This window comes from Lates calcarifer, linkage group LG2 (genome assembly GCF_001640805.2).
Source record: "Lates calcarifer isolate ASB-BC8 linkage group LG2, TLL_Latcal_v3, whole genome shotgun sequence".
Lineage (NCBI taxonomy): Eukaryota > Metazoa > Chordata > Actinopteri > Centropomidae > Lates > Lates calcarifer.
In genome coordinates, this window is record NC_066834.1 from 21,669,498 (window position 1) to 21,741,586 (window position 72,089).

The window sequence follows — 72,089 nt, forward strand, 5'->3', positions numbered from 1 at the left end:
AAAGGAACAGTCATTTCAGTCTCAACTGTACTTTGTGTTAAGTGCTATTTAGCATAAGGTAGCATGCTAACGCACTAAACGAAGATAGCAAATGTGGTAAGCTTTATACCTGATAAACATCAGCACGTTAGCATGGTGACATCAGCATTTAGCTCAAAACACTGTTGTGTGAGTACAGCCTCACAAAGCTGCTACAGTGGCTGCTGAGTCCTGTTTAATCTAATGTTCTGTTTTATTGAATCAAACAGTTTTGATCACTTTTAGTCCGAAACCTGACTACAGTAGATTTGGATCTGGATGATTTACAACCAAACAGATAAGACTGCTCTGCAGGCTGACCCTCTCTCTCCCTTCTACTGTTCTCCCATGTTAATGACAGTGCAGTTTGCTTGGAAGTAGATACTAATATTCTTAACTCTGTGTTACTTTTTACTTTTCAAATGGAGCTTTTATAGCAGTGGGACAAGTCTGCTTTTTAATACCCCTCCATACACTCTAAGAAAGAAAAACAACACATAGCTGACAAAGCTGCTCTCGTCTATCTTGCCTGCTTGGATGCTCAGAGAGTGTCGATATTTTAGACATTTCAGCTGCGTATACAAAAATCTGACCTGTAGTGTAAGTCTGAGGTGAAGTGTCCTCAGTATGTGTGTGTGTGTGTGTGTGACAAAACACTGGGACACATAATAAACATTAGGCTGCATGGCCTTTTAGGACTAAAAGGACTGTAGGTGAGAATGTGCTGAGGGTAAGTGCAGACCCCTGGCACCCAGCAAGACCCCAGCTCTGCTCCTTCCCTCCCCTTTAGCTGGCCCCTTCTCTCTCTGCAGGCAACTGAACAAAGAGGAGGACCCAAACAATGGATCACTCTGAGAGCTGAATGGCTTTGCGGGTCAAGCACTAACCCCCCTCCCTCTTTGACAGAAACACAACCCACACTTGTTCTGCTGAAGAGAGGCTGACCCTCCCGGCTAAGAAATAATGAACGCTGCCTGGGCATTAAACTGATAAAACTACTGGGACTGGAATCAGTTTGGCAGACAAATCACCTCTAATGGCGTGAGGCTGGAGCCTGTCTTCTGTCCTGTGTCTCCCTTCTTCATTACAAGTCTACTGTACACTGTCCAGGCATCCACACGGCCATGTTAAATCTCCTCAGCAGAGTCCATAGCTCAGGACGTGACCTTACAGAGCAGCTGTTCAGGCATCGCTCATTTTTTACATTTATTTCATTATGGTTTTGGTTCAAGGTTGCTCAAAATGGTGTCGCAAACAAAGAGGCTACCGTGTGAAGCCAACTGAAAATGTGTTGGAGAGTTATTTGTTAGGCAAATCGACTGACTCAACTGCCACTGACTCTACTGTTTATAAATAAAACTACACCTATGACATCTCTCACAGCATCAGGGCCCAACCCAGAGATTTGCATGTTTCATAGTCAAATTGGTAACAAATACATTTGCAAATCTTCTCCAGCATTTATTATTCTCTTTCTTCCTGTAATTTCCGAGCATCTGGAATTTCAGGTAATGTCACTTAGGTTATAAATCACATCATAGAAACATGAATGCAGAAATGCAGACGTGAATTTATTTTCATCTGCTTCCCTGTTATTGTCTGAAGCTTCTTGTGCACATTCTCTTGCTTTATGGCTGAGAGAAAACACCCAACCATCTGGTACTGAGAGGTTAAGGAATTATTTTAATGTTATGAATTATGTGAAAACGCAATTAGATCCAGGTCTGTTCATAGTCAGCATAAGGAACGATAAGATAAAACTTAATTACCCCCATGGGGACAATGGGTAAGATCATCATCACTTACTGATCCCTCCCTCCTTTTCTCCCTCCTCCACTTTAACTTTGCTCCCTTCTCAGACCGCTGTTTAATTGTTGGTATGTGTGTATCAGGTGCATTTTGGCTCCTGTCAGCTTTGTATATGGCTATGGCTGTCGTGACACTTCTATGTGGCTCAAACAGTGGTTTTACAGCTTGCCGTCTGCATGGGCAGCTGAGGTCTGGAGGCATGCAAGCTGTTCGGTCTTTCACCTTCACTCGCAGCCCCTCCCCCAGGTCAGCGGCCATACATTAGATCAAGCTAGGCCTCCCAGGGTCGAGGACCGGTGCCAATCACACTACAATGCAGCATAAAGCAGGGGAGGGTGAAAACTATAAGCCTCACTGAAGCAAGAACACATGCATTTTTATTCCTTATTCCAGTCCATGTTTGTTTTTATTCCTGGTTGTTGCTAATTATTTATTTATTATAATTATTGTCTCTGATTTTCTGTGTGGGCTTTCCCAGTTCAGAACTGCTAATCGAAAGACTGGAGAATGAAAAATTGTACATCTGTCATAGCGAGTCACCTAATCGATTAGCTGATTGTTAGAAAATTGAGTAGCAACAATTTACTGAAGTATTTTCTCAAGCAAAAAGGCCTACATTTGACAAGTTCCAGCTTTTCAAAACTTAGTATTTGCTAAATTTCTTAGTCATCTACAATAGTAAACCAGCAGTGGAAAGCACGTTTATCTAAGTACTGCACAGAAGTACAAACTGGAAGTGGTAGTTCTTTACCTGAGTATTTAAATTTCAAAACATAGTACTTCATATTAATGTTTCAGCGATACAAAACTTATGATCAATTCATAAAACACAGTGCTTATTTTACTTTTTGCTTTATTTTTCAATCCTTACACTAAAATGTGGTTCATGTATATGTACAATAATAATAATAGTATAACAATGATATACTATAATATATTAATCTTTGGCTTTCAGGATACACTTTGCTGATAATACTATGACCCTTTACTTTTAAAGCTGTGGTTTTAAATGCAATGAGTATTTTTATACTGTACTAGTTGTAATAACCTTGTAATGCTAACAGGTATGCACAGTATGAAGAACACTGCAGTTCCTGAATAGTCTATGTGTATAGTGCCTGCATGTGCTTCAGGCAGCAGCCGTACACTGTGAGGAGACTCTGTGGCTCATTTGCCTGTGCTCATGCACCCTGAGAATTGACTGTGTAAAAGAATCATCCTCAGCTTGAATCTATTATCACCTGATCCTGTACTGTTTCAAGTCTGCCAGGCCCACAGACTCAACGGCTCACGTTTAACCCTTTCCCCGTCTCTCTGCTGGATGGCATCCCATTTCCTTAGCTACTACCAAGAGTAAATGTTTTCCTTCGCCCTCTCCAATGAGTAATTTTTGGTATCGAACTTGTCTCTAACCTTTTCCTACTCCCTTTTGTTTGGCTTTTGTTTGGCAACAGCTGTTATCGTGGATTTTTTTTTCTTTTTTTTTTTTTTTGGTCAGCTGTGATTGCTCCGGGCAAAACAGGAGCAGATGGTGTTTTGCTATGCATGAATGGAGCGTTAGAGGAGTTGGACTGAATAGGCCAAGTTTTGAATGGTGTCTACACAGCACCTGCCTCTTGTAGCAGCAGGGACATCCTAGTGGCATGATCTGTCTTGGCTTTGCTGGCATCGTAAGGGATGAAAGAAAGAAACAGAGGGGGAACCTTGTTGGGTACCGTCCATATTTATTGATTTTCCTGCAAGTCGTGGCATAATGTGGTGTACAGTCAGTTTGAGTTAATTGGATGTGACACAGCATGCACGTGTAATCTATCACTCTAGTCTCCTGGTACACTTTATCAGTTTTGTTGCCATAGAAACATGTTGGCTCTGTAATAGCCTATATTAACAGGCTAAGTAAGTTGCAATAAAAGGCAATTTCAGAGTTGGGATCCTCTGCTGAACACAAAGCCTATAAAATACTGATGAAATAAATCAGAAAGTGGCAGGGGGGGGGGGGGGGGGGGTCGAGCTGCATTTTTACATTCTTAAACCAAACAAAGTCCAAATAAAAAGAAACTGCTATCGTTTCCATGCAATGCAGGGACATCTGTCAACCTCTGGGGCATGATGATCTGTCACAATAAAGAAAGCTTTTTCAAATCACTGACAGCTTGCTGTGCATTTTTTTTTGTCAGAACGACTGTATAACTCAACAGAGAATAAATGCTACAGATGCATTTGGTCTGCTAAATACTGACAATGCACAATAACATACTGAGCTAACCATAATAATCCGAAACAAACCAGCTCCTCATACGCTCACTGGTGTTATTGTTATGGTGACAACATGCTTCTAATAAACAGTTTTTCTTTGGACTTTAGATGTTTATTCCATGACCTTTATGACGCTGACAGCAGGATAATAGTGGTGTGCTTATCAGCCCTCAGTCTAGCCTGTGCTCAGCTGCACAAATATATATGTAAATACTAAAAGCAGTGGACATTTAAATTGTAGACTGTAATTATCTAATGACTCATTAAGCATAAATCATTAGAGAGCAGGTATCTTAAATACTTACATTACTGCGTATAACATCATCAAATCTACAGCAGTTTCTTCTGTCACTGCAAGATTCAGCCGACCTTTGTCCGTTTCTGTCCTCTACTGATTATGATTACATATTGTTAGAGCAATGATGATTATTATCATAAACATATAACTGAATTATCCTTGCTATATAATTGTCAAATATATTAGAAAGTATAGTGAAGTGGTGCAGAGGCTGACAGGGGTCAAAAGACTGGCAGATCAGACTTACCATAACAGCATTCAACAAAAGAGGGGGCTTAGCCTAGTGGCTGAATCAGTGTCACCACGGCAACATCACTGCACAGAAATCCAAGGATGGAAAACATGTGAATAAAATGTGTGAGTCTGCATGCTGCATGTGCATGCATGTGGTTGTGAAAGCCAGAAAGGATGGAGAGGGAACAAGAGAAGTGCAGATGTGATTATTTACACTTGAGCTCATATTTTCTGCGGAATAGCAAATTTATATTTATTGTTGGCATGTGTTCCCTGATAATTCATGAAAATGAGCACTGGCTGTAATTAAGTGCTAAATCAACTGACCAATGACGAATAGAGAGTTTAATTAAAAGATTTAGATAAGACTATCAGAAAGCTTGTACAAGGGTATCATAATATTTACACTAGTCCCCCTGCATGTAGTATTAACTTTGCTCGAAGGCATCGTCTGTGGCGCTCCTTTAGTCTGGCAGGTCAAAAGTTCTCTAAACAAACGTTGCCATTGGTCAGGGATGTCAACAGTCCAACCAGCCAACAGCCCCCCCCCCAAACAAAGTTCACCATTCATCTCAGAGGTCAATAGTTCTCTCCACGAAGCTCTTCATTGCAAGGTCAAGAATTCCTTAAACGTAGTCAGCCATTTGACTGGAGGCCTACTTCCTCCCCGTAAACAAGGCTTGGCATTGGACTTGTAGGGTCAGCTGTTTCTGCACTCACCCAATTCAGGTCTTATCAGCAAAAAAAAAAAAAAAAAAGAAAAAAAGAGAGACTGTTATTTCTTTTTCTTAAGGAGACAAAGTTTAGTGTCAGAGCAGAGTGGCAGGTCCTGCATCTGTGACCTGAGTCCAGACTGCGAGACTGGCTGCAGCGTGGGTCTGATGGTCAGATGGTCAGTGTCAGCAGGGCTTTTGTTATGCTCACATTGTATCTGTGCACTGAACGGGAAAACAACAAAAGAGCCAAATAAATCATTAAAATACAGAATCCCCTAGCTTCCACATCTGACTCCTTAGTCATCCTTGGCACAGTGCCGAGCAACTGACCTCAGTGGGGAGGAGGAGGACAATTAGGTCACCTCGTGATTGCATTACTCAAATGACATATTAATGTCATAGTGCCCTTCATGCATTTCATCAGTGGTAGTTAATGATGAGGATGGAGAGATGGAAGAGCATGGGTGATAGTGATTGTTTCATGCCTCCATGATCGTATCATATCGCACTGTGAAAAAAAATTATTTATCCTGCAGATACAACAGACAAAAGTCTACTGCATAAAGCAGGTGAAATTTATTTATTCACCTATTCAAATTAAACCAATCCCCATTATAGAAGGAGCAGTGTATTATCCTTGTAAATGATGTGTGTGTGTATAGCAATGTTTTGAAAATATCTGTAACCTTTTTATTGCAGAGTCCCATAACTCCAACCCTGGCTGTGAGATATTTGTACACACAGTGACCGCAGTACTGAGGGGTTATGGAATAACAAGGAGCTCCATGCATTATTAATGGGCTCTGCTGTGAATCTGTTCAGAATAATAACAGCGATTTCCCAGAGCCTCATTACTGTGTGTTTTTAAAGCATGTGTTTGGTATCCATGGACACCCGCTCTCACATTCTCCTCCTCTCCCCTTGTATTGAGATTCAGGTCATGCACGGCACTTGCTGTTTTTAATTTTCATTTCATCATAAGCACTTTAAGACTGTTGCCAGCGCTTATTTGCAGTTTTCCTGCAGACCTCTTCACTCGGGCTTCTGACAGGACAGATGTTGCAATTAATCAAGGCAGAGAAATGGGCATCGTTTCCATACCAAGCTGAAGAGCCAATCACCGCAGCAGCAGCGACAGGCCTCGGCCCAAATTACAAATGCCTTTCTAAAACTAACTAATTGAAAACAAACCAAAATGTTAAAATTCTATCAAGCCACTATCGCAGAAGCGCAGGAGCAGATCCTCACTACTAATTTGTAACTAACATTAACCCGTGTTTAAAATGTCTCAGCTGCCTGTGGAAAAAAAGGAAGGCCCTTCTCTGGGCCAGTGGATTCACAGCCTATTGTGAAGATATGATAATTATTGTTTGCCTGCCTTCCCTCCCCCGCTCACCATATTATTCAAGGGAGCTCAGCAAACCCTTGGGGATGTCTTGGAAATGAAGCGATTTTGAAGGGAGTAAGAAAGAGGCAGAATCCAATGCACTGGTGTGTGAGAAGGGGACTGTTATTGAGACAAGTACCAGTTACATGCTGACCTTGTCCAGTATCAACACTGTTTTTACACACAGTTACAAAGGACTTCCATTCAAATCACTGAGAAACAGCACACACTATAATAATGCCAACATGAATGCTCATATATCCCTGCAAAGTATTTTTTTTTCTCTTATAGAATTCCTCCATAGAAAACATACAAATTTATTTAGTATAGCTCATAAAGAACTGAGTGCTATGAATATTTATCAGTGTGTTTATTTTCAATAGCTAACAAGGAGATGTGAAGAAATACCTCATAAAAATTATGGCTAATAGAACTTTTGAAATAAACCGATTCCTTCAAATAAATATTTGTGATTGATAGTTTAATTTTGAACAGAGACACAAAGAAATATATAATACTTCATACAAAATTATGGCTACTATCATATTAGTGATGGAATGTCTCTGGATTCGTACTTCATGGCCCAGCAAAAAACATTAAATTACTTTTCCTTGTTGGGAGCTGAAAACAACTTTTCTAGAACTCCATACCGATGCATTTTATTCTATGGACAGTTTTCAGAAGCAGTTGGTTTGTAAGCAAAATACAAACAAAATTACTCGCTGCTATTGTAACTCATAAAAAAGTATAAAAGAGCAGAAATGCACTATGTGATATAGCAATCCACAGGTCGTTTAACAATGTTTTAATTAAAGCCTCACATATTAAAACTTTACAACAGGTGATATGAAAAATGTACAACGTTTTTTTTTTTTTTCAGGGACTTCTATACAGCTGGCAAAAAATACCTCCGATGCCTTTTCAGTTGGCTTTGGCAGTGCAACAAACTGGCTCTGCTAGTTTTCTGTTTTACCTTTTTTAAAACAATGATGGTATCAAGGAGCAGAGTAAAAATACTCCCCAAACCATCTGCCTTGATACGCAAATTTGTATTTACCTTAAAATATCCCCTTTGTTACACAAAATAAAAACATAATTTAATTGTTAAACATCTGAAGTAAAAACAAATAGATTAAAGAAGATTTTTTTTCAAGGGGGGTGGGGTGGGGGAGGGGTGCCAGTTACACACTTTTGGGCAAATCACCTGGAGGGTAGATTACTGGATAAAGGAGGTTGCATCTCTCCCCACTCTACAAAACATGTACAGCAGATTACAGCTACAGTTTGATGATGTGATGATGTATATGGTTTATGGCAGTCTCTTTCTCTCAGTCCGTTCAGTCACTCATCCAGAGATCTGCATCCCAAGACCTTTTAGTTTTCAGTTCCCCTTATTCTTCAAGACACTGTCTGCGTTTGTGACACTGTTTAAATGTGTTCAAATGCCCCTGACATGTGACCATCTGATCAATGATTTCCTCCATGCCATTATTGAACAGTTACATCAGCGAGGATGATCGGTGAAAGACAAAGGCTGGAGTAAAGAAAGTCTCGTTATATACTGGCCAGTGTGGGAACAAAGACTGATGTGTGGGTTACTGGTTTCCAGCAAGGATCCTGTGAGTCACTGAGTCCAAGCAAGAGCTGATAAAAATCCTTTTGTTGAAATGCATTCAAAATGTCCTTTTGCTGCAGGTGAACTGACAACTCTGGCCTCATAAATAAAGCTTTATTGTTAAATAAAACAGAGAAAGACACACGTCTTTCAACATATTGTTTGCCCAGTCAGTTTAAATTGACAACTGAAAGACCTCACAAACAAACAAATAAACAATCACTGGGCGCTCGCTCTAACAGGCTCCTGTCATAGCTCAGCCTATTTTATAGACAAAACCCCAGCTAACATGGTTACCTCCTGTACACGTGTGTGCATATCCGTCTATAACAATGGACAAGTTCTTTGTATAACATTCTAAATCTTACACACTTCTTAAGTGCAACTTAGAAAAGCAACGTGGAATGATGCTTTTATTCTATTCTTGTTCTTTGAGATAGGATTTCCATTTGGCTCAGTAAATGCTGACCTGGGACAGGACCTGGGCATGGGCCTGGATTTGGGAGGGGTGTGGTTGCTGCTGTGGGGCTGGCTGGGGGCTGCCGAGTGATGCGGAGCCTCCCACTGAATGGGGTGTACCAGGAGAGTGCTGAGGTGGAGAACATTGGGCCTGGTGCTGCTGCTGCTGCTGCTGCTGCTGTTGTTGTTGCTGCTGCTGGAGATGTTGAATCTGCTGCTGATGCAGCTGATGCTGCAACTGCATGTGCTGCAGCTGCATCTGCTGTTGCTGCTGCTGCTGCTGCTGCTGCTGCTGCTGTTGCTGCTGCTGCTGCATGTGGTGCTGCTGCAGCTGCTGCTGGAGATGGTGTTGGAAATGCTGATGCTGCATCTGTTGCTGGATCTGCTGGTGATGCATCTGCTGCTGCTGCATCTGATGGTGCTGGAGGTGCTGCTGCATCTGCTGCTGCTGTTGCTGCTGCTGGAGCTGCTGCATCGCATGCTGCTGCACCGGTTGCATCGGTGGGCTCATCTGAGACACCGCTGTGGACTGGGCACCCGCCACCATGGCCCCTCCGGCACCCATCTGGCCAAGCAGCTGCGGTGGCATCCCGGAGGACATGTTCTGGTGGGAAACTGTGACCGAGGTCACGATCTGACTGCCCCCTAGTCTCATCTGCAGAGGTTTTGGGGCAATGGCCCGTGGTAGGGCTTGTTGGAGAGCCTGGGATGCTGATGACATGGAGGGGTGCTGGTTGAGGGGTGAGGGCAGCACCAGACCTGGGGACAGACTGGTGGAGGCCAGGGTCTGCTGTACCGAGCGGATAGTCTGGGCCTCAGCTGATTCTGCCGCAGCCTGTCAGAGAAAGAAATATATCAGAAATGATCAACAAAGCCCAGGAGTTCATCCATATATACTTATTCTGTACATTCTCTGGACCTCAAATCGCAGCATTTCATTCTGTCATTACAAACCAGTTTTCTACAAATTCACGGTGCATAATGTCTTACAAAGAATTGTGGGAAATTTTATTCAGTGTACTGTCAAATTCACACATTTTTCAGGTGAAAAGAAGAAACATTTTCTCACCTTGGAAACCAGGCTAGCACGGTATGCAGCAAGGGCTTTTAAATATTCTTTCTTGGCAGCTTCTGTTTTGCTTTTGTAGACCTGTGATGACACAAAGGTACATGTGAATGGATAAATAAAGGTTATTTTTAATTAGGGATAATTACCTAAGGCAACATACATTCCACACAGATACCATATATATTCCATATGTAAATACACATTACATTTGATTTCTGCCTTTCTGTGTCCTTGTTAACAAGGCTAACATGATACATTTAAATGGTCTGAATGACTAAAGTACCTGCTTCTGCTCTTCTCCAAGACCATCCCACATGGAGGCCACAATCTTGGACACCTCTCCAAATGTGGCGTTGGGATTCTGACCCTTGATGGCGGCCTGGGTGTCTCTGAAGAACAGGGCATAAGCTGACACAGGCTTCTGAGGCTCATTGGGATCCTTCTTCTTCTTCTTCTTAGGAGTCTTGGGCTTCTTTGTGGGATCAATGGGAGCTGGTCGCTTCTCTCCAATGACCTGTAATGATGGTGATTTTTCTGATTAAATTGAATGTCCTTTTCATCAGCAGGTTAATTCCCCAACAATTACCATACAGCTAACTCCCCTTCCTTACCCTGTTGCCATCATCCTGGTCATCTTCATTTATGGAGCTGGAGGGGGACGGTGTGGCGGACTTGCTGGCAGGCGGAGATGGGGAAGTGTGGGTGATGTTGGGTCCTGCCATGTTTAGGCTCAACTGCGCATTGAGCTGGGATTGGTTGATGGTGGTCAGCTGATTCCTTGACATCATCCCGTTGGAGCTGTTCATGCTGATGATGGACTTCATCACCATGGCTGGGTTGGGTGGGTACTGGCGAAGGTGGCCCGGCCCCACATTCTGTGATACAAAAGCAAAGAGAGAGAGAGAGGTTGATAAGAAAGCCATCATATAATATTTAATGGAATACTTTACTGACCCATGTTCCTCTGCTTTCATGCTGCTGCACAAAGATATCTCTGTACTCACTATGACACCCTGCTGCCCAGTGTGCGAAGATCATGAAGCTGTATCCCTTTACTAGAGAGGAAATCGGGTCATTGGATTCTTTGGATTGTTATGTGGCAGATCACATGTCACGATGTCCTGGGTCTTAAATGTCTCTTACAGGCCATGATAAATTATCTTGACACCCGAGGAGCCAACTTTATAAGCCAGTAATAGATGGCTACACAGCTCAGTTGATTCATTTCAAAACTCTATTGTATGGAAATCTGTGACACAGCTTTTGACTGCCCAGTCCCTGGAGGGGGAACAGTGGACTCAGTTCCCCCCTGCACTGTGGTACATAACTTCAAATGCCACAATATAAAGACTGTTTCAGTTGCAGTTTGTATGCATGCACCTACATGTCAGTTCAGTCTGAGGTGACCACAAGCCTATATGCTTTAGTGCAACGTAACTTTAAAGTTCTAACTCCTTTCACAGATCATGCTTGACTGCCAAAGAGTGGAAAAAATACTTCTATATAATCAAATCCATAAATCAACCAGTTGAAGGTATGAAGCCTAAGAGCTTTGGACAGGTCCCCTCCCTTCTACCACAGAGGGTATAATGTAATAACATTTTGAAAATCTCTTGCACTTCTTTCCCCCGGTAAAACATTCAGTTCTTGAAAGAGTCTTAGAGAAGGTGTAGGCAACATGTTTGCATTGATTGTGGTGAGGATGAAATTATGAGGCCTGCCAGCTCCCCAGAGGGAAGACTGATCAGAGAGCCAGCAGAGCTGACATGGAACAGAGGAGGGGACGTGAACACAACAGAAAAGGTGATTTGTTCTCCCTGGGTACATCCATCTGGTATTCAGCAGCACAAACTCAATCTCTCCCAACATCAACACATCATAAACCCACGCACCTGGCTTTATTGAAAGAACCTTATGAATGCCCGTCTTCAAAAACAATATTGTAACACCATTTCAGACAGAAACATATTGGATCTACAATCCATTTCTTTCTCATATGCCATGTCTACTGCTTATCATAAATACAATCTATGAAGTGAGAGCGGATTTATATTTACATGTGCGAGGAAGATTCTGTGAAAGGTGAGACAGAGGTGGAGAAGAAATTGAAGACATATTGTTGTGATTCTTCAAACATGGAAGCTTTTCAGTTTTCTCACAAATAAAAGCTGCAATAAACAAGCCTGTGACCAAATGACTGTGATTTACATATCTGCAACCCGCCATGTTCCAATTGCTATTGTCATCTTCATTACTGAGAACACGATGGCTCGCAGTTTGCTCTCTGCTCGCTGTGAACATCAAAGACGCGCACACTGAGCTCATTAGTCGTGGCCATCTGTATAATAACACTTTTGCCCAATCCCAATGATGCAGTTTTGACTTAGAGCAATGGCCCATTCTGCCATTTGTTTGGAATATGGTGATTTCTTCTAAATGCCCTTTGGATGTTGTGCATTTAAGAAAAAAAAATGCACTGATGACCACAGTTAAACACTTAATCATATCACATTCAACAGCCTGCTAAATGTCTTATTTCACCACATATTATAGCAATAACTGGAGTGGCAGCAATTTTGCTGTTCACCTCATGTTGCAGAGGAGCAAAAACAGTTACATCAGTGAAATGCCAGCATTAGTACGTCTGATTTAAACGAAAAGATAACAGCTAATAACACGCGAGTGAAAGAAATCATCTTAAGTAACAGTTGCCTTGATTGTGAATATGAATCTGGTGCTGGGGTGTTTATTTATGTCCCTCTGCCTTCTCATTTGCATTTTGATTGCAGTATTGTCAGCAGTCACAGCAGACATCTAACCAGATATTTTGATAGTCATCGTAAATCTGCAAATAAGTCCTTATCTTGAGTACACAGTGGCCAGATGTGCCCTCCTCAGTCAGGATTCTGCGTGTGTCTAGGTGTGCTGTCTGTCCGTGTTTGTACATCAAAGACTAACAAGCTGAAATCTACTCTGGAATCAATGAAGGGTTTATTTTTTTGTAAATTCTCTTTGCAATAGTCTCCATTGTGTTGCTTTTAATGTTGTAGTTGGCATCAAGATAATAATGTTAACAATATGTTGCAAAAATAAAGAAAGAAATGAGCTTGTTTTGTACATTACTGTTGGCTGCATCCACTCTTAACACAACAAACACTCCACACACAGCCACATAAAGCACTGTGAGAAGATGAAAAAAAAAACACTATTGACAATGTGTGAAACCTTTTTCACAATAAACGCAGGCCAATAAACACAGCAGCTGGACTCAGAATACAACATTATGCATTAACCATGTGATGAAAATCTCAACACTGATGTCAATGAAAGCAAGTTCCAGTCTGTTCTTTAAGATATTGGAAATCAGAATTTGGGGAGAATTTATGAACAGTGGCACTATGTACTAAGCTGTAACAGGCTGAAAAGAATGTTAACAAGTTCAATTTCCATTCAATCAATGCTAGAGCTCTTGGAAATGTTCCATGGCAGGAGAGGGGTAAAATCATCTATATGGTAATTATAAGGATGAATCCCCCAGTAACTTTCGCCAGCATGAAAGGTCAGTCCTATTAAAGATAGTTTATCAGTGCTCTGCACATATTCCTTTACTCGGCTTCTAAACGGGTACATCATTTTATTTTTTTTCCTCCATTTTCTGCAACCTGCTGAAGTCTGTGCTTAAGCCAAATGAGAAAAATGGAATTCTGAATGCCGGTAAAGGCTATAATAGCATGAAGATAAATTGTTTTTCTTTCCCCCTGCCCTGTCTCAGTCAAACACACTTCTCTCTCTTTCTCTCTCTGTGGTGTGCAAACTCAGTCTATCTATCTCCCCAACCTATAACCCCCACTTAAAAACAAATCTCTCTCCCTCTCCCCCCCATCCTCACCCCCACCCCATCCTCAGACTGTGAGGCCAGGAGGTTCCTTCCCCTCGGTCTGGTACAGCCGCTGACCCATACCACCTTTCCACCATTTCTCCCGATGCATTATGGGTATTTAAAACTTGTCCAACATGACATCATTTCATTTTGAGAGCTGCCTGAGAAAAGTAAATTACAGAATCAATCATGCAGAAGGTCAAGCTGAGACTTCATTACAAGTATTGCATGCCTGCATGAATATCTTTCATTTCTGACTGACCCAATATGTCACAATAGCTGTCTGTCGAGGGAGAAAAGAAAAAAAGAAACGAAGCGAAAAAAAAATCCACTCTCTTAAATTGATGTACAACTCATGTCAGTGCTTCTTGGCTTGGAAGGGAGATAAGAGGGAAGTGTAGAAAAACATGCTTTCTGCAACAGTGCTCACATTTTCCATTTGATTCAGGATATAGTGGTTTTTGACCAGTCACAACCGAGGGTATTATACTCACTGGCAATCTCCACAATATCAAGGCATATCAAATCATGTGAACAACAAACTGCAAATGGCTTTTTTCAGCCTCACTTTCATCTTGTACGATGCATGCCGACCAAACACTATTTTGTGTTAGATATTAGCATATCTTTGCTGCTGTAAAGCTAATGACATGTGAAGCAGCCAGTTGGTAATGATAAATATATAATACATCGCCACATTGTGGTAAACGTAATAAAACAGCAGGGCTCATATCTCCTAAATATTGATTTTAACACGTAATACAACTAGTTGACTACTGGAGGTTTCGAATCCAATCATGGAGGACACAGAGCCCATTTCAGTACATGCTTACATGTGTCAAGAAAAACCTAAAATGTGGTGAAGGCACCAGGTGTTTTTTGAAATAGAACCCAGAGACCCTCGCTGTGCAGGAGGGAGAAAATCGAGAAGAAATTGTGAATAAAGCAATACTGGCAGCTCTAACTCCAGTACTATTTGGCACTATTGAGACTCAATCACAGATCAGGAGGACACATGCTGGGAGACAAAAATGAGAGTCAGAAGCTTGTTAGGAGAGCAGATTAAATAAATAATGACTTCAGATTCAGGGCTTGCCAGGCACATTGCAGCTGAGAAAATGTATTTCTCTTTGTAGGAGCTCGGCATCTGTGGCCAATTTGCAAGACATAACGCTGAACGTTACGGGGACAGGAATTAGCAGAACACTTGGCAAGGCATTGACATGGAAGAAGCTTTTGAAAATAGCCCAGGTATATTCACCAGTTGGGTTTCTCATTAAGTTCTGATAAGAGACAGGAGTTCACATGCACTAAATATTCTTCACCAGTGAGCTACTACAGAGGAAGAAAAACCAAGACAAGTGTTTGGGAAATATGAGCATGGTGGCTTGATGAAAAATGTAATTGCAATAGTGCATGGTTTATTTGTTTGCCCCTGCAGCCATAACAAATAACACAGAATGTAATCATGTATATAAGGTTGTCATCCCTTTATCAGTGCACTGACAAAATGACAAAACACCCCTCTTAGGGCCTTCGTAAATCATTGTCTCTGTATATAGAATGTGCTGCAAACAGCGCTGTTACTTATCTCATTTAAAAGTTGCGTTCTCTTTTCAAGACCGAGATAAAACCACAGATGAATAGAATTTCTATTGGCATTGTCACAGGACTTTTGGGGATCAATCCCATTTACAGGAAAAATGAAGGGCCACCACAAGCCTTCCTGCGGTACAATGTGTGATGACTGATAACGAGTGAGTAGTGTGCCGACGACAATGCCACGAGGCAAGGAGCAGAAGCCCATATTCTCCCTTCAGTTTTTAATAGAGTCTCTGCACAATCAGAGACATGAGCCATGCAAATGGTGTTAAAGAGGAATAATGTTTGAGAATCAAATCTAATCCTCCAGCAAGTCGTGAGAACAGTCAGGAATGTAATTGTGTCAAGGTTCTGTTTCTTCCAGATGTAGAAAGCTTAACTGACCATGAAATGAAAATTCTTTAGGCAAAAGCCTTCTGGGGCTCACTTACTGTATGCAGCAGAGATATTTTAAAAGCTGCAATTATTTTACATGCCAGAAGCATGGGAGCAGGAAAAAGAGCTGTAAAATTTTATAGCCCCCTTCCCATATGGAATGTAAATAAATATCTCTAATATCAGTGTGATTCAACAAATGTGTTGCAGAGAAGGGGGTGGGAGCAGGGGGTCTGAAACACATTTCATTTATTCACACAGTTATAATGATCATGGCACCTCTTCTGTGCTTTGTGGTTCACAAAGCAAATTCAGCATCAATATCATCATCTCTCTGCTCATGCCTTTGTCCTTTCATTTCTTTTCTACTAAATGAATCTTCCATTTTTGTAATAGGCCTGTAAGACAACTAGTCAGCCAGTGACATTTCCATTTTTCCTCCTCAATGCTTCTATGATTGTGGCATTTGAAAATGCCTTTCCACCCCGAGACAACAATCCTCACAATCTATAGCACATAACTGTACCAACATAAAGAGAGTGATTACGTGATTTCTTCTACTGTTCCGTGTTTGTCCATCTGTGTCAGAGGAAAAGAGGATTAAGCTAAAAATATGTTTGTCGAAACGTCACTAAAGGTTAATTCTCTACAACACAGAGACAAAGCTAATCCTAAACTCCACACCAAGCATCTGTCTTTTTTTTTGAAGACCTCGCAAGATATTGGACAGAAGCATGCATCAGCATTTACAGGAGAAAAAAAAAAAAAAAAACGGCTTCCGGAGGCAACATGAATTAAATATGAGCATGTGAAACTGTGGCACTTTTGGGTCCCATTTTCACTGTCCTTCTGGGGCTGAATGCGCTTTGTACTCTAACACCTGTGATCTATTCACATCTGCTCACCTTACAGACAGGGATCATCCATGCTCTGTGTGCTTTTTCTTTCTTTCTTTTTTTTTTTTTAAGTCCTCACAGTAAGTAACATAATATCATGACATTTACTCAATGTGATCATATACCTCCTGTGTTGTAAACAGGGCCAGATGCTGTGCCAGATGTACTGACAACAGGAGGTGTACCAAAACTGTGAAGGTGACATCACGGTTCAGTAAAAGGGCTCATTTAAGGGCTGTATACCTCTGGTATTGGGGGTCACCAGTAGTATATGTTTATAAATCATATCTTTTAGTTTGGTGGCCACATCTGGAGCTGCAGCTACAAGTAGGACACATGCTGGAGCTGGGCTAGTGGGGGATTTTGTGTGTTGACAGCTGAGGATAGCATTTCTCTAATTGCAGAATATAAACAGATGTCTTGATTTACTAGTGGTATAAATGTATGGAAATGCTCACCATGGGTTGGCTGTTGTTGATAGACATCCCTTCCTGGTCCATCATGTTGCGTGAGATTGTAATAGAGGGCAGATCCAGGCTCTGAGGGGGGAACTGAGGGATTAATGGACCCCTGTGAGGACCTGGGGGCTCTGGCATCGCTGGGAAAGGTGAGTCCACTTCCGAAAGACCCAGACCAGACTCCGTCTCAGGTGGAGGTGTAATGGGAGGAATTTCAAATTCCTCGTCACCCAAGCTGGGCGTGTGGAAAGTCTAAAAAGAAGGAAGGAAAAGGAAAGTCATGAAATCCCTAAACACGATGCATTCACTGAGGTGGGCCTTATCTAACATGCCGGCAGGAAACCTTCAGGGATTAAATCAGACAACTTTGTTTAAGAGAGGGAGTGTTTTAGTGGAGTGGTAATACACTTGTCTGGAAGTGCACTAAGATGTAACATTTCCTAAACCTATTAAAGTCCACTTTGAGTAAAAAGAAGGAAAAAGGCGAGTGTGGAAGAGGACGTCAAAAGCAAAAATATCAAGCAGCAATCATGGGAGAGAGAGGATACATGATAAAAGCCCTTAATCTTGGGGATGGAAGATGTTGGGTTGAAGTGCAGTGAAAATACACGTCACAGGGAGATGGGTTTAAAGAACATTTTCAAAGATTATTACGCTTGGCCAGAAGTGTTTCTTTTTGTTCCCCTTGCCTGCACCCTTAAATCTGCTCATCAAACAGCCTAATCCTTCTGCCTTTCGAATTAAAGCTTTTGGTCACACTTAATTTACTTATGTGCCTTCTTGGAGATGGGACTGTTCACCTACTTGGGTCTTGTTGTCATCTGCACATTGCATTAAGCTAGGCTCTGGAGAGCCAATATATTCATATCCTCACAATGACCACACTGCAAGTCCACATGAATGCGGCTGAACACAGGGCCGAACAGCGTGCTATCTGGGGCGCTGGGTTCGGCTGCTGCTGTTAAGTTACTGGAAACCTCTTCGAAGCATGGGTCTCTTACTAAAAGTGATATGGTTTTAACTGCAAGCATGGCTTGGCATACTGCTTGAAAGCACAGTGGCTTAAACTCCCATATTAAACTCCCAGTGCTGTTAGAAATACTGGTGAAAATGAAACAAAAACAAGCCAGTTCTGCTTGGGGAGTGCTCCAGGTTGATCTCAAACACTACTTTCTTGTCCTCATGTCACTTTTACAGCAGTGTTTAAGGCCTGCCTCTGGCGACCTCATCAACGGTTTCCCACTCTTATCTAAACCTGACAACATTACAGCACATGTAAAGCATCACAGCCTGGCTTGTCTCATTGGAATCAAAGTCCTACCAACAGAGGTGAACTTCTACCAATCTCAAAGGAAACGGTCAACAACAGAGCTAAGTGGACCTGTCTTCCTTGTCTTCATCGGCTCTGTCTCTCTGTCTCCGGTAGAGGATGGAATAACAGAAGGGAGACAACAGAGGGAATATGCCAACACAGCCCTTGATTAGGGAGTATTAATGTTCCCCTTGCTTGCTTTAGCACACAGACACTTGAAACTAATTCATTGCCTAGTCAGGGCAGCTGTCTTGACAAGCACTGATGAATTCCTGTGGCAGAGGCAGCTAATAGAGTTTTCATTCCCCCCCCTTTCCTTTCTCTCTTCCTGCTCCCTACCACTGTTTCACTTTTCAATGCTTGCTTCACAGCTAGAGAATCAGTTCTCCTTTCAGAAGGAGCTAAGGTCATATTCATCACAGCCCTGGCTTCTGGCTCGCAGAGTGCGGAATAAATCACAAGCACCTTTAGTGGGAACCATTTGCTCTGAGTCCTCTGCTGTCATATTATGCTTCAGTCCTACTCAAAAACCTCTGGAACTTAGTTCACAATAATGTCTGTTCAGCAGCAAGTGAATAAAAACACAAAGTGTTTATTAAGTTAATAAAACAAAACTGTCATGAATCATGGACAGAAAGTTACAGCAGCACATGGAGAGGATGAGAGATCATCCATCATCTCGGTCTTCATTCATCTTTTTCAACTTCCCTTGTGGAGCAGGGTCAATCTCCACACCAGCCTTGAGATCTACGGTCCCAGTCTCATCTGTATCATATCATGAAGCAATCTGAAAACACTGGCACACTATTATAATCTCAGTGACAGAAAAGTATCAGCCCTGTCTCCCCTTGTCCAGTGCAGTCAGATACACAGCAAAGGCTGTAATCCTTTGGCCACATTTTGTCCTCACAAGCCCATGCATGCGGGGACGTTTGCGAGGAGAAAAATATCACTACAGACACTATTTGCTGATGTAAGTAGGTTTCTTGTGGTGTTACATTGTGTAAGGTAAATCAGGGCAGAACTATATAGGCCACTGGATCCTATAGGCTGGTCCACCGTGGCCTGAATTACAGAGCCAACCTAGAGATTTGAGACAAGCGTCAAAGAAGAAGGTTGGCTGAGGTGAGCTCCACTTTTGTAGGAGAGAGGCACAAGCATGACTGTGACCTTTAAATGAAACACAGGCATGTACTTGGAAGAAAGGAATGCTAGTGTTTAGTGTCCGCTTAACAGCATGGAAATGGAGAATAGAGGAAGAAAAAAATTACAGTTGGGGAGCAAGATCAGTATCAAAGACTGTTCTTGTGTGCATTGCCTCTCTTTGTTAATGATGATTCAAATTAACATCTGCACCAGGGGCACTGATAATGGAGACATGGCGTTTGTGTCTCATTTGGGGGAGTATGGAAGATGTCATCTGTCCGCGAAGAAAAGGCCCTCTCCCCGGGGAAGAGGTGCCAGATTTTACTGGAACACACCAGTGTTACAGTGTTGCACACTGTCTGGTGTCATTTCACATAAAGCCAGTCTAATTCTGCACCAGGAGCAGCTTAGGGGGCTCTGATCGGAGATTAAGAGATGCACAATCCACTTTCTTCGCATCACCAGCCTGATTATCCATTTAAATTGTTCTGAAAGGCTCAGCAGAGCCAAGTGCCAAGCCAGATGCTGGCTTGGGATGTGCAGGCATGTACATGTTAAGGGGTGGGCAAGGGAGAGCACAGAGGAGATAGACAGGGACAGTTGTGTGTATGTGTCTTCCACTGGCGGCCCCAGGGTTCAGTGGTATGACGGCAGAGCTGTGCTTGTAACAGAGAGGCCTGATGTACCCAGTATGAGTATCCTGTGCAGGTATGGGGGAAATCTCTGGTCCTCTGTGCCTACTAGAGGTGGTCCCAACAGTTCTTATATTCTGCCAGGTAAAGTGTGAGGTTGTTTAATTTGAGATAAGTACAAAAAAGTATCATACTTTAAGTTGTCAGTTGCAATAAAATGGACTATAATGCCTTCCTTGCACTCAGTATGAGAATAGTACTAGGACTAACGTACTGACTGGCAGGTAAAATGTTCAGTCTTAGTTAGCATGTTAGCACGAATGTGTGCAACAAATTTCATGTCATTCCATTCAACAGTCGAGAAATTTTACTCTAAACCACAAATGTGAATCTCATGGTGGCACAGGGAGCATCAGAGTCATTAGCATTCATCCTCTGGGCATCATGAATATCTGTACTAAAGTTCTTATCAATCTATCCTAGTTGTTGAGATATTTCAGTTGTATTTCAGTCAACAGTGAACCAAACACAACACAGACCCATTCTTAGATGTTGCTAGCATAAATAAAAATGACCCAAAACAGAACTTAAGAATAAGGGGTCTTTGCGAGGTCTTGTGGTAAACACTATAAGTTGGTTTATATAGAGTATATGTACATTGTTTTAACTCTATAAATAATAAAGTTTTACAACAATGTTCACAATAATAAAAACACACAGGGAGGTAACTGGAGGATGCTTATCAGTGAAATTTTCCCTTCTAATGTTTTATCCCTTTGCAGCCATGGTACTCTTTCAATATCAGGACAAGAGCAAGAAAAGCTTTTCAAGCAATATTCCCAGTCCTTCAATAAACGTAGTAATGCAATTCACAGATGCAATAACCAAGACTTGTTAAAGGCAGCAGTATGCAATTACTGCATATAATAGGCCTCAGAATCAATAGAGGCAGGATTGAGGGTCCAGTTTCAAATATCTAGACAGGCAGAGTGCAGCTACTCAAATGACAACATCAACCATGGCACCCCTAATCAACATTATTTCAAATTTGGATCATTTGTAGTCCATTTCTACATATTTATAGTTCATTACATGTCTCTAATTTGATTGGGAAAGTAAAGTGATACATCTGAGTGGAACACAATCTCAGAGTACAGTATCCTTTTCCCTGAGGGAAGCAGTCAAGCTTTCCCTGCTAGGATGTATGCTTTACCAGGCGCACCAAGGTCATCTTATCTCATCCTCTAAGTGCATAAGGTAAATGATACACCGGCCATCTAAACAGCAAAAACAGGTCTGCTGCTCTGATGTAAAAGCATTCTGCCTCGAGCACAAACAAATTTTAAATATACAGTACGTGCTGTGAGGAAAACAGTATCTAGATGAAGCAGGTTTATATTTAGTTTTAAGGCAAAGAGGCAGTAATGCTTAAAGCGTAAATACAGTGAACACCACTCTTCTTTGACCCATGAGTCAAAGACCTGACAACAACGGTGGTTTAAAAAAAAAAAGAAAGAAAGAAAGAAAACAAACTGTACTATGCATTTAAGTGAAACTATGTAACTTTTGAAGTAAAAGGAAACACATTCTTCCACTTACAAATGAGAAGTTTAATTCATAATCCTCCTTGGTCAATTCAACACTGTTGGGATGTTGCTGCTTCAGTCTCACTTGGCCTGGTATGACTAGTAGCTCATGGCCAGCAACGTTAGCTAGCGTACTTTAGATGATTACTTTTACATACTTTTGATTCTGCTTGTGTTACTGTTACACTATGTTTTAGCACTCACCCTTATCTCAAATTTGTTGTCACAACTGTGGCCACAGTGTTAGCAAACAGAAAATTTGTGTGACAATGCAAAGGCAAACTAGCATTGTTGCGTGGCTATCAAATTAATCTTTCTATGCAGGCTAAGAATGTGTGCACTAATCCAATTAATAACTCAAGGCCAATGCTAATTTTTCCAGACATAACTTGAGAGCAAGGCGTCGCAACACAAAACGTAGGAGTGTATCTTCATGAAATACATACAGGGTGCATCTTTTCATACAACAACCCTCTGGCTAACCAAATGTGGTAGCATAAATTTAACCTTGCTGTCAGACTTAGCCTTTCATCATAGTGCCTTCATAAAGAAGACTTCCTTTCCCATTGTAGCCTTAGCCCAAGGCAGACACATTAAGTAGATTAATATAGCATTACAGTGGACATGGTGTGAAACTTCACAACTGAAAGAGGAAGTCATTTTAATCTTACTTTAGCTCAGGTTGCAACAAACAATACTTTGGACACTCCATCGCTTGAAAAGAAAAATCTATGCTTAAGACTTCTTCTCCCTCTCTCTCCTTCTAAGCACAATACCATCTGTGCCTTAACACTGGAAACAGTTGTTCCTTTTGATAAAATGCAAATGAGTTGGGCTGTTTTTATCAAGGAGAACCCCCCCACCCACCCAGCCCATCCCCCCTTTCACTGACTGCCACAGTGGGCCCTCACAGCTGGGGGCTGAATGCTCTCCAAGCAGCTTGTGTCGGCGTGGTCCCCACTGCACTGGGCCTCAGCAGCCCGTGGATACAGAGGATGCGTCCTCTCAGCGTAAATGTGGGGGAAAATTAAACTTCTTCCGTAACACTCCGTGGCTTTGTGAAGCGGCCACTTTATGAACATGAGGTCACACGCCCCAAACACTTCTGAGCTTGAATGTCACTGTTGCATCCCCACTGCTCGACTGGCATGAATGAAAACAATAAGGTTAACAATGACATCTATCTCAGTATTTTGGAACTGTGCGGTGATGCTTTGCTGTGGGTTTTGAAGCCAGATTAATCTCCTCTGCTAAACTGGATGAGATTGGCCCGTTTGAACCACAGAAGATGACGGGTATTTTTGGTGCACTTGTCTCTAATGACAGGGCAGCAGAGTGGGTGGAGGGGGAATAAAATGGGTAAATTTAGCACACTGTTAGGACTACTATGGCTCAGAGAGGCGGTTATTTACCTCCAGAGAAACAACTATTCCCTTCTTTACTTTAATGCAACAGTACAGCACACACAGTTATTGCAGCAGCTGCACAGCCAAAGATTGTTGGTGACATTTCACTTTTTGTAAGTGCCAGCAGATAGAGTGGCTCAGAGAGTGACAGAACTACAGAATCTCTTTGGGCTCCTTCATTACGTCTTTGAAAAGAAGAAGAAAACAGGTGTTTATATCCTCAGCTTCCGGAGATATCACTTTATCTTGAGAGAGTGCAGTCACAGCAGTCAGATCACATCAGTATCAGCTCACAGACGTTACTATGAGACAATACAGGGTGAGCCTATAGCTCAATTTTTTGTAAGCTTAGAGTTTTATGTGAGTCTCAGGACAGGCAGATTTTGAGCTGGCAGCAGGTAATAAAGTTAATAAAAGGTAATAAAAACAATGGTGCCTATGATAAAAGTGGGAGAAATTAAAATTGGAGTTTCATTATGGATATTTTAGAGGGCTTTACTGTATGAAACATAGGGCCTCTGCTTCATGATATTGGTTTTTACTTTGCCCATCTACATTTCCTTAAATAGTGAATCACCGAAAAATATTAATAGAGGAGCAATATCATTCATATATATGACATCTATGACAAGGCCTAACTAAATGAAAAAATATATTTATGTATTACCAAGTAAGAAAATGCAAAAGAAACGTTTATGGCACTGTACTTGACTATATTTCTGTTGGAAAGAATGATTGTGTTTTTGTGAATTTCCTGTGTATGAAAGGGAATTTTTGGAAATAAGTAACATATACTCACATCACCAGCAGCGAGCAGGGCACCGTTCGCCTCCGCCATGTTCATGTAGTTGTTGTTATTTTGGAACTGCAAATGACAACAACAAAAAAAACACACAATCAGCCTGCTAGTGTCCAGATAACATCCAGTGTAACTCAAGCTGCTTCCTGTTCATAATGGACACCTGTCATTCAAACAGACTGTCACACTTGGCTCTAAATGTTTACACACTGAGTTAACCCCTTTCTCTACGTGCACGGGTGCATTCTGCCACTCTGCCATTATTGTGACATGACAAGAGGCATGTGAGAGGCCCAGGCCAATTCAAACCAGGGTAATGAGAATCTGGTCTGGCTATTCAGCTCTTATGGGATGGCAATTAAGGATATGTTTGCATCACAAAGCCAAGTATCAAGATGCAGTGGCAGGTTATTAACTTCAAATAACCTATGGGAGAGGAGTGATACTGAGGGGAAATAAGGAGGTGGAGAATGTTTTTTAATATGGGTGGAGTATATTTTTGGGTAATGAGAGCTGGGTTTGGCAATTAATTTCACTTTTTTACATTAATCCATGCTTATGAAGAATCTGATTTGAACTAAAAGGTACTTTGGGCCCATCCTATATAGTGTGACAAATAAAAGTGTATTCTACATAAGCATTTACCTGTTAATATTAGAGTATATATCAGAGTAATGCCTGTGTAAAACAAAGCCAATAGTAGTGAAATAATAAGTGTCACGCTGTAAAGACACATTAGTGTTTAAGACAGTTGATAAGCTATTAAAACCCTGTACTTTGGTAAGAAATAACATGTTTTCACAACATACCCCCGCCCCTCCCCAACCCACACATAGCCTGCTGGCAAAATGGCAGCCACTTCCTTTCTTCTGAGACACAACCATGCTGACAGGTAGGAACAATGGGACATAGAATGAAGAATTATGGGCTAGCAGCTGGGCCCAGGAGCACAATGCACCTCTCTGTGAGTGAGGAGTGCAAAACCCAGCCTACACGGCTCAGAAGAGAAAGAATCACAGTGCGTTTGCGTCTTCATGAGGTTCCACTGAGAACACTCTTCCTATTTTCAACAAAGCTCTGCAGTAATCTCTTTTGTGTGTTTATTACAAAGTCACACTCTTAAAACATTATGAGTGACGAGGAACTCCAATAGAAAGAGAGAGAGAGAAAAAAAATGGGTCCTTATCTGAGCAGGAGGCAAACAATAGTGGAAACAAATTAAGATCAGAGTGAACTGAGAAGTGCATTAATATATTTTCTGGCCCTTTGTGTATTTTTTTCTCTTTTCTCCTTTTCTTCTGAGTGGTTAGTATGCGAATGTAATTACCGAAAGAGCTGCTGCTAATCAACTGCGAATGGTATCCATTAATTAGTCTATGCCCTGGAGAGAGAGTGGGGAATCAGCAGCAATGTTAACAGTGTTACGCACCAATGAGAAAGGGAGCCACAAGCTCTGCTAGCAGTTGCTGAAGCAGGTGGTTTGCACTGTCGAGGCCTCTGGTGCCGTCTTACCTGGAGCTGCCCCACTAAACTATATCTGACTCGAGCGCTGGGGTTTACATGTTTGCACAAACGTATAAAGACACAAACGCACACAGGCACAGGCAGCTGTGTGTAACTTTGAGACATGACATGGCTGGGTTACGTCAGCCACTCGGCTGGTAATTAACCTTATGCTGGGCTTATCTTGGAAGTGTTACTCCGTCCCCCCTCTTCTTTTAGATAACAAATTGAAGTCTCAGAGATATCCCTCTCTATTCAAGCACTAGGAACATTGTTCCGATTGTGGGGGGAGATAGGGCTTCATGCAGTGCTGTCTCTGTTTCTTCTATCCCCGTGTCTCTCTGGATGTGAATAAGACTTTAAAGAAAGAGCAGACAATTGCTCTTCATTGTACAGTAAACAGTTTACTGATAATTTGGGAAAATCCCAGAGGAAAACAGACAGATCTGTAATCTTCTAGCTATAGATGCTTGTATACTTTCCTGCCTGTTGCATGGAAGGAAACAGGGAGAGGTTTCTGTAAGCATAAGAGTGGCTTTGTCTCAGGTTCAGTGTAAACTTCTTCCTGGCATTAATAGTCACACATTTTCAACTCAATTACTCGCCATGTTACACATCACTGGTTAATGTGGTTGACAACTTCATGAGCATGTAAGTGTTTATAAATCAGGGAGCAATGTGTCATTAAAACAAATGCCACACTGAGAGGTATGGTTGAATTACATACTGTAAGCATGGACACCGATCCGAATCACATTAGCTTCATTAGAGAAAACACAATCAAGTTAAATCCAAGTGCTAATTAGTAGTGTGAAACTCCCTGGGCTCTGTCCCCGTGAGTCGTGTTTTATTGTGTTTCCAGGGCCCTTTAAGAGCAGTTCCAAATCTCCTCTGAGAGCTGTGACTAACATCCCAAGAAATGTCCCCAGCCACTGGTATCAATCTTCACCATTAAAAGCTGTACTATGTTGCGGCGTAGCCTGTGCCGGAGGCCTCGGCGGACGACCAGAGCAGGAGAGTGGGGACTGTTATTGTTATTCCCAATTCATTTTTTGGGGGGAGCGAGGGGGTGTGGTGGGGGGTGGGGGGCATTCGGCACTCATGTTCGCGGCAGTACCGATTGAGTCAAATGCCAGATGAAATTAAGTGTGATTGGAGGGACCACGCAGATGACGGTAAGGGACCGCGCTAAAATGGGTCAGCGCAGACAATGAAGGCTCTGTAATTAAAATGATGTGACGAGCTAGACAAGAGCTGCAGCAGCTATGTGAGGGGCCAAATAACCGTGAGTGTGCATGGAGAAGCATTGTGGAAACAGAGATGTAACATATATGAAAACCTGGGGAAATTTGAGGGGTTGAATCACATGATTTATGCAAGATAAATGCTCCTGAAACACAATAAACTGGCCCTTAAATGCCTTGTAAAGCACTATAGCAACAGCTAAGGCAATGATGTCACATGCATTCAAGAAACCAGCATCTCACTTCTTCACATTTCCAAAAATCAGTCATGTACTTCTAGAAGGGAACCATAGGGAAGCCATAGAAAAGGGTGCTTGGAATAGCCGTAAGAGGCTTTTATTAACAGAGTGAATTCACAGTTAAAGGTGCTCTGTAATATGAGCCACACTAAGAGCCAGACATGGCTACATGGCAGAGCAAACACTGGGCACTCAGTGTTTTTATTTCTCCTTCTGCTCCACCAGCACATTTCTTCAATAACTGTTTAACAGGAGAGAATTAAGAGCTTACATGGATCCTGATCCTGATGTGAAAAGACTCCACTGTCTGCATGATCGCAGGCAGACAGAAAACCAAGCAAGCTCACAGTGAATGGGATGAATATGAATTTCTTACATTTGCTCTAATGCACAGTGCTGCCTTTCTCTTCATTCTAAGTCAAGATAATACTTCAAGGTTATTCTTAAAATCAAAATTTAAACAACAAACATCAGCATGCATACTGCCCACTTTTTTATTTTTCTGACTGAAGCAAATGTAATTTTGATGCTTGATTTCCCCCCTATACACCTTTTAAATCCCACTGCAGGAATATTTGTATGAAAGAAATGTCCAGTGGGAAATATGGTGTTTTACAGCTATTATAGCAAACAAAATTATTTCAACCTCAGGGCGAACACAATATTGCACCAACATGACCCCATCGCACCCCCAGTATGATGGAGTAACCACACAGATCCTATCAGTAAACATGAACTGGACAACCAGGATCCACAGAATACGAGCCTGAAGAGCCTCTGATAGCACAGCTGCCATCTCTGCATGCATACAAATGGAAAAACATGCACTAGTTAAAACCTTTTCACTGGAACACTGAGTACTGCTTTGTCAGTCGTCAATAAATGGTTTAAGAAGACTAATAATGACTGGGAAAGATGCATGATGACAGTATTTTACTATAAAAAAGAATGGAAGATTTGTTAATGTGTTTTCAAATCAGCTTCAGCAGACTGTTCTTTGGTTTTACAGCACAATCAAAAAGTCACAATACCAGTGCTGTCTGTCAGCAGGTAACCAAATTGGACACATTCTTTCTCCCCACCGAAAGCCACCAAACTAATTCAATCAAGCACCCAGGCTTTTCCAGAAACATATCAACTGCTGACAAGCGATTTTACAGTTCAGCTTGAACTCAGTAATCACAGCCTAGCATGTGTTCTCTGGAACATGACACTTGTGCTAATATGGTCTCCAGTGGTCCCCATAAAAGACAGCAAAAACACCACAGTTAAAACTCAACCTCCAATCCCAAGAAACCCACAGTAATTTGCTATGTATTATTTTATGCAATTTCCTTTAAAGGTTGGCCTACCGCCAGGTTTGAGCCTCTCTCTTAGTGAAGGAGATTGGAGACTCAAAAGAGCAGCTCTGTTTCCTTTCCTGTGCTCCTGGTTGGGCCCTGTTGTAGCCTCTGGAAAAAGTTATCTTCTGATGCCCTCCTCACCAAATACATGCTCATTTACAACCCAATTCAGCATAAACACTCTGCAGCTGCCCCTCTGGTGATCACAAGGCCTATTCACGCCCAGCAGGCCGCTGCGCATGCAGCGCAGAGCTGACATATATAGATATATTCCCTCCTATGTGTGCAGCAGTCAATTTGTAAAGCGACTCCACAACACAGCATGTCCACACAGTCGGCTCACAAGCTGTGTTCTGATCTGCAGGCCGAATCGATTGGTAATTCAGTTTAAAGCTAAAATCATTACTCCCCCAGCCCAGCACTGTCTTCCACCATTAGGACTGCTAGTCCTCAACTACATAAGGTAGCATTGGGGGGAAGTTCATTGTAAGCATCTCACTCTTCCCTTGCCTCTCAGTGTGAGTACCTTAACAGTTGTGCAGAGCATCCAGCATGAGAAAAAGTCTGAGTCTTATCTGGGAACTGAATCAAGCTGATGACAGTTTTGTTCAGGCTGTGTGCTGATTTATCTCCTCTCTCACACCACACTGACCACTGTGGTCTGAACTGTTGTCATCACAGCTTGCTTTGCTTTGGTAAACGTGAATCTGAAGGAACAGTTTAAACCCTTGTGGATGCATGGTCCACAAACTGCTGTATGTCAGAGTATTACGTATGTGGTTCAGGTTGAAATTTGGACCTTTAACTTTTTGTCCCCCCCACATCCCTAAGGTCTCTAAAATTTAAGAGCAAGGCAATATAGATGGGAGGTTGTTATGAGCAAACCCAAAAGCAGAGGCTCTGTTCTTCAAATTACACTACATGGTAGAGGAACATTACAATTCTGTCATGGGGCATGAAACTAAGTTTGCATATCCAACCAAAATGACAAGCTTAACTATCAAAATAAAGGAAAAACTTTAAAGCGATTTCACAGCTCAGCAAATATGTATTATGTTTTTTCAAGCTTCCCAGTCATTATGGCAGTGTTGAAAGACAGTAAAAGGCTATAGTTGGTGCGTTCAGCATATTCCTTGGGGCTAAATTTATATTCAGCACAGATGCAGTGCATAAGAGTGATAGCATGGAGATGCAAACAGACCAGGGTGAAACAGCATTTGTAAGATCTTTACATTTATTTTAAATTAGAGTACCTGATTTTACTGTAATGCGTAATTTTACTGTAATGCAAAGTGGTGGACTGGCTCACTAGTACCATCCCTTTGGCCATGCCATTAGCATGGCTAAAAATAAGACTGTTACTTTGAATTGTACTTTCCCTAATTTTGTTATCAAAGTTTTTTTTTTTCTGATATGTTAGTTAACATCTCAAATTTCTCTGTCATCAGGTTTTATGTGTATATGTTGATTTAAGAGCAAACACGGTGACAATACAGTAACACATTAACACCATAATTTTGTTGCACAGCCACATCCAACGCTACCATGCTCCACAATGGAACTAAAATACACTGAGGTTCACCATAGCTACTGTTTTCTCTGAGGCCTAAGACTTGCAAATGCTGCCAAAACAAAGATGGTCTCTCAGCATCCGTCATAATGGACCCATAGCCTGAGCCCAGTAGTCTCAATACTATGCAGGTCAACATCCAACATCCCTGTTTTTTTTCTAGCTGTTGAGTCTGCTCTGTACTCTCAAGAGCAAATCCTAAAAGAAAGCGCAAGCTAAATGGGGTGCCATCTTTGATCTGGCGGGGTGCAAAGCCATTGGCCCACAGCCACAAAGGGGCTTAGACGATGGAGAGGGCCTCAGAAACATGGTGTAGCTTTCTCACAATAACTGCTGTTGCATGGACACATAGCTCTTGAGGAAGCAACATGAGAAAGGCTTGGCTTGGTGGTGTTGTCTTGCTTTTACTGCTAAGCCATGTCTCAAGGCTGTTTACTCTCAGCAGCTTTGAAGCAACTCCAACTCAAGATGGTATCAGAGGTGTGGATTTGAACCAAAGCTTACTCTGCTCTGCTTGCCACTCTAATACTATAGAGTAGGAGACTGCTGTGGGGTTAAGGGAGCTAATAACTAAAAATTACATGGTTAAATGTCATACAAGAGAAGAACAGCTTTCTGTCACTGGAAATGGGTTTGTTTTCAGTGGCGCTAAATGGTTGGTGGTGATGGTTGTGCTACTTCTCTGGGTTTGTCAGGCAGCTATGAGCTCTGGGAGTTGGATTCACATAAAGCTCTATTGAAAGCTGCTGGGAGTGGAGTCCTCTCTTATTGCTTTAGCAGCACAGATGCATTTTTCTATTCCCTGTGTGCCGTTACTGGCTAATACACTCATTATAACCAGCTTTGGGAATGTGCACAGTCAAGAGCTTTTAGTGATGGACTAAACACAATCCTCTATTTCTTATCAAGTAATGTCAGAAAAGGGATGTATTTGATTTTGTGAATAAAAACAATACATTATGTGATGCATTTATGGTGCTGCAATAACAACATATTCAGTCCGGTAAAGTCTTAATGTATAGTATAGCATTCTTTTGAACAACATTACTAGCTTAGTTCACTAGTATCTGATACTAATAAACACTAATAGAAATATGCAGTCTACACAATGAAATATGCTCTTCCTAAGGGCTGTGTCATTTGATAAAACACATGCTATTATTAAAAGTCTTCTTTACACTGCGCCTGAAAAAGTTTACAGCCATTTGTAGCATTGTGTGCAGCCGGTTAGATCTTCAGTCTTTGCATCATTTCAGTTCAACAATACATTTTAAAACCTTCCTGTGTACTGAGACAGTACTTTCCAAGTCTGTGTGCAACCTGTGTCTTTTCTGTTAGTCTTACCATAAGTCCACAGTAAGCACAAACCGACCAGTTGTTCAATCTCTATAAATCTGAAAAACACAAACTGCTGAGCGGTGACTCATATATCAGTCTATTATATACTACAGGGCTGACTGTATTAAACAAATGGCCAGGCCTGCAGCTGGAAAAGAGAGGCAATATAGAGAGAGCAGAGGTTATTGTCTAATTTAAATCTTGGCTGCTTTCCCAGAGCTGTACCACATTCCAATTTGTGGCTGTGTTGCTTGGCGCTACTGACAGAGGTCCGGCTGCAAATACTCTCGGGCTCCTCTCCAGAAATGTGTCTCCAAACTGACAATCAACAAGTTGGCAGAGATTAACGGAATGACTGGGGCAAATTAGGTGAAATAATGAAAATGCACAGATATGGATGTTGGGCTTTGTGCTCTATCTGCACGTGCCTTTTTTTATCTCCCGCTGCGGTTGCTATAATGTATCTATAATCATTATGTCTTAATATGCAACAACACAGACTCATAAAGAAAGGCAGCACATTGCTTCTGTAATGTCTTTGAGTTCCATAATGAAACAGCAGCTGGAAAAGACATCTGTGAACACATAGTAGTTACAGAATGGTTGAGCGGGCTCTTAGAAGCAATTAGCTATTTCAAGCATTTTCTCTTTGGCATACTATTGTCCGTTCATCTGCTAGATTGACAGCACACCAGGACATCATTAGCAAACCTGACGGCTGTTGAGTCGCAGACATTGTTTTTCTTGTGACAGCAACCATCAGGCTAAGTGCTTCACTAATGTTTTTAACAGTAGTTAAACTCAAAATGTCACTTTAACATTTCCTACTTAAAAGCAGTGTGAGATTAAGATACCAGCTTTGAATAATTACAAACACTAAGCCTTCAACTTTGATTCCATATCATTGCACTGACATTTAAAGAGATTCGGAACAAAGACACACTACACATCTTTTAGTCATAATGCAAAAATTATTCCTTTCCTCTCTGTAAAAATGACAGGTTGGAGATCAAAGGCATAGAGAAACCTGAAGGTTTGCTGTATATTGAAGTGGCGCTTTTGAAAGAACAAGGTAACTTAGCAAAGTGTTCACATGTGGAAAAAAAACAGTAAAAAGCTCTATGCAAAATCTTTTTTGTTGACAACATTTGTCAGTGTGTGGCCAATCAAACGCAACCATCTTCTCCAGACTGAATTTCCCTGCAGATACTATCAGGCAAATTAGTGGAAATCCATTTGTCACACAAATCTTGCACTTGTGCAGTATATAGACAGTATAAACACACTGCTGTTAAAAAAAAAAACAAATGACTGCAAATCAAAATCTTCTTCTGTAAATGCAGTTTTGACATGTTCCTTCAACATGACTGCACATGAAAATCACTCAGAATATGTCTATTTTAACAACTGAAAATAATTATATAAGTTGTATTTGTTCAACCCTTCTTTACAGCTGTATTGATTTCCTCCTTTGACCACAGCTCCCTCTGAACACTTTTATCCCATTTCTCTAGTGCAGGCAGTTAAAAAAAGGGGGTCACTGACATTTTCTGTATTTGAGCCTTGACCTCTATTTTAGGATCATGCTGTGAGTTTCTCCACTAAAATAAATGAGAGCAAGGCACGGTCTGCTCGGCACTCACACCTTCCCGTGCTCATGTTCTCCCATCACTCTTCATTTGTCTTCATTAGGCTCGTTCTTGACCCGTTTCTTTTCCAGTTCTCTGCCAGTATACTGTATACGATCTGCAGAGAGCACATTGCAGCCCCTATCTCCTGGCATTTTGTTGTTTATATGCAAGTTATTACCAACTACATGTAAATAACCAAAGATTTTATGGCCTAAAATACAGAAAGGGTTTCCCATGTCCATCAGGTGCGTTCAGTCAACAAACCCTAAAAGACAAATGTCACTAATCTAATTCATCAATACATAAGCAAAACCTGTAATGACAAAATCAGTGATTTCCACAGGGGGTGCCATGCTGTAAAAGCTGACTGCAGCTTTAAGTCTTAGTGAGAAACAGAATTCCCACTGTCAACTTGTCATCAGCTAATTTACCTGGAGCCAGAGGGGGAGATTCACTGGACACATAGGGAGAGTTAATCTCTTCATTCATCTTCACTAAAGAGATCGACCCAATTAGCTCGCCACATTGACTGACAGCCCTTGTGTTTGCTTTTCTCCCTTGACTTCTACCCCCCCGTCTTACATCACGAGTTATGCAGTTTATGCTGGCTTCAGCTGAAGGCCTTTAAAATTATTTGAGGGTACTGTACAATGAACAGTGAAATAATCATGATGTCTTTATTCAAATCTGTCGAGTCTGAAATATTCACCACTGCAATTTGCTGTGACTGATTAGCCAGTGTAGGGGTTGCTTGGGGATAGCTCTCCAGAGCTCTGTAATTGAGCGGATTTGACTTGGGAGAGTTTTTTTTTTTTTTTTTTTTTTTTTTTTGGCTGATAACTACACACATTCCCTTTTTAGTGTACTTTTCTTTTTTTAGCTTCTCCAAAGAGCGAGTGCACATCAGAATTATGATGCTTGCTGGAACAGCAGTATGTGGTATGTAGGACAGTTTATGTTTCAATTTCTGTCCCTAGAAAATGCGACTCCACATCTTGTTTCATCTGATGATTTACCACAATATCTCTGGCTGTAGCCCAGAGACCAGTCAGTGTTGGCTGGCCTGGTCACTGCAGGACTGTCAGATCTAGAAACTCAAAGATCAGGGACAACAATAGCCCGGAGGACTGCCACCGTGGCCTCTAACATCTCACAATAAACAAAAAATAGAGAATGTTGATGCAGATGTCTGTGTGCTGTTACTGATTTGGTATTATAGGATATGAAGTCTTAAAAAACACTGCATGGGCATTTTGGAAAATATGACATGAATTTCATCATTTGGTATCTTTTAGATCTCTGTGGTGGGAAGAGTTGTTTTGTCAAAGACGGGTGCTCAGTCTGGGATGACCAGTAGCTGGTAGCAGTAGGTGGCTAATGATGCAGATATAGATACATATTGTTGTATGACATTTACCATTATTTTGTAACTGTCACTTATGGCCACTGTTAAATAAAACTTGAGGTAACATTTCAGCAAAAATCATCTCTCAGTTTTCCCTTCACAAGCCACATCCTGTTGAACTTATAAGACTACTCAAATATATACTGATGTGATGACCTGAGACGTTTAGACAAAGGTTAGATTTTGTAGCTGGCACATACATTTGAGGGATTGCACGGCTTAAAAGGGATAATAAACAGTGCACTGAAAAGGGTAAGCCATCAAATAATGTCTAATAATGAGCTGTTTCGTTATAATCCTGTGTGGATAATTATGAGATTAATATGTCAATCCTGGTTTTGGCAGGTTCTGCTGCCAGGAGAGGCTACAGTATATTCACCACAGTCCTTGTGCCACAATGCTACTGAAAACAGTTCCCTTCTTTCACATTAAATCTCATTTATTTGGTGCAGAAAACAAAGCGAGATGCTGTTATTCTTTTCCAAAACACAGCACTAATGCTCTGGGGCATGATTTGTCATTGTTATTCAGTGCTCGCTCACCTACACTTAAAACATGATCCTTCTGGATTTTAATTAAGCACCAAGGTACCTCCCAGGGGGTTCTGACTTGGCAAAGGAAACTACTTTGATTTATGTACTACTTTGTTGTTCCTGCTTGAAGCTTGCCTGTTATGAGAGACTGCAGTGATGAATGAAAGAGGAGGGCAATTATTCTTATTTGTTAATTAGTTCCTGTTAGGGATGTATTTTTCTGAAAATATCAATACCCACCAATAATGAAGCTGAACACAGAGCTGTCTCTTTACATTTCATCATCTCTCAACCTCACAACAATCAAACAGAGACCACTGACAGTGTTAGGACTAGGTAAACTGGGACTCTTACTGTAAGCTGGGCACATGTTCATACATGCTCAGCTAAATTTGGTGACAATTCACTGCTACATCAACTAAAGTTGATAGGAATGTGCCTTTGTGTGTTATGCACGCCAGCAGCATAATACATCAATTTGCATGCATCCCCCATTCCCCACCACCCATACAGCAGAAAACAGCATAAATCAGCAAAAATAGTTATTTGTAGGACACTACAGTATGCTGTTTCAACAGAAAATGTATTCAAACACAATTTACTGGCTGTTAAATCAGTAATTAATAGCTAACATTATTGTAGCTCCAGAGAATTTCACAAGCACAAGTGCACATATTTGTCAATTCTCAATGTCTCTCAGACATCTGGGTATGAAAGTAACATACCCTTTTAGCTTCTATTACGATCATGTCTTTATGGACATATCACTACACAAAACAAAACAATAAACATTATTAAAAAGCTAAAGTGCAGGTGCTGGAACATTATCATCATGTGGTATGGTAAGCCTAACACTTTTCAGACATATGAACATACTGTACATAGGTGTTAGCAGTTGTTAGCCAAAGCTAATATTGTTGTTTCTCTTTCTTGATGGATAGCAGCCAGTTTTTAATATGAACTCTAGAGTACTGGCAAGAGTATAATCCAGACTACCCAGGTGTACAATATGCAGCTGTTTTTAATAACACACCAGCAATAACAGATGACATATTCTCACTTGTGATGTAATACTGTTCAGACAACACAATCTGATTATAAAAGAATATATAGCCGTTAAATGTGTTATGGTGTCAATCTAAGAACTTTCTTCTACTTTTTATTCATTGACCACGATATAAAAAGTGAAAATCGCTCTTTTCTACCAACTTCATCATGGCCTACTGTGCCACATAATCTACATTCACAAATCAAAGCAGCAGCTGAAAACATATCCCATGATGAGAGTTGAAAGTGATGGTCAGCCACCTCTGTGACACAGGAATGGTTTCAGAGACAGACCTTGTACGAGGTCTGCTCTCCTAGATGCATATCAGAAGCTAATGGAGTCTCGAAACTACAGGGGTGCTGCAGGATCGCTACGATTAGCTTGTGGAACTGCTGAAGGTCACCACTGCTGAGCTGAGCAGCCACAAGCCTTCATAAAACCATGCAGCGTATCATTATTTTCAAAGTGTTTCATTATGGACGGTTAACCTTGGCTAACTCCGACCTAACACTTTAATCAGCTGCCTGTAATGCCTTTGAAACAGAGTAATCATTCAGCTTCTCTTCTTGTTTATCAGCGGGAGACACACAAATGTAGTGGAGACTATTTAAAAAAAAAAAAAAGACAGAACCCTTTCCCAAGGCTGTTCAGGTATTTGAAAAGTTACACCATGAGTCAGAACCTCCAAAGATGAGGAAGTAGATCAGTTTCCTTGGAAGGAATGTCATTTGAAAGAATTGTCAGTGGCTGTCCAGCAAGGGAAACCCTGCCAATGTGGAGGCCTCACAGACCTTGATCTTGTTTCTACTGCTGCCATCCCACACTATGACCACATGCGAGTCTGCGAGCCAGCAGAAACACACACATCACAATAAACAAGGACATGCTGTGAATGAGCCTCCACTTCAACTCCTGAAAATATCAGAAGTCAGCTCAAGAATTTCATGGACCCCATTCATAATCCCAGCTGAGGTTTCAGGGACTGGACCTTTATTATGTGGCTGCAGCTTTTACTGAGGCCATGTCCATTGTTCCTTTTGATCAAGTAACTAAATAAAAACTAGACAGATTCATGAATACTGCATGATGCTGCATGATTTTCATCTAACGGAAAATCTGAGAGCAGTGATATTTCAGTAACATGTTGAGAGCTTTGTTCATTCAGATGAAGGCAATTGTTGAGCAATTATGGCTAAAAGAATGATGTAACAGTGATGCAATGAATCAACAGTGTTTCCTAAAATTGTGCTCTTTGTAGAACATCTTTGATTTATTTCGCCTACAGTGTCCAGTCCTGACAAGTGGAGCATGATTAACATTTTTATGGTTATATTTAAAGAACTCAGAGTTCTTGGTAAGGATATGGGGATAGATAATGATCTCAGATCAATATTGAAAAAGGTCAACGCCTCAAGTCAAGTTTACACAGCTTGCGTTACAAACGTTCTTTATGGTGAGAAATTGAAAGCGTGAAAGAACAGCAGTAAATTGGAGGCCAGAAATAATAAAGAAAAACATACATGAGTAAACATTAACTGTTGTTTAATTACTGTGCGGAGGTTTCTTTTTATGTGTAACTGGTCTCTAAGATGGATTCGCATATCTAACAAACCAAACGTAGGGAAGACATAAAGGGCAAACATATTCTTCTTAGAACAGCTGTTCCATTCTCCCCTGGGACTTAACACTACAGCGAGACAGTCCTCCATCAGTGCACTGTATTGAGATCTTGATATCATTCAAACTGAACATGAATTACAACAAAAAACAAACTATTCATGCCAATGAATATTCTTATCAGTCCAAGGCATGTATAAAAAAGATTCATTTAAACTGAGGCTGGGTGAGATGGCAGTTTTCCAATTCTTACAGACTATTAAAGCTCATTTAGAGGGTGAAGTAGCTTTATAGGCTGCAGTATTATTGCTGTGGCAATAACTGTTCAGACAGACATTAACATTATCCAACTGCTGCAAACAGACTATATGTTTTAGAGTGTTTGACAATCACTACAGGACACTCAGCAAGAATTAACATAATCATGCAAAAGGGGGACAAAACAGTGACTAAGCTTGTTTGAGTCTAATTTTTAAAAGATGTGATGCTTACACATTCTGCTGTGTGATAAAGAGGTTATATTTAAAGTTAGCCTTCCTCGAACCCTGTGACAGTTTGCTCCAACATGCCATCTACTTTGGCCATTCAAATAAAAGTTTTATTTACCCCCCATTATTTAAGCTCTTTGTCCAAGAGGTCGGAGGGATATTTGCACACCTGCTACTGTTGTCAGTCCTTTTAGTACAACCTGGTAACATGCTGCATTATGGGAATGTGTGATGAAGGAGGGGGGCTGCTGAAAAAGGGTGAATTAATCACACTGCGTAACACGTAATACTACACACACCTGCAGCACATACAGCCCATAATGAGAGAGAAATTCACACTCAACCTGATACATGGACAATGGTTGGAACAGTGACTAATATTTCTATGAGTAGGCTGCTTTAGCCTCAATGGTCACACCTAAATCAAAGCATAAAAAAGAAACCTACACTCGGCCAATAATTCTAGTTTGGTTGACAGGACTAATTTATGTGTTACAGGAAAAATATCTTCATTTTGAAAATGTGATGCTGCATTTACCCGATTGGAAGCTGATTGGATCAGCTGGAGGAAAGAAGTCTGATATAGAGAGAGCAGCAATGAATTCAACTCGTCCAGTCTAGAAAATATTACCCGTAACTGTGTGAGGAGGAGGACATTCGTCAGTGGCCTGTGCTCCTTGAAAAGAGCCAAGGGCTTAAGTCAAGCAAGTCAAGTTAAAAGGAAAACAGCAGAATGTTTTGATACAGTCTGTGAGCCCATTAAGAGAATTGGACATTAGATCTATGAAACATGGAATGGCTGCTTCACCGGAAAGCTTTAAAAATGAATGTGTCTTAACAGCGAGGCTAACCACTAAAGGGACACAACACTTATTGAATCAGCCAACCAGGAGTGATTGACTGGTCCTTTTGAAAACTGCTTAATTCACGGTAAAAGCAGTTTTCTGGGGCACAGGGAGTTTTTTTTCCCCCTTCTTTTTAATAAGTCAGCAAGGTTGAGGCTGTCAAAGATGTAGTGAGTCAAAACCAGATTAAAACAGTTTATCATGGTGGAAAAATATCTCTTATGGGAGACCTGATTTGATTCAAAGGAGCATAGTATTTACAAAAAATAAGCAGAGTCCTTCAACTTTATCATGTTTTTAGGCTTAGCTTTGTGGCTTTGTGGATCACCTCACAAAAAACACATTAGTTTAAATATGTCTGAACACAACACTCTGATTAATGACAGTGTAGATAGCTCTTTTGTGCAGTACTGTATATAGTTTAATCACCAAAATTAAAATAAATTAAACATTGGAATTATTAGTGTGTCATGTATCATTTGAACTGTAATGAAGCATCAAATAATAACATATTTGGAGAAGAGCAATAACAACGCAAGGAGCAATTTTCATTTAAACAACAGATTGCATTGTGCTGCACATCTAAACTCTACTGTGAATCTGATGATCAGAAATTAGCAAAAAAAAAAAAAAACAGCTATTAAAGCAATCGTTTAGACAAAGCAATGATCATTTACATCACATTTAAATAGCTATTCAATGCTGTGAGGACTACAAGTGAAACTCATTCCTCTATTAATGTATGACTTTAGATGTCAAAAGAAACTATTTTTTCTCAGGCACTTACATGGTTTGATGGATGGTGTAGTGATGTTGTGTACATGATCAAAATCCAATAACAAATGTGTCTCTCCTGTGCATTCCTCCTCTTTGTTATCACTGAAAGAGATGTTTTTGAAACAGCCGTGCAGCTACAAATTTTTCAGGAAGAGAAGGTTGTTTTAGTTCAGTGGGGACCAACACTGCCGGGGTTAATCCTAAAGGAAAAATGTAATATCACATACACATGGTTGGCCCACTCTACAAAGACATCCCACATGTAAGAATTGATTTTTTTTTTTACTAGTTTTACTGTACTGTATATTTGGTCCCTAATTTGCCCCTGGCCATGAGATCACAACCTAAGGCAAAGGACTGAGATGTTCTTTGTCTACAGCCATGTCAGTTGGACATGTGATGCCCAGTGGGTTCACAACCCACTAGTTGAGAAACTATTTTAGAGTGTAAGCTCTGTTTAAATGAACCACGCTGAGTTAAAGAACAAGGAAATGTAATGAAGTGGATTTATGAGCAGTGATAGCAGGATTACAGTGCTGATCTGGGTAATGGTCTATGTCTATATAAGATTTCAGAGCCTTGTTGTCACATCCACCTCATAAAGAAAACAGACAACCTGGTCTTATGTTTCCCACAGGTCCAGACTGATGGTTCACCTCATCAGATTATACTGGTAAAAAAAAAAAAAAATAGTTGAAATGAACTGAAACAAATTCAGAGAGACTTAGCGGGGGCTTGTGCATGAGAATGTGTGCCATATGTCAACATCTTAATATGATCAACAAAGAGAGTGACAGGTGTGATGATGTGGTCCCATGGGAATCAGAAAGTATCAGGCTCATGGTTTAATACAGGCTGTTACAGCTCTAGTTTGGGTCTCATCTTCAGAAACAATCACTGTGAACCGCTTAAAAGCCAGTATTCATAAACAATTGGAGTTTCCACCAATCCTTGTAAGATCACAGCAACCGTCATCAACTTTGTTCAGACGAAATCCATGCTAAGAGACAGTGCAAGAAGTGGAGAGCCGTGCATTAAGAAAATGTGAACATCTGCTCTGTACAGACATACATGTAGTGTGGTCTGTCAGACAGAGCAGTCATTCTTAGACACAGGGACTCCAAGTACAGTGTGTGTCTTCGAGTGGGTGGACTAAAAATAACACTCTCTAATCTCAGTGGGAAAATTAGGTGTTTAATAAATCTGTTGAACTATATATCCTGACAGGCTACAACTAAGAGACTCAGCAAAACACATCAGCTATTCACTTTTTGGACACTTAAACATTTAACATGTGCCTTGGAGTCATATCCATCAGAGTCTGACAAAGCAGACAGCCTCTGAGGTTAAACCCACACACACACACACACAAGCTGCATCTGTGCACACACACATTTTAAGTTGTGTTTGGATATGTTTAGAATGTGTGTGATGAAATGGCACCAGCTGTGTACACTGGAGAGATGCACAAGGCCCCCTGGTTGAGCTGAGTGTTAACCCCTTCCCTCCCGATAAAGCAGAAGGGACAGCACACACACAAAAGAAGCTTGGCCCACTGTGGTTTGGACACAAAGGTTTGCTGCTGTGAAAGTACAGTAATTCACTAAGATCCTTCCCTCGGTTCCTTAAATCAGTGTTGTTTTTGGTTTCCTTAAATATGCATGGGTCAGTAGGAGCCACATGAACCATGAGCAGACTTCTGTTTCACCTACAGCACATTTTACAGGCTCCATAAAATTCTCTGATAATTGCAGCTGCAGCTCTACATCATTGTGTCAAGTCTTGCAGTCTGAACAACTTCCTTGTTGTTTTCACAGCACAGTCAGTCTTTCATATCATAGGTGAGCACATGATAAAATTCAAAGTAGATGGTAAATAAACTGGGAATGTTTCTATGTTCAACATAGAATAAAAAAAGTTTAATATGTGCAACAATAGAGACTTTGTCTTGTTATAAAGTTGTATTCCTTAAGCTTTTAGTCCTGGTTAATCTGATGACATCTGTAGTTACTGGTGATAACAACAAGCGTGGTTTAATACAACATCAAACACAGCTTGAGCAGCTGCTTTGTTAGAAATATAACTGAAGAACTGGTGTATCTTCAGTATCTTTAGTCAATAGTAATCTCACTTCATGCTGAACATGACATGAATAGCTCCCACAACAGCACGGAAAGCTCATTACCTCAGTCAGGTAACGAGACTGAGGCCATGTGCTGATGAAAAAAACATCATTGTTTTTATCTTTCTTTTGTAGATTTGTCTTTAACAATTTCTGAATCCAGTGAGGCTGGAATGGCACACTCTGCCACACCAATGAAAGCTACTATATAAAGAGATACAGAGATTACTAAATGTAAACAACTCAAATGGATATTGCCAACATGTTCTCATGGGATTGCGAATACATAGCACACCACTCTCAAGACATTTTTCATGTCATGTCTAAGCATTTTAAGCTTTTCACGTGTGATTTAATGTGCATATCATTAAACGTTGTTTTGTTTAGGGTGCAGGGTTAGTAAGTAGAGACAAGAAATGACGAAGCCTGAAATGACAAGCAAACAACAAAAAATGTGTCGTGATAACACGTGAAATGACTTACGGAAATAGGCGTGTTGTTCACATGCTATGTGGTGATATACCAGGCTGCTATTGCAAGAATTTTTATGAAAATCTTAACGATTATAGCTACAAGTCAAAAGACACAGTCATTGATTAGAAATTTGTTAACTTGTCCTTAGTTGTTAAAATGCTTTACTAATCACAAAAGATGACACAGCAAGTCATACTCACAACACACAGGTTGTTTTAGTTTGCAAATTTTTTATCTACAATGTGCTATGAAGCTATTTTTCTATATATTTGTCTACATGCCTCTGCAATAGTACCATTAAAATACTCACATGTATGGTTGACTCCCAACTACAAAGAATTATGATGTCTCAATGGTGCTGGCATTAGTTTTGCAAATAAACCTCATGTGTTAGCACCAGTGCAGGTGAAGAGTTTGTATTAACATCTGTTGGTAATTTCAGCCTCGCTTTGCCTGGAGGTAATGAAAGCCCGCACTAAATGGATACTGTATCTGAAACATTATTAAACCTTAAAAAGACCAGATGGCCATAAATATGGGAATAACACAGGGTCCCTTTCATGAAACCATTAAAGTGAATCAGATTTGACTTTTATAAATACCAAAACCAGTCAAATCCAAACAGCTCCTTGTCTTTGGTTGATGCTGTGCCTGACTGAGGAGGCTGCCCAGAAATACCACGTAACCTTAACTGTCTCACATCACTGGTATCACCAAAACAATAAATTGACAATGAGAAACAAATGAGAACGAGATGCGCGCACACACACACACATACTAACTAGATATATATAACTTGAAGTATCAATATATAACTTGATGCATCAGCCAGTAAGTCAGTAAAAGTTGGGACCTTGGTGGGTGTGCCCTTGAGCATAACTGATCCGTGCTCAGCCTTAAGTCAAGGTAGTTTAAGAAAAATGGACCCTGCTGTGACAGCCCTGTCACCCACCTGAACAGTCTGCATTTACTGTTTGGGCGAGAAAAAAAATCCCAAACATAAACTTTTGCTTTAAGGAGAGTTTCAATAAAGAAACTGACTTTTAATAATCAGATTACAGCCAATGATTTTTTTCTACTGAAAATATTTTATGAGCATTATTCAGCTGTGTGAAGTTGTGGCATGTTTCTCTTCAGGACTGCTGTTTCTCCTTCATCTCAGTGCCAAAAACAGGCAGCTTCATTAGTCATGACTGCAGCACCTAATTAAGTTTGTGCCACTCATTTGGATTTTTCTGTAAATTTAAAAGAATCTCTGATGTTTCAAAGTGCCTCTGGGCCCTTCTGTCTCTGTTGTCATTAAAACTGAACATTTCCTGTGCCAGCGTTTTGAGGGGGTATTGCCTGTTTTCCAATCAAAACTGTGAATCTAGAGAAAGTTTTTTTTTTTTTTTGCAAAAGGTGCTGTGACAGCTTATAAATAGATGTAAGAAGTAATTCTTCAGTTCTGTCTGACTTGTAAGCATGCCACATCTTTTGGATGACTAACCGCCCTGCATTGTACTACCTTTCAGCAAGTTGATTCAAATAAATTGGAGGCTTATTTGAAAGATGCATGCAAAAGAGTCTATTTGTTCACCATGGAACAGCTTTGTAATTAGCATGAAATGCATGCTTTGTACTCTCCCTCTCTCTCACTCTCCCTCTAACATAACTGGTAGAGATACTGGATAAGCACCTTCTCACCACCCTCCCTCTCACTCTTCTGTCTCCTTTTGCATTGTGGCCAATTACTGTTACAGATGGAAAATTTCACTTGACCTGGGGAATTTATGAGCGGGAATAAAATCGCACTTCGACTCTTACACCAATTCAAAGCAATGTAGTTAAAATTTCTCAAGGCTGATGAAGACATGATGAAATTGGGCACATATGACAACTTGGCCACATGACAAAGAGCTGATGAAACAGTGAGACAAACCTGGTAACTGTCTTGAACAGCATCAGATTGCAAGGGCTGAATAATTTGGGAGGGGGTAGCATGTGTGTGTGTGCGAGTGCCTGTGTGTATGTGTATGTGTATGAGAGAGAGAGAGGAGGGGTGGGGGATGTAGGGGCACCATTGTTTAGACTTTATAAAAGCAGCACGTCGCTGTTGTGTGATTTTTGTCTGTCATAGTGATGTTCCCTCTCACTGGGGAACATGGGAGTCAAGCTGCTGATGGATCCCTGGCCTAATAGTTCAAGTGTTACATCACTGACAAAATATCACAAACCATCAAACACCGTTTTACATAACCCCAGTCTCGCATCTGAGAGTTAATAAACTTGTCATACCTCAGCAATGTTATTATTAACAAGTCAGAAACAGTTCTGCATGCATACAGATGTAGCAAACTGAATAAAACAACACCGAAAACAGGCTCTCAAACCTGAGAGTGAGTAGAGAAAACCGTGCTATACGTCATGTGGCTGTTTTTATTAGTATGTCAAGCTGAGAGTTTACCGATGCCATGTTTAAGATAAGTGCACAACACAGCGCAATACTGACAAGGAACACATTCATACCAGACAGATAAAAAGTCTGTCTATTTCTCTCTCTCTGGGTGTGTTTCTATGTGGAGCTGTGAAGTCTAAAACTAATAAGCAGAGTTTATTTAAAGCAGTATCTGCGACAGCAAAAAAAACAAAACAAAAAAAACCCAGCAACCCTGATGTGTTAAGGCTAGTTAAATACTCATAACAGACTACTAAAGTTGAACAGTCAGTAATTTTATCACACTAGCAAATCTACATGCCAAAGGGCAAACAAGTGTTTATATAACATGCTATTTAACTACATCAGGTTGAGTGTTATGAAACTGGATCACATCATCACAGTGGAGCTGAGGAGATTATTAGACACTTGATACACTGTATCATACTTTCATCACATTTAGTGCTTATACTGTAATGTAGGGTGCTGATGCAATGATCCACCACTGATGTTGAGGAACATGAAACGGTATATCCAGCAGTGCCTGTGACTGTGGATCACATCACTCTGGTGAGAGTTTAGCATGAGACTGGTCTGAGCCAGACAAAAAGTAACAAGGGAGTCACTGCACTTGTATTGTAGGTTTCCATTAATACACAACAACAAAGTTTGTGTGTATTCATTAAGCAACTTTAGAGAAACTAGTGGTGGTAAATGGCTGAAGTCAGGAGGAAGTGGTCTAACTGGAGGCAATTAGGCTAATTTGCATATCACTTGTTTTAGACTGAGTAATTTCTGAACAGAAAGACTGTGGATCAGCCCGGAGTTACGGAGCAGGGTTTCAGCACCGGCGTGGTCATACAACACAAAACTAGGCTACAACACACAGCAGAGGGGTTTCTTACCTTATTGAAGTTGTAGTAGCCCAAACAGTGGGCAAAATCCAGGTTCGGTGGATCTCCTGGAATAGAATTTCCACCAGCGGTCGGATAAAATCTTACATCCATGGTGCTTGAGGGAGCCGCGCAGCTGTAGCTGTAGCCTACTCTGCACGGAGCTCAATTTGTTTCTGCCGTTTACAATCCAAGCGCACAGAGAGAGAGAGACGGAGAAAGAGAGGCAGTGAAACTGACCCCAGCTTTTGTTGGGGTAAACGAGATACTGCTGTGGGGAGAAAGGCTTCGGGGTAAAGTTTTGATATTCCTCTTCTACACCTGGTTCAAACGCTTCATTTCTGAAGAAGCCCACATGAAGGTTGGACTGAGCCCAATAAGCTGTCGCTCAAGGAGCAGTAGACGCTGTGTGCCCATGCATTTACACACAGCTGCTGCTGTATACAAAGAAGCCACGAGACCGGCGACTGAGCGTGGGTCCACCTCCTTTTCCTCCCTCTTCAGATGCAGGAAAAAGAAAAATGAAAACTGTAATAAAGTGGAAATGATAACCGCCAAGTAAGTCCGCACGTCAAAACAGTACGCGTACACAGAAATAAGTCCGTATCCTTGGCTGTGTCTCTCAGAAGTTCATTTCTCTAACTTAGAAAACTAGTTGGTGGAGCAGTTTGACTAAGAAGCAGCTAGCTGGCCGCACGAGCCCATCTGCTAAATGCAGCGTTTGGAGGGGTTTGTAAAACAAGCAAAACAACACTCCACAGATGGTGCAATTAGTGAATATGATGTAGTACACTCAGTATCCCGGTTCAGCCTTCGGCTCTGCCTGTCGTAGTGATGAACAAGGCAAAATGTGTGAACAAGCCAGCCACTCCCCAAACACACTAAGCCACTCCCATGAAAACACTGCATTTAAGTCCATGTGACATGTTGGCATATGAGAATTAATTACAGTTACAGCAGTCTGTTTCTGTGTGCATTTTATCATTTGAACATATCAGTCATTCCTGTATTTTCTTGATTTTCTGTGTTTTGATTTGGACACAGACACAACTTGGGCAGCCAGTTTTTATATGTATGTGTGTGTGTGTGTGTATATATATATATATATATATATATATATACACACACACACACACACACACATACATACATACATATATTATCATTGATTGGTTGAAAGAGTCTCATCTAGAGATACAGAACAGTGGCAAGCATTTTAAAACCATCACAACCAAGTATTACTATGCATTCACTCATTACATTTACACTTGCGTCACTAATGCTAAAGCTAGCAGGGAGCTTGCCATTTTTTCTGGGCACCTGCCAGCTTTAAACTTAATAGTGTATGTGTGTGCCTTTTCTTCTGGGAATTTCTGTCTTATTTATTCACATTTGATCACTGGAATGGTTTTACAGTGTTTATTTGCCTAAAATAGCTAATGTACCAGCTAAATGTTAGCTTGAGCTAGCTAGCAATGTTTAAAAGCAGTGTTTATGTGGCTGCAAACTGCAAACTGCAAAAGTCATGAAGTCCCAGAGTAAAGGCAGTTTTTCTCTCTCAAGTTCAAACATTTTCAGCTAGCATAGACTTCACCTTTGTATATGACACACCAGGCAAACTTGCGTCTGCTAACATGTTTGTCTTGATTTTTGCCCCCTCTAAAATTCACTTCATTCCACGCCACCACCTCAGACAGTCAAAGTATATAGACATTTGTAATTCTCACCTTGTAGTTATCTATGTCCAGGATTACATAGAGTAATATGTGCACAGGATAGCAGCAATTACAAGGTAACCAACTGTAAATACATAAACAAATTCCTTTGTAAAATGTGTAAAATTCGGGAAACAAACCAAGGTTGGATTTATAGTGTGGTAGGGTTAGCTAGTGTTGCTGAGATAAAAAGATTGGTAGTTGAATCAATGTATTATGAGAACTGAAAAAGGTGAGTCACACCACACTGCCTTTTTATTTCCTATTTCTCTTTCATAAAAGTCTGCCTCTGGGTACACATATCCCTGCTGCCACTATACTATAGTGTCATTATTGTCAGTCATCTGTTGTTTTAGTCATTTGGGTAGCTGAGGTTGTTTGCTAATTGCTTTCTGGCATTATTTTGTTCAAAGATTAATGTAAAACATCACCTGGGGTCCTGTCCTCCATTTGACCTCATTATCTAACTTGAATGTTAGCTACACTTGCTTTCCATCTATCAGTATCTGTGCTTTTAATTGTTGACATGTTTTGTTGCACAATACTTTAATCCACAGTAATATAACTTATTCATCCAGATGCACCATTTATATTTCTTCATATGTAAAATACAGTTTGCTCACAATAATACGTTGTGCTACTGTTCTAGATTGCAGGAAATTGTAACATAACAGCCTTTTTCCACAAACCAGACGTCAGTTAGAAATTTGCCCTGTCTACAGCCTGGTTCAGACCTCTTAAAAAAATAATGGTCAGATGCAATAATAACAGGCTACTTAGTAATTATGATAAAATGAGGACAAAAGACAAATATGAGAAAATACCACAGCTAATGGGAAGTGGTGGTGGTGCTCAGAGGCCACTGAGAAAACAACACGCCCTGTTCTTGTTATGCTAACTGTAATATTATTCTGTATATTATTAAACTATTTTTTGAACTTTCATGATATGAATACAAACATATGTCTTAAACACATCATATTATAGTGATGATTCAACCAGTGGAGATTCATAGACATATCACTTAGGTATCCCTGACCACCTGACACAACCCTGTGCACTTCACTGCTTGACCGTAAATGCTTACAGTGTAGTGGTTTGTGTACAGTACAATTCTCCCAGTACACTTCTCAGTTTTCCTCTCAGGGTCTGAGTCAGAAACAAGACAAGTTTGTGAAAGTGTTACTTTTAGGCAGTTGGTAGAAACTCTTATTTCCAGACAATCAGATCAGAGATATTATTTTCCTGTAGAAGTACTGCACAGCATTGGAGGAAAATATGTGCACACCAGGGATATATAGAGGCCCACCTACTTTAAGACTGTCTGATCAGGTTTATAGGTAGCTGTACTGTATGTGTGGAAAAAACAAGTAAAAATAGTTTATTGTTTACTGGTGAAACAGTTGAAAGGTTTGTGCAAAAGAAAATAATAAAGAAACAGAAAGCAAAGCCTTGAAAGTAAAACTGAGTGCAGTAAAAAAATACATTGACATTGTGTTAAAGGAAATATGTTACTGTTTACAGAAGAGATTTCAGAAACAGAACCAGAAAACACGGAACACGTTCATTATTGGATATTGTAAAAATTAAGTAGAACATCTGTTTGTCTTGCAATGAAACGTTTGCTATATTGTGTTGGGCAGATGAATAGATCATTAGTTGAACTTTTTATAACTTGAAAGTTATAATCCACCCAGTCTATATTTAGCACAGCCCTTTTCATTACAGACATTTTTGACTTGGCATAGCAGGTGTAATTAATAACATTAATGATGGCTGTGTCACATTAAAGTGTCCCAGTAAGACAGCATGCACAATACCAATACCTTGGAACATGCACACCTAAATAGAACACAGCCATAATTAATGATATTAATTACACCTGTGCCTTTCCTGGCAAGACATGTCAAAATGTCTGTAATAAAAAAAAGGTCTATTATTATTACTATGTACATTATGAATTGCTAATACAAATGTAGAAATGAATAAATAGAGAAGTGATTCATTTACTGCTCACTACACTCCTGGTTGTACAGTGAACACACATAAAGAGTTTTTTCATGCACCTGTCACATTCAGCTCTTCAGAGTGGAAAGAAGAGGTCAGAATAAACATGAAAATCAATGCTACTGGCCATGAGAATACACGAGCAACGCTTTGGCTTCATATGTGTCTGTAAATGTCAGATTTTCTTTTATTTACTCTGTCTGCTTTTGAAATATGTCAGAATATGTTCTCTGTCTATAGTAGCATTGTGTGCCTCTGTTTAAGTGAACATCCACTAATGTTTAATCTTAACCATTCTCCCATTTCTCTGATGTTACAGCTACAGTGTTGCCTCTTATTCATTGTCCATGGGGAGTACCAAGGTCTATAGAATAAAATAACGAGTAATTCTTGGATACACTTGGAGGCAGTCAGACTGATTTTGATATTACTTGTTAAACTGTAACCAGAGAGATGATGAGCATGAACAGAAATTTGGAACTAGGGTTAAAAATACACTACCTTCAGCTAAAGTACTTTGAACTAGGAGTACTTTTTTTCTTTATATCTCTTCTACTTCTTGTTTTGTCCTTTTTCAGTCTGTGCTTTAAGGTCATATTACGCCTGCCCTTCAACTCTGGGAGTTATTACACAAAGTCCCTGGATATAAAATAGAATATAGGTCACATGTGCCATACTGATGTCTTTTAACCTCTGAATCTTGCTATGCCAGGTAATTCTGAATTATACTTATATCTTACACATTGACTAATATATAATATATATAATACATATAATAGCAATAATATAAAGTAACTATATCAGTTTTATTTAGAATAAATCATACAGCATTTCTTGCACATTCAGATGTGTTTATCTGTCCCACGTGATGGTGCTTTTAAACACTTGTTACGGGACAGAGGAAAACACTATGCAAGTGGGATGTGTGTTGGCATGTAATATACGCAAGCTTAATCAATGACATTCAGTACTAAACTGTGCTGTGCTGTGCTGGAGGAGATAATCCTCATTTGAACACTCTCCAGTGCTTGCTTAGAGATGGTCAACAATCCATGATAGTGGCCAAGAAATCTACTTTGTAATTATGGACACACTGATGCATATGCAAACCATTTTTCGTCATGTTTGCATTTGATAGTGGCTCTTGCATGCATAACGAAGCAATGCCTTCACATGCTACACACACTGATATGCCCACCCAATCAAATCTCATTCACTCCTGCACATACAGACACATAAAAAAAAACCCCACGCAGCCTCCCACACACCACATATCAGATAAGTAAGCTCCACTACATTCCCAATTCAGCCTGGTTATTGGATGCTTGGTTTTCAATACGACAAGAGTGCGGTGTGTGTAGTTCGGTTGCTGTTGTTATTTATTCCTGTTTTTAATGTTGTTTGGCTGTGCAGCCAGGGAGCGGAATTAATTTCCTTTCTGATGGTTGGGTATCAGTGTCTCAGCCAGATGAATTATGCTTTTCTACCATATGTCATTTCCTCTCAGCCTGGCAACACTCGAACCATTTGGTAACGTGAAAACAAATTATCTTCTGCTGGCTCTTGCTCAGATTCAATTAAAGCAGTGCAGAGTAATTATATGGAGGTACAAAAGTGTAATAAATGCAAAATAATTAATTAACCAAATAATCTTTATTTACTGTATGATCCCCCTCATATTAAGTGTGTGATGCTGTCATTGTATGACCAATTCACAAATAACTGCTGTCTGATGTTTGTCACTGAAGTTTTACAAAAAACAAATGTTCAGTCTCTCTCTCTCTATCTCTTTCTCTCTTTGTCATCAATTAAAATCATGTTTCAAGTCAGGTTCAGGTACTTGTAATGCCCAGAGTTATTATGATTGCTATCACCATCACCCATGGAGAAAATATGTACGCTTCAGGTGTGGTGTTTAATTACATTCAGACAGACATCAAATATGATTTAGTTATCAGTTAATAGCAAAATATGAAAAACAACAATAAAGGACAAATGACAACAAAGCAACAAAGCAGTAAAAGTAATTCAATAAAAAACTAAAAGTAGAAAAGGAAATACTGAAAGCAGGTGAAGTGGAAGTGAAAATGGGACCGCTGAAAATAGTAGAAGTATCAGTTGAGGTGAAAGTGCTGAAAGGAGTTATAGATTCAGATAATGTTCAAGCACTGAGAGGAACTGAAATGATCAAAGTTGAAATGTACCCACTGTAAGCAACGAACTCTAAACAGTCAGAGATGAAAGCAGCTGAAATGTAAGAAGAATGGCACTATAGCAAATTGAAGCGTCAGGTGACAGTTGTACATGTGAAAATTTGTGATTGGTGAAACTGCTTTTAGGCGTCTCCTTTAATTTCTCCAATATTTTGGAACATACACAACCTCTTATTTGAAAGTATTATGAATTTCAGCACTCTGTCTATGAATTCATAATATTGAGAAATACTCTGTGTAAATGACAATTAACTGGATCAACATTTTCTTCAATTGCAGCCACCCTTATTTTGTCCTTAGTATATAAGAAAAATGAACTGTGTTGACAACATGAGTTCTAACTTTACCTTGACTTACAGTGGCCTTGCAAATTCCCTTACTATTGTTACTCAGTCAGCCATGTACAGTGGTTAATTAACTTCCTCTGTAACAACGCCTTTCATTCCATAGAAAAACATTGCTCCTATCTATTCCTTGTGAGGGGTCTTAGTGGTTTATTTTATCAAGCGAGAAATGGACGGCTTGTCTTACAAGAAGTATGACACAATGAAGAAGGAGAAAAATGTTATTGAATTCAGAGCATGAAGGGTTCTCTTCTCAGACAAACATCATACATTACGCCATTAGAAGAGAAAAATGGGCATAGTTGCAAGACTGCACGGATGTTTCTGTGGAGTGTTAGTGAACTGCCACTCCACTGAGACTTAAAACACACACACACACACACACACACACACACACACACACACACACACTCATCACTGACAAATTTAAGTCTGACACCCTCTCAGAGATAGACAGTGGCCTGCAGCTAGACACTGAAAACATGAGGGGAAAACACACTCCAAACCTCACAGCAAATCATGACACAACTCACTTAAAACTTTCATCATTGTTCTGAATACATGTCCTATATAAAATATGATAATAATTATGGTCTTCAGTCATTATCCACATTTTACTGAAACATTTTAAAAGGCTGTAAGGCTGAAAGGAAAAAAGCAATAAAACTTATTCAATGGTTACAACAGTGATAATCTGTTTAGTAGGCCAGAGAACATGTCTCTCTTTAGAGAATGGGTTTTAGGCCTTAAGTCATTACACATCAGAATTATCCTTCTGTTGCCCTTGTGGATAGATTCTTTAAGTAGTGATTATAGCTACAACATGATCATGAAGAGGAGCTCTGCTTTTTATAGGGAGAGTTTTGCTCCACGATAAGGTCTCATTCTAATATACCATGTAGCTATGAGATTGTTTATTATGACTGAAGAAATTCATTTACAAAACTGTAACATTGTAGATAGTGGCAAGCTGAATGATATTCTTTATTAGTTCAGAGGAGTGAAACAAAGGTGTAGTGATCAATCAAATAGTTCAGGCCAGTTCTTTTGGACAAAGCAGCCCGAGGCTATCTAGCATGCATACTCAATGGTCACTTTATTACAGTAGGTACACCTATATAGTCTACAGTATGTAATCCAATACAACTGTTGTGCTGTAAACTTTACCTTTATGATGCCTACTATAATAAATGTGATTGAATGTACACGTCTATCAATATCTCCACTACACATTATAAGCTTTGTAAAGAGAGATTTTACAGCAGGTCTGTATTTGATTGCATAGTATTGTCCAGGGTAAACTAAAGCAGACGCTGAGTGTTGGTCTATACTTTGTACATACTGTGTACAGTGGCTTTGGAAAGTATTCAGACCCCTTAACTTTTTGAACTCTGGAGCAGGTTTTCTTCAGTCCTTCTGCAGACCTCTTTGGCTGCATTCATCCTCAGTCCTGACCTGTTTCCCTGTCCCTGTCACTGAGAAGCTGCCACCACCATGCTTCACCATAAGAGATAGTATTAGCCAGGTGTTGAGCAGTGCCTGGTGGTTGAGCAGTGCCAGGCATAGTATTTGGAGGGTTCAACTTTTGTCTCATCAGACCACACACTATTTTTCCTCATGCTCCCAGAGTCCTTTAAGTGCTGTTTGATAAAGCCCCAGCAGGCTGTCAGTGCTACTGAGATGGTCATTCTTCTGGCAGGTTCTCCCACCTCTGCAGATGACTCTGAAGCTCTGTTAGTGACTGTTGGGTTCTTCGTCATCCTCCCTGACCAAGGCCCTTCTTGCCTGGTTACTCAGTTTGGCCAGAAAAATCCTGGTCGTTCCAAAGTTCTCAATTTCACAGTTATTGAGGCCACTGTGCTCCTGGGAACATTCAAAGCTAGAAATGGTTTTATACCTTTGCCCTGATCTGTGCCTCACCACAATTTTATTGCAGAGGTCTACAGAGAGTTCCTTGGACTTCATGGCTTGTTTTTTGTCCTGACATACAGTGTAAATTGTGGAACCTTATATACACAGGTGTGTGCCTTTTTTCTCAGCATTGTCTTTATTGGTTTTGTAACATAACAGCCCTTGAGTTGAATAATACAACAATGTACAAAAGTATAATCACATAGATGATCAGCCCACCCTTCCTCCTTTCCACCACCTATCCCTAAAGCCCACTCGCCCATTACCCACACACTGTTCAAAGTGTAAGGAAGAGAAAAGAAAAACCAGCAACAACTATAAAACAAACATGTCTGACTCACACATGACACGTGCCTTTCTAAACTGCATCGACTCCAGTAAAGTTCTTAAGACACATCTCAAGGATAAAGAAGCAAAGCAGGCAGCTCTTTTCAGGGAAAACCTCTGATAAGTTCTGTAACATTGCTTTGTATCTGCTGGATATGTGAGGCAGTTGTTTGCTAATATTTTCACTATATGAACTTTATAAGGTGGTAATATATCATTGTTGTTGTGTAACCAACCAGTGTACATGCTATCACTATACAGTCCACTCAATGACGTGGTGCCCATTACCTATATTGCACCTCTCAGTAATGATTAGACATTTAAGGTGAACTAGCTTCATTTCATTCTTTTGTGCAGTAACATTCTCACTTCTGAATCATATTTGTGCCTCTTAGATTCCCACATGAATGATACAATTAATGCCCAAGCTACTGTTTCGTTTTGAGTTCATGGACATATTGATATATGCAGAGACTGCTGGTAGGCATACTGTACCAAATGTTGTCTGTTTATACTGGGTGTTCTGATTTGTAGCTGTCCCTTCTTATTTGGTATTCATATTGTGTGTTGAAGTGCAGCATGCCAATATGCAAAGACAATTTAATCACTAAATAAATTTGGTTACCCTCTTCATGAGTTGCACACAAAATTAAATGATTTGCTTGTGTCCCAAATGAACCAGTAATGAATAACACCTGTACACTAAGAAATAAAAATCTTTTTGTTGCTGGACATACTGCTGACTATTTTATTACAAGTCTTAGGCCTGTGTGGACCAATAAGAAACAAGGACTGCATACTGACAAATCTGCAGGACACTTCATTATATTATTCTCAATTAAAACCTGTCCTCAGCAGCATTAGTCATCTTAGCACTCGTCATTCATACTAATTAGCGCTTGCCTTCCGTGCCACATGCTGGAAGAGGATATTTCAATATCCCATTAAGCGATTCCAAGATATGCCCTTGATTGACGTTCCCTCAAACCCGGGAAGTAATTACATTATATGCTTCAGTTTTCTTTTAATAAATTCAGATTTCCTCAGGTTTTTTTGAGTTTTATGTTTAATTTGTGTTAAATTTACCCACATCAACACAGTGTGAGAGGAGAAAAAGAGCAACATAAAAACAAGACACCCTGGCAGGTTTACTCAGTTAATGAGTAAAGCTTTAAAACATACAGCACATGTGTATATATACTAATAGAAGCTAAGTAAATGCATAAATTGTACATCATGCCCTCTACCTTTATACTAAATGACTTGCAAAATGCTACTTAATTAGGAGACAGCCATCAAAACTACACAGTGACCACACTTTGTGGGATGGCAAAAATCCAACTACTCACCTCATTATAAATAAACTAGCTACAATTCCCAGTGCACTACGGTTACTTGGACACCTTGTGATTTAGGAATTTACCATCCATGTCTATTTTTTGTGGCACATTTGCAGGGGATAAAGACTGTGCATCAGTCAATTTACTGACTTGCTGATTTAAAGCTGCATTAAGACCTAAATGGTTCTTCATGCTGGGCAGCTGCAGCACATAGATGAGCTTTCTGAACTTGCGTCTACCTCACTGTCAGCAGATTTCATTAGGAATTATTTTCTAGATAGGGAAGCTATGTTGCTATTGAGTTTTTCAGGTGTAATTTTTAACTGTCAGCACCACAATAAATTCCCCTTACTATCTATTGTAGCAGGTGACATCTCAGAGATCTCAAAACTTTGGTAAATAAAATGAAATAGGTTAAAAAAGAAAATGTTAGTTTACACTTTATTTGTTGTTGAATAACCCTGCAGTTAGTTCAATGTTTTGTCAGTGTAGATTGTGATGTATGATTCTCATTGCATACTTTTTAGTCTTGAGTAGATTTTTATTTGACTTGCATGGTAAAATAATCACGATGAAATAATCAGAACCATAATTTTCATGGCTTAAAAGAAAGCACATGCACGCAAAACTCCATGTTCTGTTTCTGTCTTTTAAAATATTTACTTCAATGCAGAGAGACTGTCAAAAAAAAAATTAATTACTGTGTGTTTCGACAGAACATCTGTTACGCTAGAAAGGTTTGCCTGTGAAAAATATTATAAATGTGTCCTATAGCACTGCACATATTCTAAATTGTCCAGTGTAATGAGTTTTTTGTAATGAACATCCAGTGCATAATGATTAATAGTTGTGGGCTCTTATTTGTGGAATGCAGTTTGTTATTCTGTTACATGTCAGAGCAAACTTCTTTTTGTTTGTCTTAACATAGAGGAAGCAGCTCTTTGTTTTACTTTACATGTAAATTACAGTGTTCACGAGGTAACTGTCACCTTATCATACAAAGAAAATGGAAACTGTCACCTGTCACACAGACTGTTACCTATTCTCAGCACAGTGTGAGTGTCAAAACACTAGGTGAATTAAGAGAAATTACAGGTAATGAATATAATAATAATAGTGTGATTCAATATACATAACGTGAAATGATGAATAGGAGTCATGAAGCTCATCACATTGCAAACTGTAGCATTTTACCAAAGAATCAAAATATTTTTTCTTCATCAAATTCAAGCACATTCAAGGCACATTTGTAGGTTTGTGTATCATTTCCATTTTATCAACACTGAGTTTTCTTACTGATTGTAGATATTTGTTGTTGTTGCTCATTCATGTATCTGTCTATTATTCTATAATAACTCAAATACATAGTGAGTATCAATATTCTCTATCTTGGAGTACACAATATGATTATTATTTTTCTACTTGAGCTGTATGTGCTGCACTACCATTATGACTGAGTGTTATGACTGTAATTTGGAACATCAAAAACATCAAAGATATCCTTATACTGTGCTTCAGCAAAATACTTTGTAATGTTAGACAGACCTCCTCCGTTGCAGGAAGTTATTTTTGCAGATTGATTTGTTTTCTTCCAGTTATTTTCTCTGGCTTTGATAGTGGGCAGTAGAAAGGTGAAAGGAAGTAAGTGGGGAGAGAGGAGGGATGACATGCAAAATGATAACATAAAAAGTAACTACATACACATCAGTAATGTCTTTTGCAAAGCTTGCAAAGCCACATTTTTTGAGCTCTTGCTCCAGTCTAACATATTGTTAACACCATATTCATGTGCACTGACCAGCCCTTTCACCATACAAGAATGATCCTGCAAAATAATTCACTTAAAGGGTATTCCACTACAGACATTCATGATCCCCAGAGGATTGAATCCTACTGACTTTGGTGATCTCCTGAGCAGGTTGACTTTTTTTTTTTTTAGTTTTTAGTCAATTGTTGACAAGTAACAGTTGGATTGCCATAAAATTTTACTTTGATGATCATGAAGTTCACATTTGTGGTATTAAGTGAAATGTCTTGGCCACTATTGGATGGCTTGCAATGAAACACGCATTCATCCCTCAGGATGTAATAACTTTGATGATCCCTCATTTTTGTGCCATCATTAGGTCATAATTTTAACTCAATACTTTGGTTTCTGATCAAATATTTCCAAAGTTGTACTATGTATTTACTGATAATTAGAAAATGTTAGTATGGTATGACACTAAACTAAACATGGTAAATATTATACATGCTTAGCAGGTATAATGTTGGCATTGTTACTGTGAGCATTCTTGCAGGCTGACTTTAAGGCTCATGTACCCAGAGCATGGCTGTGGACTCTTGTCTTGTTAGTCCTAGTATTTAATGGTAGTTCATTGGTAGTTATTGCATATGAGGCACTTCCCCATTTAGCTTTAGGCAGGAGAAGAGGTGGAAAGGAACATAGGGTGTTATGGCAATCATCAGCTTCATTTTAAAAAGCACAAAATGCATGAACTTGTCCTCTACAAAAGTTCTACAATCTAAGTCAATTGATATTATACTCAGATCATTATTGGTTTGGTTGGGTTACCACAGACAGCTCTAATCATCCCAGCACATTTGAACTCTACTTTGCTTATGGCAAAACTGATTCTGAGGGAAGAGTCACAGAGGGAGTGGTGTTTTAACAAGTCCTATTCTGTCTCATATATGTCCTCTAATCACAGTAATAATGCTGATACCTCTGCAGCATCAAAGACAGGTTATTCTTTTTGATCCAATGTGACCATTCTCTAATGCCTGTCACTGGCCATATTCTTATGTTTATATCATGGGTTTGGAGGAATCCTCATGAATATTTATGCCCCGCTGCAACTGAATGCTCAGCATGAAATGAAATACTGCGCTGCTTGAGGGTTGTTTGCCTTAAGACACAAATCTAAGTCTACATATTGCCCATTGCATATAAATAGAAGTGCTACAGGCTTGAATCTGCAGGCTACTTCAATCTACTAGTCTGGTCAGATTTTGAAGACACTAGTTCATTTGGGTATGCATACACATTGTTTCTGTTGTCAGGTGAACCTAAGAAACTTTTTTTTGTTTTTCTTTCTTTCTTGATTTTACATTTCAGTTCCATTTACAATTTTGTGTTTAATTTATGAGTTGAGTGAGATCTGACTGAACTGGTAAACAGAATGCTTCTATCATTTTCTCAGTTCCTCCAAAACTGTCTTTTTACAGATGCATGTCTGCTGCCTGACAATCACATCAAGCTCTGAGCACCAAGACGGACACAGTGCATGGGCACTATGAACACAGCATCATTTTCCAGCTACATTAAAATAACTGCATTTTCTCTTCCATGGTCCAATAACTGAAGAAAGGATCTTGATTTGTTTTCCCCTATGGCTGCAAATCTCATTTTTATAGCACAAGATATTATGTGCAAACCAATTCCAAATCCACTTTTCCAGTCTACTTTTCCATTATCACAATAAAATCAGGGCTCATTTTTATGATGGCTGAATGCTGAAATACATTAAAATGGGTCTGAGAATAGCCTTGCCCTCTTGGCCGTTGTCTTTTGAATTAAATGTCAACACAGGTGTAAAACAAAATGTAACCTCATATTCTACTGAATATAAATGTGCCATTTGCTGATATAGATGAGTCTGGAAAAGAAAGAGGCTCATCTCCGTGCTCATAAATTAACTAGGGGCTGTCGGCGGTTGAGTGACACATCTTTGATTTGTAGCAAGCAGTTAATTTCAATCCAAATCCACCGTGCCGTAATTTCTCACAGCATCTTCCCTCCTAGACTGCGATGCAAAGGGAAAGAGGACTACACCACCATCAAATAAATGACATGTCACGCAACCTTTCAAGCTAACACATTTGCTAATGTAAGCTAAGGCGAACACCATACAACTTCAGACCTTCATTTAAATAAATGTGAGCAGTCAGTCAGTTAACTAGTCAAAACTAATGGCTGACGGTGCCTGGTGACAACCAATTTAATGATTTCCACCAGTGATATTTTTCCAGTATAATTGATTTCCACAGTGTAATTATGTCAGGACAAAGGCAGTGTTTTCAGTAGAGCACCGTAATAAGTTGTGCAAAACTGAGGCTCAGGAGGGCAGCCAGCTTGGACAGGAGAGAAACAGAGGGGTGGCTGGATCCAAGCCATGACCCCTCTACTGTCTCTCTCCAAAACTGTCATTTCCATTAGTGTAGACTCACCAGGGCCCTGACAAACTCTCTCATCCCTTCCAACTCTATTCGATTGGACAAGCACTGGACTGTGTCGTTAAACTCTTCATAAATGGTTGTGTTTTCTGAAGCATGAATAGCTCCACAGTGCTGGTAAATGAAATCAGTATACAGTATAAAATGGAGACGTTTCTTATAATGCTGTACCTTTCACTGGAACGTGAAATAGTGGAGCAGTTATGGGCTACAAGCTGGAGCTCATCCAGTATGTGCTCTTGAGTGCTGGAATTAGGATTTGAAATAATGATAGCTTTAAGATAATTTTCTATATGGGGCATGTGGACCAGAAGGTCTGCATATGTTTTCAGTCACTGATTATGAAAGAGCTGTTACTTTCTGTCTATTCTGACAGGAGGTGGATTTAATATATATGTACATGAATAATAGATGTTATGTAACTTATAAACTATGTCAGTGTTTTTCTGTCTTAAATGCATAGTATGGAATGAGAAAATATCATTTTCTACGAGTGAAGTAAAATGCATTTTTTTTAAAAAGCAACAGAATAAGGGGCACTGGCTGCAAGACAAGAGACCGAGAAGACAAGAAAAACAGCAAAATTGAGGAGAAGAGAGGAGAAAGGTTTACAAAGGATGAAATGCTCTCTACAGACAATCCATTTACTCCCAAACACACCTTGGGTTATTGAGAACGATAACAATGCAGCAAGGGCCTTTTGTATTGCAGCGCACAGACACATGTTTCTCCTAGCCTGACATAATTGCCATTCTTCCTCTATTTTCTATCTGGGCAACATCAATCTCTGTTGCTGGTCTGTCAGAACTGTCTGAGGCACAGAGCAAAGTCAGGCTCCCCCGTATCAGGGCTTTGTGAAGTGCTGGAGCTAAGCACAAGATGCAGCCGAGGATGAGAGATCATACAACTGGCTCAGCCAAAAGACTCCTGTCCTCCTCTTTACATCATATGTCACCAGATAGATTTAGTGTAAAACTCTGACTTCAGCGCCAAAGCCCCATATAGGCTGACAGTAACAAATTGATTCTTGTTGTCTCTGCGACTTCTAATATCACATCAATAATGCCTAAAATGGAAAGGCGAAACCAAGGACCATGAGACATTGAATATGGGCCACTTTAGAATTGATGATGATATACACACATTAGATACATCACTGCATTAAGGAATCATATTTTTTAAAAAAGCATCTTGAATCATAAAGTATGAGCTCATGCAGTCGGCAAAAGTAGAAAAAGCACAAGCATCTCCTGTGCACTGTGAGCATAGACTAATCACTGTTTCAAAATTTTTTTCACAACTTTGGGATGAAAAAGATTGTTTGAGGAGAGAAGCAATATTTCACTGGGTGAAATAGGTGCAGGCAATCTGCCTTTGGAGTGGAGAAGGCAGCAGTGTTTTATAATGGAAGAAATTCAATGTGACATGTCGAGAATGAATTGCTCAGTCAACCAGAAATATCCCTTGTTCTAATGGCTTGGGACATTCAGTGGCGTGTTCTCTCCTCCTCCTCCCCTCCCCCCATATTTCTCTCTCCCTTCCTCTATCTCTCTCTCTCTCTGTCTGTATAAACATAACACAGCTGTAATGAATAAGATTATAAATAGTCCTTGATTGTTGAAATATACCAAATTATGCAGCAGTTAAATTTGAACAGCTAGTCTTTAAGGGGACTTGATGGAAGCAGAACATAACTGACCTTCTGAAAAACACTACCTAAAATACTAACCTTGAGAGCAGAATCTAATTATTTTTGCAAAACAGGGTAGGATTTACATTTCAAAATAAATATACATTTTAGGTAGATAGGACTGTACAAGGGAATCACAAACGTTTCTTGTTTATGTCCTTTCTTGCCTAAACTTGCCTAAAAATTATGGATCTACCTCAATTTTAGTACGATATAACAGTTGTTATGTATTATCCTAACATTCAGTAGTGAAGGTATGTTTATTGGAAACAGCTACAAAAGTAGCTGATTAAGGTAATACTGACAAACTGTATATGTCTGACAATAGTATCTGAATGGCAGCCTTGAACGATACAGCTAACAGCTCTGTGAAGCTAATGACAATGTTGTCTGTGAAGCTAACGATAATGTTAGCTTGTGAAGCAGCTTGTTTCGGAAGTCCTGACTGGTGATAAGCTTAAAACCATTATGTCTACGTATATGCTTAAAAGCTAACTGGACAGTTTAGACAACTAATTTTCATTTACACTGACCAGTTGCTGAGCTACCTATTCTAATTATTTCTTTGGTAAGACTCAATTACTCAGTAGTAATTTAAATATCTTCTTAGAGCTAATGTGATGTTTTTCAAATGATCGATGATATATGCCTTATGAACATGTAAATAAATGTAGTTTAATCTACAGAGGCATGCTAAAATGGTAATCTTGTAGCTTTATCTGTGAAGTGAGCTGAACATAATGTGGTGAGGTGTGTGCGCTGCAGCAATAGAAATGTATTTTCCCTGGGTCACTGCTATGTTGTGATATGTGTACTGTTGCTGCTGATACAGAATATTTATTTTCTCCTCATTGGAGATAGAGGATGCACTGTCATGTATCCTTTTGCATTATTGGTTTTTGAGTGTGTACACTCCATGATTGGCACTTTAGATATTCCTCCTGTCCACAGAGCATGTCTTACCTTACATGAAATATCATTTTGTTGAGAAGTGTAATCATGGGTTGGAATATTGCTTTCTATTATCCAAGAGTGAAAATGATAAATTGGTGCTAGGGGAAAAATGTTTCATGTCAGTTTCATCACAGCGGCTATTTTGCACACGAGCTTGGTTTCATTGTGTTAGGTGTCTGATCGAAGTATTGTTGAAGATTGTGATGATTCTCCCCTCTCATCAGAAGGGCTTTGTGAGGGCCGACATGGAATATAATCTGTTCTCAGGATGAGTTAACCTACAGTCAGCTCAGGCAGGGGATTGGTGCTTTTCTAAGAACACCGTCTTATTCACAAAACTTAGCTGCTGTCCTTGCACTGACATACAAACTGGAAACAAACTCACAGGCTAAAAATATCACAGCATTAAGATAGGCTATCTGGTTCCTGATAACAGGCTGCATAATACATTACATATTAACCAACATTCACACTCTGGGTTTCAACACTTGTGTGCAGTACAAGATTACGGAGGGGCCACAAAAAGTGTTCCTGGTTTCAGAAAACATACATTTTTACTAAATACATACATATCCAATTATAATTAGCTGTATCAGTTTTGCCCAGAGGTGTCTTGTCATGTAGTATTTCTTGATATTTAGCATGTTAGTTATTCAACGTGTTAGCAGTTCATTAAAGGATAAGCCTGCAATACCATATTCTTTTCATACTGCCAGTAAGTCATTTTATTGTCTGTCCCATGAAAAGGAAAAGCCAAGAATGAATTGATCCTACTGACAAGCATTAATCTCTGTATCCAGAACCATGATATAGTTTATTCCTCAAGTGCAACAGAGCTCCATTGTTGTCTGAAAACTATTAAAAAGTCATAAATGAGCCACATCATTGCACTGGCTGATATGTTGCGTCATTATGATAAATTTGGGCACTGTAGTTTGTTATGAATCAGTTCATGTACATCTGCTGTAATACAGTAAGATCTCTGTTTGACTGCAATGTCAGTAATTATTTTGCCTGTTTTAAAAATTAAAGTTTTTATTCATGACCTGTGTTTGAAGAAGTAACCAGTGGGCTTGGGGCTGGATGACACAGAAAGGGCATGGAGGTTAAAAAGTATTGGGAGATGGAGTAACACAGTTTTGGTCTTTTTATGGAATTAGCTGGCAACAAGTTGACAACATCAGCCTTCCCAAGGTCTGACATTTACTCTCATGTGTACTCTGTTTTATGGGACCTTTTATAGGGGAAAAAAAAGGTTGGTGCATTGGGAGAAATGTGTTTCATGATTTATGCAAACACAGCAAAAGAGGAACTGGGTAGTTAGCATGAGTAGTGATATTTCTCATGGCTTAATGAAAGAAAAGAGCAGCACCTACAGATAAACAAAACACAAAGTAATATTTCACAATGCAAAAAATTGTCTTGTCAAAATCAAACAAGAGGTTCATCCTACAGATGGCCACTTTATCATCAATGTGCAAGTGAAATTCTGATTGTTAACTCATGCTGGCTAAAAGGTAAACACCTGCACTGTCAGATGTGCTGAACAGGGAGATGCTGTATATAGATGGAATGTATGACAAAGCCCCAACAGCTCTGTTTATGGTGCATGTGGTATCCCAGCTGTTTGTGGCAAATATCCACAGCAGTCCACAGGGTATGAGGTTCAACAAAGTGGGCCGGAGAATTTGTTATTAGATCATTAGTGGTGGAAACCCCCTTCCTCTTGGAGCTAATGCACTGCTGTCTATTCACACAGACTCATCTCCTCCTGAGCTCTAGCTGCGCTAAGCTAATACTCTCCGAGGCGTTAACATTAAGCTGGGCTACAATGTCCGGTGGAGCTGTGGAAAAAGGGGGGCTCCCTGTGCAGCCCCATCCAGCACACTGTTTAGAGTCAGCACACCATTAGTCAAATCTCTTCAGCCATGAAAAAAAGAAGGAGGGAGGGGAAAAAAATCAAAACAGAATATGCATGCATAAAATTCAAGACATTTGTTCCCATGGCAACCATTCAGCATGTCATTCACTTGTCAAGCCGCATCAGGGTCGATGGGGTCCATTGTCTGGCTCCTGGTGAGCATGGTTGCCTGGGACAGACCCGGCCCCCTCTTCCTCCCTCTGACCGACATCCAGGTCATTCACCACGCTGTTATTTCTCTTTAATTCACATTCGGCTCGTTTTTTCATCGCTAATCACACGACAAATGACCACCACGGCTAAAAAAAAAAAAAAAGGAGGAGGATAATGCAGCGCAATACTGAGGCATAGCTTTTATGATTCTTATGAATAGGGGCGGGGGTATGGGATTAGGGAGAAATTCAGGGCCACTACCCTCACACCAACACCTCAAAGATTTCCCTGCTTTAGTTTATAGATCTGGTGGGTGGTGAAGGCAGCGCGGAGCCTCAACGTCTATGGCTGGCTGTCAAGATCAGTTTAACAGTCACAATGGGAGAAAAGGCCATTTGACTTCTGTAATCTTTTTTTACATGCTGCAGAGTTGCTGCTGATTGGCACCGCTCAGGCATTTTCCCTGTGAATGGCATTGTGCTGTTTGGATGTTAAGCTTGTGCAGAGGTTGTTGGATGTCGGACATTGTTATGAAACACTTGGTCAGGTTCATTGTTCTTATCTTTTTCACAGAATTATTGCTTGAGATGTTGAATGAAAAGGTGCAGGTTTATTTAACAGTTTCCAGAAATTTGTTTTGATCCAACATGTTCTGTTTTGAGCCCTGCACTGAGCAAACTGACACTTCCTCCTTTAGTTTATGATCAACCCAACCTTTAGCTTGTTAACATGACTTACAAATTTGTAAAAGTTGGCTGTGAGGTCAAACCACTCTGTTGTACTTGTTTCCATGACAACGGCAGTTATGAAACTGTGAAACGTTCCTACTCATTTAAAGCAGATAGCACATCCTGACAATGCTTTTTTTCCAAGCTGATAACAACATATTGCCAACTGTTCAGATGCTTCCAAGCAACACAGCATTCATTGATTATTAAAACCTGTGTGATAGGACGCTGCTCACCCCCCGCCCCGCTCTGCACATGTGGAGAGCGAGATAGTTAATAGAGAATGGTTGTAAGCTGAGGCTTTTGGTCAAACAGCCATCTCTCAACACAACAACATAGCTGCTCCAACCAATCACCTGCCACAGCCCAATCAATATACATCAGTGGAGATAATATATGGTATCGAGCAGTGTATAAATCTGTGTTGTTGTCAGTTCATTGCAGTTTTTATTTGGTCCACTCCTCTGCTGTGTTAACATGAAGGGGGCACCTACAGTGCAATTTTATTGTACTCCGCAGTAATAACACAAATTGAGACTTTTTGTTTTTATCATATTGACTGTTTTTTTCTACCAAGACTCTCGTTACTCATTGTTTCATATGTTTGCACACATTCAACAGACACCAACACAACTGTCATACTCCCAGAGATAAGGCAGAAATTGGACTGTGCTTACTTGTAATACTATTAAATAAGCCTCCTCATAGATCATCTGAAAAGAAAGAAAGGAAGATTTTCTTGGCAGAGCCATGTCTCGGAGCTATTCGTACAACAGCCAAATGATTAAGTCAGCACAGGAGCTTGGGAGAGGAATAAATGAGAACTTTATTCTGGTATAGTAAAAATGAAACTGATAAACAGTATAATAATACCCAACACAATGTCCTTGTAAGTAGAGGGGAGTTGATACATTACCAAATAGCAAATACAGGAGGGAGACTTAATTGAAAATTTGCTTTTACAATTAAGAATGGACACCTAGAGGAAATGTGATGTTTACTTCTTTACTGGTATGTGTGAGGCTACAAGCACTGAAAGCCTAAATGATCTAATGTGTTTTTACAGATTTCACAAAAATACACTCTATATATTATCATATAGTCTGTATATTTTAAGTTTATGGTTTATACTGATTTCCATTCAGATTTTAGCATTCTTGGGGAGTAAATGCAAATTTTGCCAATGAAGCAAAAATATCTTCAAAATCCACTTTTCATCTGGGTTTTTGTGTCATTGATTTTGATTACACAGATTTTCACCAACCAAACCAATGTCAGCTTTTAATAAGGTGATAAAAGCAGCCCTGTTTAAGATGGTTTATTGAACTTCAGAATCAGGAGTTCTCTGAATCCCATGAAGAAACATTTAATCTGAAAAATGCAAAATCGCCAAATGTGGTGATACCAGGACAGCAAAGTGAACCACCAAAGAATTCCTATTATTATATATATATATATTATAATATATGTTCTTTTAAAAAATTGAAGTAGTTCAGTATCATATACACTTTATTTTATGCATGCTAATGGTCATGGACTAATACAAAGTTAAAGCTTACATTTGCTATTCACGCAAGAGTCAAATTATTTTTTTCATGGAGGCTGATGTGATTGAAAGCAGTATAGAACTGTTAGACAATCACATGAAGAGATTGGGGATAAGCCTCAACAAATAAAAAGACCCGAAGGTGCACTCTGGCCCTGCTACAAAGTGGAGGGTGTGAGAAAAGGGGAGTTAAACAGTACCCAGGTTTGGGGCTTCTTAATAATTTCTCCTCCGCGGTGGAAGTTGGGGTGTGGGAGTTGTGCCTAAATAGACGTGAGATGTGCTCAACGCCCCTGCTCACAGCCAGTATCAGGCCTAATGAGGCATTAATCAGGAGGTGTGGGATGTCGTTCTTTAGAAAAGCACAGGGTCAGCAAAGCACAATGAAGATGACAACAAAGACTGGGGGAGGCAGTGGCCCAAATGAGCGTTTCTCTGAACTGTATGCTCAGCAATCACTTCAAAAGCACGGTGACAGAATATTCACCAAATTTCAATGGAAAACATATGAAAGGGCCTTTGAACGCTTTTGTTTGTAGGTTTTCCTTTTTCACAAGGGTGATTAACCCCCCTCCACTACCCCACCCCCACGCACGTGCACACCCACACACACACACACACACACACATCAAATCCTGTGAGTTCTCAATACTGTTATGTGATCATGCCTGCTGTTGAATAAAGCATTTTTAACAAACCACAGTGGATCTTATTTGTTTTCATGGCCATGTTTTTTCATTCCATGATAATTCATGAGAATTTACAAGACTGTCTGACTGCATACAAAAAGAAAGATTTGCATTTAACATTGGCAGAAATCAGCAGTTGGTTGACCCTGCTCTTAACTTCAGTGCATATTGAGCAGTTTCTCCATAATCACCAGAAGGATGAAAAAGGGCTGATTGTTTTTCAGTTGTTTTTTCATCAAAACAGAAGAATGTTTGATATTCATGCTACTGCATCAGTGTTTGGGTGGCCTCTGTTTTCAGACTCCAATTTGTTGTCATTGTTTTTGGTACTGAGAACCAAAACAAGAGGGTTACTGAATATATATCTTATTTGAGGAGAAGATTCAGAATTGCCTCTATATTACAGCAAAAAAAAAGAAAAGAAATAGTGAGGTAAACTACATCTGCTATAACATTGTGTTATATTCTGCACAATACCCAGTGTGAGAAACCAAATGGTGCCTTTTATACCAACTGTTCAGAAAAGGTACTGAATGTTATGCACAGGGTCAATGATCATAAACTGGTTTTGTGCATTTTATATTTGGTTCATGCAGCCACAGATGGCTGTTAGCCCTGGCCATCTGGATGTGATCGTCCAGCCCAGAAAGTGTGTATCCCTGAGGAAACTGACTTTCCCCAGATACAATGAAGGGTCTGGGTTTGACCTGCCCCTACTGATATTTGCCATTTCTCATATATAAAGTATATTTTTTGTCTTTTAGGTTAAGCAAACTATTGCTAATATATGAGTACATAGCAAAAAAACACACACTTTTGTTCTCATTAAATTAATACTACCCAATAAGTCTATCCATATACATATATATCATTGAGACAGATAGAATCACTATCTAGTCACATTTCTCATGTGTTTATTGTTTACACATATGGGACAATGTATCAATCATAAACCACGCTTGTTTCCATCCATGTACTACAAATTTAAATATTTTGAGGAACATTAAAGTAGCTTCATTGCTCCCTTAGAGATTTAATGTTTTTACCTGCCACCATTTTTCTTCTCTGCAGTGGATGCTTGAGCAACAAATAAATATGTATTCAAGTCACAAGTCTTCATGTATGTCATATTTAATGACTAAGTCTGTTTCCTTCTTTTCCTGCATTTTGTGTTTTTGAGTGATGTCTTTGTCCATTATTATTGCTCCTTTTAGCTCTGGTTTGGTCTGACTATCATGCTCCTTAATGGCTAATTGCTCCACTGTGTTCACTAGCTAGTTGACAACTTTGTCTGTCAGCTGTTTGGTTCTGAACAGTTCATGTACTCTGGGTTTTAGAGTTTTTTTTTTTTGTTTGTTTGTTTTTTTTTCACTATAAACAGCTGACAGAATGCAAAACCAAAATGAGCTGAAGAAGACTAAAATTCTTCATAGACCTGAGGGGAACTATAGAGCAGGGGTTTACTTCATGTGGATTCTTCACAATGAGTGACTCCTTTCACATTACATATTCATTTGATCCATCCTCATTGTAAAATTATTGATCACAGCTGCTTGATTGTATACTGTTATATGGTGTTTTTATTTTTTGGGAATTCACTTAGCTGTAGTTTCTCAGCTCTGGACAGAAGTTGTGTTGTTGGATAACACAAATCGTAGGGCATGCCAAATTAATGTGGTTTTCATTTGCTTCTTTCTGATGTGGTTGGTGGTAACACATCCACAACACTAATGCAGACTTTTGGGCTAATTACCGCTGCAGCTGTCAGAAGCTCTGACAGGTTGGGAGCCATGCTCTAATATCAGCTGCAGATGGGACCCCCTGCCAGGACAGATCACGGTGCCCTCAACCAAAGATCCAAGCCGTGTGAAATATGTTAAGAAAAAAAAAAAAGACATCTAATCAGAACCATGAACAAATATGAGATAATTACGTCACAACACTGTGGTGTGCCTGTGTGTATACTGCACATTTGTGCTTGTGTGGTGTATGGCAGTAATTAATCACACCTGTTTATCTGATCATATAGGAATCTTAATACTATCTAGGAAGGAAGACATGCTCTGGTGCTATCCAATATGTGATGAAAATAAAAAAGACAATAGCTTCATCTGCAAATAATTCAATTACAGTGAAGAAACTAAACAATCATTATAGTTCGTGAGATTGTGGAGGCTGTAGTGGCGTAACAGAGTATAAAGGCTAGTATTGATTTGAATTGCCTTCCAGACACTGCCTCATCATGCCACAAATGACATTAGACTTTGATTGAAAATGCCTTTAAAGTTAACTGCTGGAAAAGGTAATTTATTGGGCAGCTACTTAATTTATTCCTCCTGTAATGCACATTCATCAGAGAGATCAATAATCAAATGATTCCACTGATTATGTGAAATGAAATGTACTGAATTAGCTCCCGTATCAATCTTAGACAGCTCTTCAAATTACAGTGGAAATATGGGATGTATTACACGGTTGCAATAGTTTTTATGGAGCAAATTAGATGAATTTCGAGAGGTGTCTGCCACTTACTCTTGATCTCTTGTTAAATGCAAATGAGCGCACTCAGTGGCATCTCAGTAAGTGCACCATGGATCCTTTGAAAAGGGAAACAAATGGCTAAGAGGAAAACACAGGATGGAGGGATAGACACGAGATAGCACAGTGAAACAGCACCGTTGTTGATGCCCACAGGTTTGTCTAAGCTTTTTTAAATCCAAATATTTTCTCCTGGTTTCAGCTGTATTCTAACCACTGACCTTGTGTGTGCTCAGTGATCAAAGCACAAGACCCTTCAACACTGAGGGAGATATTGAACACTTGTTTTTGACAAGGACCTGTCAAATGCTGTTGCTGTGGCAACGCGGACACAATGCAAAGTGATGCCTCACCCACCGTCGCCCTGTTGTGTTCACACAGTAAATTAGAATTACATTTCACTGTAATGCGTCATTAACTGCTTCATCTCCAGCTACGGAGACATCAAACTGATGTGCTACCTCCAGTACATAGTGATTTAAGAGCCATTGTTCAGGTTATTCTTCTCTGAACATCCAAAAGAAGGCAAACATTGATGGACAAACACTACTCACCTTAATGATTCCTCCTAGTTATTCCACTCAGACTGAGATATTTCACTTGATATGTCACCTTTTCCACCTTTTCTTGGCAAAACCCTATTTATGTGCTCAGTTTCACAAGTGTCTCCACTTGCACAATGACAACATGACTGCAGTTTGTCAGATAGTTTTAGCAAGAACAAAGTTTGCAAAAAGAAAAGTCATATTCACATGTAGTATAACAAGCACATGGGGTTTTCATAGACATTGATCCATGTGTCCAAACAGTAGATTTAGCATGATGCTAATTTTGACCTGCATAGTATAGTAGTTGGATATTGAGTGAAGTCACAAAGATTTCAGAAGAAATTGGATGTGGATGGCTTTAGAGCGCTGCAACAGTTATTGAAAGCTTTTATTCCCACAAATTATCTATCGTCCAAAAAAGCACTGATCAGCTCACCATTGCTGATTTGCTAGCACAGTGAGTCTGCCTGCAAGTGTATATGGAATAGGAGTCTACAGCAATTATGACACAAAGCTGAGTCATTTGAATAAACACACCACTAGTATAAACAATTAGATCCAAATTAAATATAAAATAAATATAATATAATATAATATACTTTTACTGTAGCCAAAGAATAATAGATGGTTCTTAGAAGGCTGCATTAAATCCTTCCCCTTGATATATAATCATACAGCCATATGAAACACCTGGACCTGTATGTATTCCATATGAAGTCTTTCATTTGAAGGAAGTGCTGAACATGTTTCAAATCAAACACAACTGCCTCCAGGAAACTGCAGTGAATATTTGCAGTGCAAATTATCAGGATGTGTGATATCACTGAGATATAGCATATGTACGTATTTTATTGCACTATATCATTAGCCTGGCTATCCATGTGTTTTGATACAAAGCCATGCAATTTCTCATGAAAAAGACAACAAAATTGTTTTCCTAATTGGAGGGGATGTTTTTGTGAGCAGCTGTCATTATGTGGCATTGTGACTGACGTAGCTGTTTAAATAAATAAAGACACTGGCTGAAAAGATAATGGGTTACCACAGTCTCATTTGTCTTTCATCTCACACTCTTATCATCTAAATGCACAGCACAGCACTTTGGACTAGTTGACCATATTGTTTACATACAGACCTTTGTAAACATAAATATATTGCCTAATGTGTTATTAGATAATATAAAACTGATGCATGCTCATTAGCTTCATTTGGTACAGTATATTAGAATTTACATTAGGTTGCATAATTACAATACAATGCAACAAGTTGCATAATTTGGTTAACTCCAGTCTATAATGCTCTTTACTAAAAATAATAGTGGTAACCTTTATTAGCATTGGAAACTACAAATGAAACTATTTGCAACCACAAATGAAATGCTCCTCGTTAACTTGGTTGCAATCATCAAGCATTAGTTGCTGCACTAGCTCACAAATGAAAATGACTGAACAGAGTTTTCTCTGCACATGGCAGTGAAAAGCTGGCAAGGTTGGCTGAGCAAGCTATAAATACTCGAGAGAACAAAAGAGCAATTGACTGCTGCAGTGTAGGTGTTACACCATCTGTTAAGACAACAGAGATCCCACCTTCTGGATTCTTTATATTCACACAGGATATTTAGCATATACCCCTGCTTTGTTCCTGTACCTGTTTAAGAGACTGAGACACAAACTTTGACTTTGACAAATGGAAATAAAGTTTGTCTCAAGGGGCTTAGTTCACTAACAAAATACAACAAAATGTTAGCTAAATGTCTCCTCATGCAAGGTTAGGATTGAGAAATTCAATCC

The 72,089-nt window shown here is 39.8% G+C and overlaps 1 protein-coding gene across 1 annotated transcript; it reads right to left on the reverse strand.

The window, feature by feature from the left end:
- Positions 1-7,508: 7,508 nt before the first annotated feature.
- Positions 7,509-46,345, reverse strand: tox3 (TOX high mobility group box family member 3). Its single transcript, XM_018666991.2, has 7 exons — positions 45,452-46,345; positions 23,954-24,019; positions 17,073-17,324; positions 10,473-10,736; positions 10,145-10,375; positions 9,862-9,942; positions 7,509-9,627 (listed from the first exon to the last, which is right to left on the reverse strand). Exons 1-7 carry the CDS (start codon positions 45,551-45,553, stop codon positions 8,788-8,790), a joined length of 1,836 nt encoding a protein of 611 aa, XP_018522507.1. The 5' UTR covers positions 45,554-46,345; the 3' UTR covers positions 7,509-8,787.
- Between the last annotated feature and the right edge of the window lie 25,744 nt (positions 46,346-72,089).

Bases quoted from the DNA above. Each gene is read 5' to 3' on its own strand.
- tox3 (XM_018666991.2), bottom strand. From the start codon at position 45,553: ATGGATGTAAGATTTTATCCGACCGCTGGTGGAAATTCTATTCCAGGA. The intron at 17,325-23,953 runs GTGAGTATATGT...CCTTCTTTTTAG, and splicing joins CCCTGCTCGCTGCTGGTGAT to ACTTTCCACACGCCCAGCTT. The intron at 10,376-10,472 runs GTAAGGAAGGGG...CCATCATTACAG, and splicing joins ACCAGGATGATGGCAACAGG to GTCATTGGAGAGAAGCGACC.